At 49.1% G+C, this 66,456-nt stretch overlaps 3 protein-coding genes across 3 annotated transcripts; 1 reads left to right on the forward strand and 2 right to left on the reverse strand.

Annotated features, from left to right (window-relative positions):
• Positions 1-7,802: 7,802 nt before the first annotated feature.
• Positions 7,803-8,348, reverse strand: LOC131898596 (claudin-13-like). Its single transcript, XM_059249783.1, has one exon. The coding sequence runs from the start codon at positions 8,346-8,348 to the stop codon at positions 7,803-7,805; it is 546 nt and encodes a 181-aa protein (XP_059105766.1).
• Positions 8,349-26,608: 18,260 nt separating this feature from the next.
• On the forward strand, positions 26,609-35,285 carry Mettl27 (methyltransferase like 27). Its single transcript, XM_059249458.1, has 5 exons — positions 26,609-26,774; positions 27,289-27,417; positions 27,971-28,106; positions 29,991-30,083; positions 34,402-35,285. The coding sequence occupies exons 1-5, from the start codon at positions 26,652-26,654 to the stop codon at positions 34,680-34,682; spliced, it is 762 nt and encodes a 253-aa protein (XP_059105441.1). The 5' UTR covers positions 26,609-26,651; the 3' UTR covers positions 34,683-35,285.
• A 7,615-nt stretch (positions 35,286-42,900) lies between these two features.
• Positions 42,901-44,629, reverse strand: LOC131898246 (claudin-4). Its single transcript, XM_059249362.1, has one exon. It carries the CDS (start codon positions 44,417-44,419, stop codon positions 43,787-43,789), a length of 633 nt encoding a protein of 210 aa, XP_059105345.1. The 5' UTR covers positions 44,420-44,629; the 3' UTR covers positions 42,901-43,786.
• Between the last annotated feature and the right edge of the window lie 21,827 nt (positions 44,630-66,456).

A 66,456-nucleotide genomic window follows, 5' to 3' on the forward strand; every position in this document is an offset into this window, starting at 1 on the left:
AATGGCCTCCAGTTCACCAATTAGGCTAGAATAGCTGGCCAGGATTCTGGGAAGTCAGGTGACAACCCTCCTAATTGCCTAAGCCATCCTAGGTTACTGAGTTCTGGGGATCTGAGGACACAATACAGAAAAAGAACATTGGTCAGCTGCACACCAAACAGAGACCTCCTGTGGTCCCATGCACTGCTATATCTGATGTGAGGTTCCATCTTGTCAACTTATCAGGATGTAGAATCACCATGGAAACAAACCTCTGAGAATATCTGAGAGAATTCCTAGACTGGGTAACTGAGATGAGAATCCTCACCCAGTATGCAGCACCATTCTATGGTTTGGGGTCCCAGATGAATGGAAAGTAGAAAGTGACTGAGCCCCAGCATCACCTCTCTCTGCTTCCTGACTGTCGATGTGATGTGACCGCCTGCCTCATGCTCCTGCCCCATGACATCCTCGCCATGATGGACTGCATCCTGTGGGAAAAAATAAGCCCTTTCTATGCCCAGGTTGTTTTGTGTCAGTGTTTTATGACAGACAGAGAGGCAAACTGTCTGGATGGAGGTACAAACACCTTTAATCCCAGCACTTGGGAGGCAGAGGCAGTCTATCTCTGTAAGGTCCAGGTAAGCCTGTATACAGAATGAGTTAAGGGCAGTTAGGACAGAGTAACACTGTCAGAAAGGGTGGAGGAAGAAGGAGAGAGAGGGAGGGAAAGAGGGAGGGAGGAAGAGAGAAAGAAAGAGCACTCAGGCACACTAGAACATAGTCTGAGTTGATCTCAAGGATAAACAGGGCGACATGTAGACAGAGGCCCCCCTTCTGCTCTCCTGCTGGGTGGAGGATCCAGGGCTGATCCTGGGACTGAGCAATTCCTTCTCAGCCGGGGCCTTCCACAAGGGCAGGGCTCCTCCAAGCATCAGCAGCGTGGAGCTGCATCAGCCTGGGTAGAGCCAGACACCCTACTCTGCTTTCTGCAGGGAGCCCAAGAGTGCATTGGAGCAGCCATAGATGAAGTTGTGTGTTCTCCAGGACATGGGCACCATTGGCTGCAGGCCAGCCCCAGGATCATGACACCCACCCTCCTCACAATCATGACATCACCTGTGTCATTAGACAGCCATGATGACACTCAACCTCAAATATACACAGCAGCAAAGCCATTCCATTATACAGATGACCATGAGGACCTGAGACACCTGTGGCACTGAGCTGATGTGACCCAGTAGCCATGGTTTTTATACTGCATGCTGCATTGTCTGTGAACCTGGTACATTTGCCATAGACCCCGCCTAACATAGGATTCTAGTCCTGTCTGGCATTCAGGAAATATTGTCACCCTTCACATGGGTAGCACACACCTCCAAAGGGCCACCAGCCAGCCCAGTCTGGCCACAGAGGTGCTCACCTGCTGCAGGACAATGAGAACCATGGCCCAGAGTCACTGCAATTAGGTAAGGGAGTTATTGGGGATCTGGGCTGAGCTGCAGGATCCCAGGGACTGATGATGGACATAGCAAGTGTCCAGAGAAAGCCTTTCCCTGGACGCAGAGAGATACAAAAGCAGACAGAGACTCAGTCCACACCAACAACAATTACCTCTGTAGAAGCAGATGTCCGCGGCAGCAGTGTGAGGACAGCAGTTGACAGAGGCATCTGGTGATAGAGATTGAGGGAGTCTGAGGCTATGACAGGGGGTGGGGCACAGGGTGGAGCTTCAGATCATGTGGCCTCAGAACCAGCCTGTACTACCCTACATAAAAAGTGTGTGTGTGTGTGTGTGTGTGTGTGTGTGTGTGTGTGTGTGTGTGCTGTCCTGTGGGTACATGCCTAGATGTGATGTGCATGAGGATTCCAGAGGTCTATCTCTGGCATCATCCTCTGGATGGCATCTATCTCCTTAAAGACAACTTTCTCAATGGACCAGGACTCATCATCTGTGCAGACCTCCGGGCCAGGAAGCCCTGTGGCTCCACCTGTCTTTTCCTCCTTGGCACTAGATTTACCATCACATGCCAGAATATGCTGCATGTTTACCAGGGTTTTCAGATGGACCTCAGAACCTCCAAGCTGTACCACCAGCCCTGAATCTCTGAATTCTGAGCCCAGAAAAGTGCCCTGAAGGCCTGAATCTGGAGCAAAAGAGTCCATATCATTGAAAGAATGTCCCTCCTGTGCCAATGTGTTCAAGAGTACTTTCTACTTATTCTTTTATTAAATTTAGTGTAACTGGATTTATGTTGAGGTCTTTGATCCACTTAGACTTGAGTTTTGTTCATGGTGACAGATATGGATCTATTTGTAATCTTTTACATATTGGCGTCCAGTTATGCCAGCACCATTTGTTGAAGATACTTTCTTCTTTCCATTGAATAGTTTGGGTTCTTTGTCAAAAATCAGATGTTCATATGTGCGTGGATTAATGTCAGGGTCTTCAATTCAATTTCATTGGTCTGTATGTCGGTTTTTATACCAGTACCAAGCTATTTTTATTACTATAGCTCTATAGTAGAGCTTGAGGTCAGGGATGGTGATGCCTCCAGAGGTTGCTTTATTTTACAGGATTCTTTTAGCTATCCTGGGTCTTTTGCTTTTTCATATGAAGTTGAGTATTTTTCTTTCCAAGTCTGTGAAGAATTGTGTTGGGATTTTGATGGGGATTGCACTGAATCTGTAGATTGCTTTTGGTAAGACTGACATTTTTACTATGTTAATCCTACCTATCCATGAGCATGGGAGATCCTTCCATTTTCTGATATCTTCTTCAGTTTCTTTCTTTAGAGATTTAAAGTTCTTATCAAAAAGTCCTTCACTTGTTTAGTTAGTGTTATCCAAAGGTATTTTATATTATTTGTGGCTATTGTAAAGGGTGATGTTTCTCTGACTTCTTTCTCAGCCCTTTTATCATTTGTGTATAGGAGGGCTACTGATTTTTTTGAGTTGATCTTGTATCCTGCCACTTTACTGAAGGAGTTTATCAGCTGTAGGAGTTCCCTGGTAGAATTTTTGGGGTCACTTATGTATACTATCATATCATCTGCAAATAGTGAAAGTTTGACTTCTTCCTTTCCAATTTGTATCCCTTTGATCTCCTTTTGTTGTCTTATTGCTCTAGCTAGAACTTCTAGTACTATATTGAATAAATATGGGGAGAGTGGACAGCCTTGTCTTGTTCCTGACTTTAGTGGAATCACTTTGAGTTTCTCTCCATTTAATTTGATGGTGGCTGTTGGCTTGCTGTAAATTGCCTTCATTATGTTTAGGAATGTTCCTTGTATTCCTGATCTCTCTAAGACCTGTATCATGAAGGGGTGTTGGATTTTGTCAAAGGCTTTTTCAGCATCTAGTGAGATGATCATGTGGTGTTTTTCTTTCAGTTTGTTTATATGGTCTATTACATCGACAGATTTTCATATGCTGAACCATCCTTGCATCCCTGTCATGAAACCTATTTGGTCATGGTGGGTAATTTCTTTGATGTGTTCTTGGATTTGGTTTGCCAATATTTTGTTTGAGTATTTTTGCATCGATGTTCATGAGGGAGAAAAGACAGCCTACAGAATGGAAAAGACCATCACCAACCCCACATCTGACAGAGGACTGATCTCCAAAGTATATAAAGAACTCAAGAAACTAGACATCAAAATACTGAACAATCCAATTAAAAAATGGGCTAAAGAGAATTCTCAAAAAAAAATCACAAATGGCTGAAAGATTTTTAAAGAAATGCTCAACATCCTTAATCATCAGAGAAATGCAAATCAAAATGACTCTGAGATACCACCTTACACCTGTCAGAATGGCTATGATCAAAAACACTAATGACAGTCTATGTTGGAGAGAATGCAGAGCAAAGGGAACACTCCTCCACTGTTGGTGGGAATGCAAACTTGTACAACCACTGTGGAAATCAGTATGGCGGTTTCTCAGAAAATTGGGAATCAATCTACCTCAAGACCCAGCCATACCACTCTTGGGCATATACTCAAGAAATGCTCAATCATACCACAAAGGTACATGCTCAACTATGTTCATAGCAGCACTATTTGTAATAGCCAGAACCTGGAAACAACCTAGATGCCCGTCAACTGAAGAATGGATTAAGAAAATATGGCACATATACACAATGGAGTGCTACTCAGTAGAGAAAAACGATGACAGCATGAAATTTGCAGGCAAATGGATGGAACTAGAAAATATCATCCTGAATGAGGTAACCCAAACCCAGAAGGACAAACATGGTATGTACTCACTCTTAAGTGGATACTAGATATAAAGCAAAGAACAATCAGACTGCAACCCACAGAACCAGGGAGGCTAAATAGCAGGGGAGACCCTAGGATGACTGTGGCTTATAATAAGTTTTGGTTTTACTCAATTACAAGCCTCAATGAAACATTTCACTATTAGGATAAGAATTTATACTGTATCAACCTGATAATAGAAAAATTAATTAATTAATTAATTTTTTAAAAAAAGAATGTCCTTCCTTCCCTCTATATGGGTGCACACATATACACATTTTGAATGGAGGACATTTATATATTATGTAGAATTATAATTTATAAAGAAAGAGCATGTCTACTCCTGTAGCCAGAACTTTCTCTGTGTCCCACAGCCGTTCCCAAATAAACACACAGAGGCTTACATTAATTACAAACTGCTTGGGTTATGACTCAGACTACTTACTAGCAAGCTCTTTCATCTTAAATGAACCTGTTTCTATTCATCTTTGTATCACCCTGACTGTCTCCTGTCCTTGCCTGTGTTCCATTACATCTTCCTCCACCTCCACCCACCGCCCCACAGTCCACAGCTGCTCCCTGACTCCACATTACTTCTCCCTGTATCTTTGCTTGGATTTCCAAACTGGCTCTTAACCTGTGTTGCCAAACAGCTTCTTTATTAACCAGCAGTAGCACCACATCCTCACAGCATACAGAAAGACCATCCCACAGCACATTATTAATTGCTATATCCACGAGGGGACAAGGTGGCAAAAACAACCTGCTTTCTCCCCAGCTTCCCTTGTCAGCTCTTAGTCATCAAATGCCCAGACCTAGACCAGTGAGCATTCTCTGGCCAGTGGGTTAAATAGAAGGTGATTGGCATGTAGAACTAAATTCACACTGCCATGTTCTCTGGCCTCCCTACTCCCACCTTCTGTTTATATTGCACATTCTTGTGACATGGCACAGGTCAGCTTTGAACTCATCATCCTCTGGCCTTAACCTCCACAATGACACAGGCAGTCCTTTGTCTCTCTGGGACAAATATCCTTCACCCTTTTTCTGTCCCTCCCCCTCTCCCATATCCCTTTTGGGGTGATATTTTGGTTGTGCTCTAATAAATAAAACTCAGACCTGGAGATCAGCGTCTGGAACTAGACACTAGCAGGCAGGCAGTGGAGGCACAGGCCTTTAATCCCAGCACTAGGGAGGTGGAGACAAGAAGAGATAAGGCTGGGCAGAGAGAGGGCTATACAGCAGGAGGAGACAGGAGCTCAGCCCCCCTTTCAGGCTGAGGAGTTGGAGAGGTGAGAGGTGGTTGTGGATTGCTCCTTTGTCTCTGATCTTTCAGCATTTACCCCGATATCTGACTCTGTGATTTTATTATTAAGACCAATAAGAACTGGTGCTACACTTTACCATTCTCCCTTATACCCTATCTCTTTACCAGCACATCCTAGCCCATTCTACCACAGACCTCCCCTTCTCCTCTTCAAAATTACCCCTGCAAGGTCATTGGTGCTGCTTTCTGCCTCCAGTCACTGTAACTTTTCTCCACTCGCTTAATAAAGGAATTCTCTGTGAAAACGAGTGTTTGAGTTTGTGCCTACTTAAGGGTTCTAGAGGAAGCCTTCACTATTTGGGGTCACCTTCAAGGTAGATATCTATGATTCCAGGCCAGCCTAGTCTACAAAACTAGTTCCAGGACAATGAAGGATACACACAGAACACCTGTTTCAAAAAAAAAAAAAAAAGTTGTTTTAAAGAAAACTAAACAAATAAACAAAGGCTAAAACCCTTCAGGGTGAGGATGGCAGCTGGCAACTGTCATTGTCTGTCTGAGCAGAGAGAAGTCGGAGACAGGATGATCACACCTTCCAGGGCAGCCTGAGATACACAGGATGTCCCCATCCGGAACAAAGACAAGGAAGGAGGAGGAGGATGAAGGGAAATGTTGGTTCCTCCAAACACTGGGACTGTCACCTGCTCAGCAGCAGGATGGCTCACAATGTCTGTCAAACAGGCTCATCTTGTTGTACCCAGAGTCCTCAAAGACCATCGAGAGACGAAAACCAAGGCAAAAGCAAAGAGTCTTTTTATTGTTGGGAGTTAACTCGGGCCTCTCTGTCTGTCTGACACAGCAGCAGACAGGAGAGATCCTGAATAGCAATGGGGCAGAGTTTTATACAGGCTAAAGCAATGGGGGTCTTGGTGTCTACAGAAGACATAGGAACAGATTTGGATTGGTTGATGTGAGTTGCAACCATGTTAATAACCTTTAAATGGCTAGGGTTAGCTGGGGGTTATAGCTACCCATTTTAGGTCAGGCCTGGAGAAGTCCCAGGCTTTGTCCTTGAGCTGTTTTTGAGGCTGGCTGGCCTAGCATTTACTGACTGTGGGGGCCTGCTCATTGGCCCAGGCTTGGTGCATCCTATCTTTCTGTCCCTGCTGACAGGGGCATCACTGATTCACTGGTTTTTGTTCATGGCCCTCTCAGAAACTGCTTGCTTAGTCTCAGGAAACTGAAATTGAGGCCTAATCTCTGAATGAAGACTTAGCAGCCTGTTGTGGCTTCTGTTTGGTCCACTCAATCCCTCAGGACCCTTGGAGACAAAGCTGGGACTCCTTCACTGCATTGGCTGGAAACTTCTGCACAGACAGTAGGGCAATCCGCATCCATGGAGAACCACTAGGCCACCCTTCCCCAACTTCTCAGAGTCCACTTCTCTGCACAGCCCAGTGCTCACTAATCCCTCACTCAGCCTATAGCACAGGGCCTGGACCCCATCCCCACCCTTCCTTGGGATCAGAATTCTACAAATCCAGGAGGAAGAAGCAAGTGGATATCTGGGAGTGATAATCTAGTCTGGTCTACACAACAAGGCAACCTTGGCCAGACTGAGACCTTATCTCAACTTGCTACACACAAAGACACACACAAAGACACACACACACACACACACACACACACACACACACACTACATCTCAATGAACGCAACTAGGCTATACTTCTCCATGAGCTGACTGACTTACATATTACCATAGTACCACAGTGACCTCCAGCCAGGGGAAGGTGGTTACCAGTACCCAGGCTTATCTTCTACAAGCAGGTGACAGATGTGCCAGGGCCACAGACTATCAGTAAGTTCAGAGGGGAGCTCTGGGACAAGGACTTAGGGAGGGTATCAGAAAGGGCCAGACTGGTGGCAGGATGGGGCAGTCCCTGCTTGCCCATCCCCCAACAATCAGCAGCTCTGGCACTAACACCCCAGTGTTAACCTCCAGTCTAAGTCCAGTCGCCCCGATACAGATGCTCATTAAAGACCCTGAAATGACTCCATCCCAGTCCAGCTCAGGGGACCAGTGACTTTATTGGGGTAACAGCTAGAGAATAATAAACAGTCACAAGGTGGTCTGAGCTGACTACAGATTGTGAAATCCAAAACACAGATTGGCCCACCTGATACATGGTTGTTCTCGGAAGAGGGCTCTTCCCGGGAGCCCTCGGAAAGAGTGATCTGGACACTGTAGGATCCCTCACTGGGACAGGCTGGCCATGGTTAGCCGGGGCCGGGCACTACTGCAGTGTCCCTCCCAGCAGGGCCCCTCCCAGGAGAAGCAGCAGGGAGCTGAGCCAGCCCAGGTAGACTGAGGCTCCCATCTCTGGTTTCCACTGGTGGAACTTTGTAGAGTTGTCCATGCCAATGATGACGTTGTGTGTAACCCAGGACACAGACACCAGCAGCAGCAGACCAGCCCCCAGGAACAACCCACTTGCCGCCATCTTGATCTTTCCTTCATTGTTCATATTTGACTCATCTGTGATGAGCTTATCTCTGATCATGTACAGCAGCAAACCCATCGAGATGATGATGATGCAGATGACCACTAGAACTCGAGACCCCCGCAGCTCCTGTGGCATGACCAGGAGTGAGTTGTAGGGCATGCAGCTCACGTTCCGGAGTCTTTCCGCATCACAGAGGTTCCATAGGCCCTCCCAAAGGCTGGTCTCTTCAGAAACTTTCATCACACGCCACAAGGGCAGGCTACAGCTGATAATGGCCACTAGCCAGCCCAGCAAGACCAGAGAGAAGCCGGCTGCTTCCAGTTCACGGTGACCCATGATTCTCTCTCCGCTGGACACAGCACACAGAAGACAGTGGAGATCTGACTCTCAGCTGCAAGATTCAAAGGGCTGAGGATGGATTTTCAACGTGTCAATAGCAAGCTGTCCTGAGGACCAGGTCTCTCTGCAGTCAGACACACAGGCAGCAAGCAGGACATCAGCAGTTGTCACAGGGCCCTGGGTGTTGTAGGAACTTAGCAGAATCACTGTGTGGGGCAGAAATTAAAATAAACAGCTATTTTTTAAAAGCACTTGACCTTGAAGAATCATTGTGGAAAACAGTGATTGTTTAGCTAAAGGTGCTTTGCAGCCATCCCATGACTTTGGAAACAAGATGCCACAGGCACACCTGAGGCTCTTGCGTTATTGGGTATTGTACACAATACATAATACAGGACTAGAGTCATGGAGGCATGTGATACTCTCCTTAGGTAAGACATGTTAATTCAGAATAGGGGCCTTGGTCCGAGGTAATACTTTATCATATAACTTTCAATAAATAATGTCTTTGTATGGCTGTTCAGGGTTCAATCCATCAGAAGAGGCAGAAACTTTCTACTGCCACATAGGCCTTAAAATTCTACCTTGGAATGCCTTCCTTCTTCAACCTACCCAAACTACATGGTACACCCTGACATTGGCACCCAACGTGGGGCCTTGAACTAGATTAAGCTTGTATGAGGTTTGGTAAAGGGTGGGAAAGAGAGAGGAGTTTCAGTGCACAGGCCTCATGTGATCAGATCCCTGTACTCTTTTTAATGTGTGTGTGCATATTCATGTGTGTGGGTACATGTTTCTGTGTGTCTTCATGCACAGGTGGGCACAAGAGTGTGAACACAGAGGACAACCTCTGTTGTCATCTTCAGGAACTCTATCCACCACCTTTGAGATGAGGCCCCTCAATGGCCTCCAGTTCACCAATTAGGCTAGAATAGCTGACCAGTGTTCTATGAAGTCAAGTGACAACCCTCCTAATTCCCTAAGCCATCCTAGGGTACTGAGTTCTGGGGATCTGAGGACACAATACTGAAAAGGGACATTGGTCAGCTGCACACCAAACAGAGACCTCCTGTGTTCCATGCACTGCTATATCTGATGTGAGGTTCCATCTTGTCAACTTGTCAGGATGTAGAATCACCGTGGAAACAAACCTCTGGGAATATCTGAGAGAATGCCTAGGCTGGGTAACTGAGGTGAGAATCCTCACCCAGTGGGCAGCACCATTCTATGGTTTGGGGTCCCAGATGAATGGAAAGTAGAAAGTGTACTGAGCCCCAGCATCACTTCCCTCTGCTTCCTGACTGTGGATGTGATGTGACCGCCTGCCTCATGCTCCTGCCCCATGAAATCCCTGCCATGACAGACTGCGTCTTGGGAACCAAATAAAGTTTTTCTTTGCCCAGGTTGTTTTGATTCAGTGTTTTATGACAGACAGAGAAGGCAAACTGTCTGGCATGGTGGTGCAAACACCTTTAGTCCCAGCACTTGGGAGGCAAAGGGAGTATATCTCTGTGAGGTCCAGGCCAGCTTGGATACAATTGAGTTATGGACCAGCTAGGACAGAATAACACTGTCAGAGAGGGTAGGGGAGAAGGAGAGAGAGGGAGAGAGGGAAAGAGGAAGGAAGGGAGAGAGAAAGAAAGAGTACTCAGGCACACTATAACATAGTCTGAGCTGAGTTCAAAGATAAACAGAGACAATTTGTAGACAGAAGCCCACATTCTGCTCTCCTGCTTAGTGGAGGAAGCCAGGGCTGTTGCTAGGACTGAACAATTCGTTCTCAAATAGGGCCTTCCACAAGGGCAGGGCTCCTCCAAGCATCAGCGGCATGGAGCTGGCCCCAGCCTGCATAGAGCAAGACATCCTACTTTGCTTTCTGCATGGAGCCCAAGAGTGCATTGGAGCAGCCATAGATGAAGTTGTGTGCTCTCCAGGACATGGGCACCATCAGCTACAGGTCAGCACCAGGATCAAGGCACCCACCCTCCATAAAATCATGGCATCACCTCTGTCATTAGACAGCCATGATGGCACTCAACCTCAAACATACACAACAGCAAACCTATTCCATTATACAGAGGACCATGAGGACCTGAGACACCTGTGGGCCCTGTGAACCTAGTACATTTGCCATAGACCCCACCTAACCTTAGATTCTAGCCCTGTCTATCATTCATGAAATATGGTCACCCTTCACATGGGTAGCACACAGCTCCAAAAGGTCACCAGCCAGCCCAATTTGGTCACAGAAGTGCAGACCCATTACAGTGCCTCGAGAGCCATGGCCCAGAGTCACCATAGTTAGGTAAGAGAGTTAGTGGGGATCTGGACTGAGCTGCAGGATCCCAAGGACTGATGATAGACATAGCAAGTGTCCAGAGAAAGCCTTTCCATGGACACAGACAGACACAAAAGCAGACAGACTCAGCCCACACCAACAACAATTACCTCTATAGATGTCCGCGGCAGCAGTGTGAGGACAGCAGTTGACAGAGGCATCTGGTGATAGAGATTGAGGGTGTCTGAGCTATGACGGGGGTGGGGCACAGGGTGGAGCTTCAGATCATGTTCCCTCACAACCAGCCTGTACTACCTTATGTAAAAAGTGTGTGTGTGTGTGTGTGTGTGTGTGTGTGTGTGTACTGTCCTGTGGGTGCATACCTAGATATGGTGTACATGTGGAGACCTGAGGACTATCTCTGGCATCATCCTCTGCATGCCATCTATCTCCTTTAGACAAGTGTCTCAATGGACCAGGCCTCATCAACTATACAAAACCTCCTGGCCAGGAAGCCCTGTGGCTCCACCTGTCTTTTCCTCTTTGGCACTAGATTTACCATCACATGCCAGAATGTGCTGCATGTTTACCAGGGTTCTCGGACTGACCTCAGGTCTACCAAGCTAGACTCCCAACCAAAAGTCTCTGTATTCTGAGCCCAGGACAGCAGAGTCCCCTGAAGGCCCCAATCCAGAGCAAAAGAGTCCATATCATAGAAAGTATCTCCTTTCTTCCCTCCATATGGGTGCCCGTTAGCATATCCACATTGAATAGTACACATTTATACAATTATATAGTATGTAGAATGATAATTTAGAAAGAAAGTCATGTCTACTCCTAATTGATTGGTCCACCTGGGGACAAGGTGACAATAACAACCTGCTTTGTCCCCAGCTTCCCTTGCTAGCTCACAACCATCAAATGCCCAGACCTAGACCAGTGACCATTCTCCGTCCAGTGGGTTAAAGGAAAAAGTGATTGGCAGGTAGGACTAGATTCACACTGCCATGTTCTCTGGCCTCCCTACTGCCACCTTCTGTTTATATTTCACACTCTTGTGACACGGCACAGGTCAGCTTTGAACTCACGATCCTCCTGCCTCAACCTCCACAAAAATGATTCTCAGGTGTACACCACCAAGCCCAGAGCTCTCTCTTTGTCCTCTAGAGAAGTGTCCAGCATGATGAGTCAACAGACTGGGCACCAAGAGTTGGGAGCAGAAGGTGACAGAGAGGAACAGTGACGTGGCTGGGTCCCTGATGGCATCACTGACCCCCAGACCACAATGAATGGTCTCAATTTTCCCCCATTGGACCTGAACATTTTCCCTCCTTGAAGCCTGCCATATACCATTCTTTCATTTACAGTGGAAGCCGAGGGTGTCCCCCACATACTCACCTCATACCCATGACGTAGGATAGATTCCTATATGGAGTGTGGACGCTGCTCTCTAAAATCTGGTTTCCTCTCAGCCAGCAACACTTCCCACACCAAATGTGCTCTGGGGGAAAAAAAAAAAAAAAAGACTATGTAAGGCTAAGGTCTATTCAGCACCCACTCCTCTTTCAGAACCTCCTAAAACCTCAGTCTCTATCACCAGATCCGAATGTCAGCTGCTGTGGTCACAACGTGCTGGCGCAAACATCTGCCTGTGCAGAGATAGCTTGGAGCAGAGACATCTCTCACTCTGAGCCACTGAGCCTCACAGGTAATGGCTGTCTCTGGACCCACTGAAAGTCCATCTTGGCCAGGCGGTGCTGGTGCAACATTTCATCCCAGCACTCGGGAAGCGGAGGCAGGTGGATCTCTGTGAGTTTGAGGTCAGCCTGGTCTACAGAGCGAGATCCAGAACAAGAAAGAAAAAAAAAAAGCAAGAGAGATTTTGTCCTTGGAATGCTGCCGCTCCAGGGCCAAATCCCACTGTCTCGTCCATCCTGCCACCAGCTGACTCTGAGCCATGGTTCTCACGGAACAAGAGGACATCAGTTTCTCCATGGCAGGTCTGATAGTGTCCATATGCTAGGTAGCACAATGTCTTCGTCCAGTTCTCCAACCCACGGCTATGTTCCATGTAGATGGGCAACTCTCTCTGCTTGTCCTGGGCCGGCTCATGGCTGTCGCTTTGTGGTTTCAACCTCCCCTCTTGCAATGACCTCCCTGTTCCTCTGTGGACTCTACTGTCATTCCTGCCCCCATCTGAATGATTTCACTAATGCCAGTGAATTCAGGGTTCAGTTCATTTGGGGTTCCAGAGACCTTCATCATGGGCCCCCATCTACTTTAGGTAAAGCACATTGAAAAGTGATTGAGGCCGGGCGGTGGTGGTGCACGCCTTTAATCCCAGCACTCGGGAGGCAGAGGCAGGCGGATCTCTGAGTTCAAGGCCAGCCTGGTCTCCAAAGCGAGTTCCAGGAAAGGCACAAAGCTACACAAAAAAAAAAAAAAAAAAAAAAAGGAAAAGTGATTGAGGAAGGCACATAGACATCTGGCCTCCATACATATGTGTGCACGCACACACCAACACACACACCCACACACACACACAAATCACATATACAAATATTACATCTGCATGAACTAGCCAGGGTAGAATCTCCCATGTGTTGACAGATGTGGTACCCCAGCGACTACCAACCAGGAGTAGGTGGTTATCAAGACCCAGGCTTATCTTCTGCTTGCTAGGTGCCGGAGCAGCAGGACACCAGTAGCTCCAGAACTGAGCCTGGGGACAAGAAAAAGTCAGGCTGGGCCCAGCTGCCACTGGCTGGCTCAGTCCCTCTTTGCCCATCCCCCAACAGCCTTCGGCCCTGGTGTTAGCATCCCGAGGTCTGCTGTGTTACTAGTTCCTATAACCCCAAATAGAGAGAGCAACTATAGACCAAAGAAGTGATTCTATCCACACCCAAGTCATTTACTAGAGTATGGGTAATTTTGGTAACTCCACCACCCAAAACCAATGCCAGCATGGGCATGGGTAGCATTCACGAAGGACACATCCCTGGGGTCCCCTGCCCAGCTTGCAGATGCTCCATCAAAGAATCTTCTTTCCTGTAGGCCAGTAACAGTTTACTGCTCACATGACCTCCATAGCAGCCTCTTGAGTCCTGAAAGCTGACTGAGCCTGCAAGAGGGAATGTTTCAGTCCAAAGGGAACAGCTGCAGAGTAGAGTCACAAGACAGTCTGAGCGCAATCCAGGAATAAACAAACCCAAAAGGTAGAGAGTGGCTCACTGTGATTGCCAGGGCAGGTCTCTCAGCAGAGTCCTGACCTAGTATGAAGTTCCTGAGGTCCTCACAATGGATCCTGAGCCCCTCCTTGTCCCTCCCTCCCGTCTTGGTGCAGACTCTCATTGGCAGCTACCTCCAAAGCTACAGTTCTGCTCAGCCCGCTCCACCTGGTCAGCCTGCTCTCTCCAGTGAGCTTAGACAGATGGCTCAGTCAGAAGAGCACTTGGCTAGGGGGGGAGGGGGGGAAAGGGGGCTGGAGAGATGGCTCAGTGGTTAAGAGCACTTGCTGCTCTTCCAGAGGACCCAGGTTCAATTTCCGGCACCCACATGGCAGCTCACAGCTGTCTGTAACTCCAGTTGCAAGGGATCCAACATCCTTCACACAGACATACAAGCAGGCAAAATACCAACATACATAAAATAAAAATAAATATTTTAAAAAAAGAAGAGCACTTGGCATATAAGCATAGCAACCCAAATTCAATTCCCAGAAATCCAGTAAATAGATAAATAAATAAATAAATAAATAAATAAATAAATAAATAAATAGGCGGGTATGGCTGTGTATGCTTGTAATCCCAGCACTGGGGAGGCAGAGACAGGAGGATCCCAGCCAGCGTGTCTGGATTGGTGTGTTCCAAGCCAGTGAGAATACTCGTATCAAAAAACCACGTGGATGGTGCCTGAGGACAAACATTCTTGGCTGATCTCTGTCTTCCACACTGATGTATACAAATATACACCACACACACATACATGAACATGCACACACATACACACAAGAAAACTCAGCCATTAAAGGGACCCCCGAAACACAGCATGGTGACTGACACCTGCCCAGCATCTTGAAAAGTCTGAAACAGGAAGAGCTTGAGTTCCAGGCCAGTCTGAGGTTACATATTATGTCCTCATTTCAGAGAAGCCAAGAGGGCAAAAAGAAATAAAAAGTGGTAAAGTTCAGTTCCCCAAAATACTAACCACATCTTGTGCAGTCACAGGCACTCAGTCTCCTGTCTCAGGATGGAGGACAGAACACCTCAGTGGGGTTCATTCGCTGCCCAGAGGTGCTGAAGTGCATGGCCAGGGTGACTACCACCACCTCAGCCTGAGCCAAGAGCTCCTTCTCCATTCATGACACCCCAAGGTCATGCTTACCACCTTCCCAAGAGGAAAGAGACCTCTTGGGCCAAGCTGATCACTCTTTAACTGATCTTAACTCTGCCCAGCCTGGAAGACCCCTTTCTTCCCACATGACAGATACTGTAAGACCACCACTGATCCTTCTTCCTTCTGCCACTTCCCTCTGAGAAAGTCCCCTCCCCTTCCCTACCCAATATCCATCCCTATGCTGAATACTTTATGATAGCTCTCACTGGGTCAGGGTCTGATGTTAGCCCAAGACAGAACACATTCCATTGTATCTATGTGTTGCGGCACGGGTATGTGGGGTCACGCGGATCCATGGAAAGAAGACTCAGAGGCATCTTAAGAACGAATCTAGCCTTTCTCGGCTACCGGGTGGTCCAGCCTCAAAGGACTGAAGCCCTTCCCCTTCACCCGGGGCATTTTTATTTATTCTCTACTACAGTTTAGCCAGTTAATTTTCAGACCTTCAAAGCAACCTAAAAGGATCTCCCAGAGACCAAATGCCAAGTGCAAATTAGTTGATTTATCAGGTACCACGGTCTTGTCTTCCGGGTTTCCTGAAACAAGTTTTACATAGTCCTTTGATCCTTAACTCTCAGACAAGATTCACATAGGGCGATAAGAGAAACAAAAGGTGTCAGTTAAACAAAGGAAGGATTAGGGCTAGGTGCTAATCTCTGGAACCAGGCCAGGAGCTCAGCAGGAATGCGCTACAACGCATCTCTTCCATGGGATCAGCGTCCTGCAGAGCCAAATAGCATGGCATCCTTCATCCCATCCAGGTCCATCACCAGGTACTGGTTTCAAGGAGGATCTGAGGCCATGACATAGGAAAGGACTATCTTCCCTCTCCACCCCCACACAGGGACTGATGGTGGGTATCCTCAGGAAGAGCCAGGTTACCTACAGTGCTACACAGAGGTGATGGGTAATCTTGTCAGCTTGATAGAATTTAGAACTACTATGGGAACAAACCTCTGGACACGTCTGTGAGGGAGTTTCTATATTAACTGAGGTGGGAAGACCCACCCTGAGGGTGCTTGGGCGGGGGTTCCAGACTGAATAAAAAGGAGAAAGTGAGCTGAGCACCAGCATGCATCTCTCTCTGCCTCCCGCCTGAGGATGCCATGTGACCCGCCGCCTGGCCCTCCTGCCAACATGCCTTCCCCACCACGATGGACTGAGCCCTGGAAGTATGAGCCAGAATAATCCCTTCCTTCCTCAAATTGCTTTGTCAAGCAGTCTGTCACAGCAGAGAGAAAAGTAACAGAGACACCTGTAATCAGGAAAACTTGGGGAAATGCATTCCCTTTATTGACAGACAAAACCCGTGCACAATAATTACAGGTCAGAGAAAAGAGTCCGGCTGCGCCACAGCTATCTCGCTGTTCCCGGGGGCACAGCAATCTGCTACTCCCGCTGCTAGTTCCTGATGGGCGGTGGGGACGGTCACCAAGCTGCACTTTCTCCGTGGCTTCGGCAAGCCCCTCCACAGTCCAAGAGAGGGCGCATCTGCGCCTCGGCTCTATATCCGGGTCTCCTCTAATGAAGACTCCGCCCTTTTGGCCAGCATTCCCGCAACACACTTGCGATCCTGGGAGTCACCCAGCCACATGGGAACAGCCAGCCCATCCTGCCCTTCCACGAGCATCTCTCCCCTCTCCATAGCACACTCACAGCTCACAACTTCCCTGCACAAGGAGCGGTGGAACGTCCCAGCCGAGCGTAGCAGTCAGCGAGCAATTTTGTGAGACGTTTATTTATTTAAAGGGCAGCCTGATGGAAAGAAGAGCCACGGACTTACACGTTCCCAGGGTAGTAGAGCATCCAAACCACACTTCACCTATCTGGAGTCCCCTTGGGGGTTGAACTTCCTGGTCCCACAGTGATCACTAACCGGATGTTTTTCTAGGACAGCCTCTACATAACTTTCAGCAACAACTGAAAGAAAGCCTTAGGAAGGTGTCAAAATGAGTCAGAAAATGCCCCAGGGCTGCCAGCCGCCAGCCAAGCTCAGTCCTTGCTTGTCCAATCTCCCAATTGTCAGTGACCCTGGCAGGACCCTCCTGAGCCCACAGGATGTGCTGAGGTCAGTCCAAGAACAAACATCCCAAAAACAGACAGATAGTGCCTAACTTACATGGTGGTATATAGATCAGTGGTTTTCAATCTTTGGATCACGCCCGCTTTGGCAAACCTCTGTCTCCAAAAATATTTATGTTACGATTCATAACAGTAGCAAAATGACAGTTATGAAGTAGCAACGAAAATAATTTTATGGTTGAGGGTCATCACACCATGAGGAACTGTATTAAAGGGTCTCAGTGTTAGGGAGGTTGAGAACCACTGTTACAGACGATGCTGGAGCTGATGGCGTAGTACCTGACTGAGTGGTGATTGTCAGTGAGGAGTGGGCAGTTGCAGAAGAGCAGGGGTCCTCCTAGCAGCAGCAATCCAGAGCTGGCTCAGCCAATGGAGAGAGCGTGGTACCCGTCTTTCCCTTCTGCGCAGAAGGTATCAGCTCTTTGGAGAATTCTTGCATGATGTCGCGGTTTACCCAGGACACTCATGCCGTCATTAACAGGCCAGCCAGCAGGTGCAATGCCCCTACCCCATTCTGATCTTGACTTGATTCTCTCCTTCACCACACACTTTGAGCACTTGCTCCTGACTATGCACAGATGCAAACCCAGCCCAGCTGTGATGATACACATGACCGTGAGGACCGGAGGCATCTGCCAGGACCCAGGAGGTCCCAGCAGGGAGTCATACGCCTTACACTGAGTGTAGTGACTATCTTGTGCTACAGAGGACTTCCACGGGCCCTTCCAAATGGTTGATGCTCTGATATCATGGCTGGAAAATTCTATCACCTGCCTGTTGGACAGAACACAACTCAGTATGGCACATAGCCAGCCCTTCATAACTAGAAAGACGCCCACCACCACCAACCACTGAGAAGCCATGGCACAGTTGTTGCCGAGCAACACAAAGCCAGTCTGAGCTGATGCTGCCACCGGGGAGGGTCTCCAGACAGAGAAATGTGCAAGCCAACAAATGTGCCCACAGAACTTCCTTCCTGACAGGCAGGTGGGTCTCTGTGAGTTCGAGGCCAGCCTGGTCTGCAGAGCACGTTCCAGAACAGCCAGGGCTACACAGAGAAACCCTGTCTTCCTTCCTGCCAGGGCTGTCGCATGCAGGCTGGGTGTCTAACTCAGGTAGGGGGCAGGACAGGGGTAGGAGTTTCATTTCTCTTGCTGGCCACCACCATCCCAACTTCTCTCTGTATTTCTGAATCCAAGCCAACAAAGACATTCTAAGGTCCTTGGACAAGAGTCACCATCCGGTATCAAGAGACCATTCTTAGGCCTGGAGATGTGGTTCAGTCAGTAGAGCACTTCCCTAGCATGGACCTGAAGCTCCGACCTTATCTCCAACACTGCAGAGGTAGCTGTGGTGGCTCAACCCTGTAGTGCCAGCATTCAGGAGGTGAAGCCAAGGGATCAAGAATTTAAAGTCACCCTCAGATACATAAAGTAAGGCCACCCTGGGCTAAGTAAGACACTGTCTCAAGAAGGGGGGTGCTGTGGGAGAGGAAAGCAGGCAGGCAGGTAGGTAGACCTCTTTCTCACAGTGAACTCAGACCAGGAGTGACCAGTAAGGAACACTCCAGAGGTCTCCAGATGCTCACACATGGGATGAAAAGTTGGAGTTGGAACTTCTCAGCCAGGTTCAGGACTTCAGACAAGGTTAGCACACCCTCATTCCCCACCATTACGGGCTTCAGTAGAAAGAAAACATGGAGCACCTCGAAGGAGAATCTGAGGATGAAATCCTGGGCATCACAGCGAATTTCCTTTGTGACCTTGCTATCCATGCGTCTACCGCTTCCCTCATCGGTGTTATCTGTGTGGCTGTTCTCTCTCTCTCTCTCTCTCTCTCTCTCTCTCTCTCTCTCTCTCTTCTCTCCCTTCCTCCCTCCCTTCCTCCCTCCCTCTTCCTCCCTCTTCTTCTTTTCCTCCTCCTCCTCCTCTTGTTTTTCTTCTAAACCTTTAAGGGCTGGAGAGATGGCTCAGTGGCTAAGAGCATGTACTGCTCTTGCAGAGGACCAGCACCCACTTCAGGTGACTCCAGCGCCAGGACACGTCAGTCCCCCTCTTCTGGCCTGTGAGGGTACTGCACACATATGTACATTCCAGCACACACACACACACACACACACACACACACACACAATTAAAAATAAAGTGAGTCTTCTATTCTATCTTGGATTGGAACTGTGAACTTTTCTCTTTCTAAGCTAATTGTCTTAGGTATTTCATTATAGTGATGGAACACTGACTAATACCTATCTCAAGAGAGAAAGTCTCCCTTCCAGATCCTCCTCTTCCAGAAAGAAGGGAAAGAACAAAGGAGAGAACAAAGGAGAGAAGGAAGAAGAAGGAAAATTCAAAATACTGACACCAAATAGCCCAAAATCACAGGTATTTAATTGCAAAGTGGGGAACAGTGTAAGCTTTAAATATTGTAAGTTTGGGCTTTCAAGACTATATCTGTTTTGCGTGTTGGATGCACGCCTTTTTAGGACAAAAATAAACACTTCTGGAGATTTAAGAAAAATAAATAGAGTCTTTAATTAATTAATTAATTTGTTTGTTTGTTTATTATTGGGGTTACGTGTGGGGGTCAGAGGACAACTTCAGGAAGTGGATCTCCCTTTCCATGATCTGAGTCCCAAGGATTGAACTCAAGTTCAGCAAGCTTGACAGAAAGCACATTTACCTATTAAGCCATCTCCCTGGCATTATTTTTTCTTTCTTTTTCTCTTTTAAGATTTTATTTATTATGTATGCAATGTTCTGCCTGCATGTATGCCTGCAGGCCAGAAGAGGGCGCCAGATATCATTACAGATGGTTGTGAGCCACCATGTGGTTGCTGGGAATTGAACCTCTGGAAGAGCAGCCAGATGCCCTTAACCACAGAACCATCTCTCCAGCCCCCTTCTTTCTTTTTCTAGGGCCCTTTTGTTTTCTTTTTGAGACATAGTCTTATATAGACCAGGCTGGCCCCGAACACAACTCTGTAGCTGGGGATAACTTTGAAGTGACCCTCCTGCTTCCACTTCAGGTCCTGGGATTCCAGGCAAGCATTGCCACACTGGTTGACACAATGCTAGGGGTGGAAATAGGGCTTCACGCATGCTAGGCAAGCATTCTGCAGACTGAACCTCCTTGCCAGTCCTCAGTCAGGGTTTGATCAAGGGCAGACCCCTAACTCACCAGATTACTCCCGGGATGCCTTCACATACCATAAGCCATCTGTCTCACTGGCCCTGTAACTATCTTTGCACCAGTTTCTCCTTAGTCATGAAAAGATATCAGCATCCCATGCTATGGAACGGGGTATGATGAAGATTCGGACATCAGCATCCCACGCTATGGAATGGGGTATGATGAACATTCGGACATCAGCATCCCACGCTGTAGAATCGGGTGTGATGGAGATATAGATCTGAAAACTCTCTGAGAGCTACGAAGCTTGAGATCACAGCTGGGCAATTCAGTATTCATCCCCCACCTTGCCATCTTGCCAACACTGTGACCTAGGGTCAGGAACGCCTACCTCCACTTCCTTCTCTGTGACAAGATGACAGGGCAACCACTTCCCAGTGCGGGACAGCTGTAAGGAGGGGTTTGACCATGATCTGTGACAGTCACAGTGAGAGGTGGGGGAGATGGAGGGTGGGAGCTCGTGGGGTAAACACAAGCGCTGGCTGGCCCTGAACCCCTGCATTGCTCAGATGCTCCCCCCCTCCCACTCCCCAGAATCCATGCACCCTCCCCACCTGCCTTACACTGACCCCGCCAGGCTAGGAAAGGGACTGAGTTACAGCATTCTTCCCACCGGAGCCCAGGGCCTCAGAGTCTGGACTTGGGAAGGGTGTTCCTGGGGCGGGGAGGCTATATAGGGGTAGATGGACTCACTAAGCCGTTCTGGTCTAGCCCCAACCTTCACCTCCAAGGTGTCTTCCAAGGACACAAACCCTAAAGCCAGGCAAGCTATTGATATTTTCAGCTATATCACTTAAAATCACTCCTCCCCAGGATGCTGGACTTCAATTTTTATACTTTTGTTGTTTTTTCTATCTGCATGTACACCTGAGTGCCAGGAGAGGGCATATAGATCCCATTATAGGTGGCTGTGAGCCACCATGTGGTTGCTGGGAATTGAACTCAGGACCTCTGGAAGAGCTGCCAATGCCCTTAACCACTGAGCCATCTCTCCAGCCCTTGTTGTTTTTTCAAGTCAGGTTTTCTCTATGTAGCCCCAGCTGTCCTGGAACTCTCTCTGTAGACCAGGCTGGTCTCGAACTCACAGAGATCCACCTGCCTTTGCCTCCCAAGTACTGGGATTAAAGGTATGCGTCCCCATTGCCCAGCTTTTAATTTTTACTCTAGTTTATTTATTTATTTGATACAGGATCTCTCTATATAGCCCTGGCTGTCCTGGAACTCACTCTGTAGACCAGGCTGGCCTGGAACTCAAGGAGATCCACCTGCCTCTGCCAGAGTGTTTTTTTGAAACAAAGCATTGGCTGGTCCAGACTATGTAGACCAGGCTGGCTTCAAACTACAGAGATTAAAAGGGATTAAAGGTGTGCACTACCAAAAAAAACAAAAAAACAAAACATATGCACTACCAACAGACGGTGGTGTCGAGAGCCTTTAATCCCAGCACTCGGGAGGCAGAGGCAGGTGGATCTCTTGAGGCCAGCCTGGTCTACAGAGAGAGTTCCAGGACAGCCAGAGCTGCACAGAGAAACCCTGTCTCAAAAAAAAAAAAAAAAGCAAAAAACAAACAAACAAATATGCACTACCACATTAAGCTCAGATTCTTTTTTTTTTTTTTTCAATGTTTTTAATTGGGGGCTGGAGAGATGGCTCAGCAGTTAAGAGCACTGGCTGCTCTTCCAGAGGACCTGGGTTCAATTCCCAGCAGATGGCATTTCAAAACTGTCTGTAACTCCAGTTCCACAAGATCCAACACACTCATATATACATGAATGCAGAGAAAACACCAATGCACATAAAATTAAATTAATTTAATTTTAACCTAAAAAACAGACCACCTCAAATGGGATCAAGATACTTTTTTTCTGGAGCCAAATATGGGGGAGCATGTTCCAGGAGCACAGATTGTTATGAAGCTTTTGTTGTAACAAAACAAAGGAAGTCCTAAGTCAAAACACCTTCCAAATACGTTGGCTGGAGCTGTCAAGATGGCTCAGCAGGTAAGGGCTCTTCCTGCCACACTGACAACCTGACTTCAATCCCTGCAACACACATGACAGAGAGAGACCTGATTCCTCTGCTGTCCACACACACGCATGGCATCTGCATGTACACACACACACACACACACACACACACACACACACACACACTCACACAGCAAATGCATAAATGAAGAGATAACATATTTTTTTTTCCAAGACAGAGTTTCTCTGTGCAGCCCTGGCTGTCCTAGAACTCACTCTGTAGACCAGACTGGCCTGGAACTCAGAGATCTGCCTGACTCTGCTTCCTGAGTGCTAGGATCAAAGGCGTGCGTCACCATAGTCTAGCTCTGTAATTTAATTTAAAAAAATACATTTGTGGGTACACCAGGTAGGTAACTTGAAGCAAAATAAGGAGATCTCTGCACCAGGCCTCTCAGGACATTCTTGCTTTGGGTTGGTAGAAGTTAGGGGTCTGTTTACACATTCCTAGAGGCTTCATGTGAGAGTCACAAGGATGTTAGGTCGCACACAGAGGTAGGCAATAAATGGCTGTTTAAGGGGCTAAGATTCTGGACCTGCAGCATTCCAACTCTCCTAAAACATTGAATTTCTAACCTGTCAATCAGCCTTGTAGAGTGTTCAGTGTGGGTGTGGCTTGTTTCTGGGAAGTTCCATGAAAACACTGAAATCTGGGGTTTCCCATTGTAGTGTCACGACCGTTACCAAAAGCACTGAAAATATCCTGTGTAGGACAAGGGTGTCTCTCAGAGAAGAGTACTTGCCTAGCATGGATGAACCCACAGGTTCCATCGCCAACACGACCAAAAGATAAGAACGACCATCCTAGCTTCGGCTTCGGCGTGTGGCGCACGTGACCATTCTCATTAGACCACTCCCAGGATCTCAGTAGCATCCCACAATGTAAGTCTGTGTCTTATTCTAGAATATTGCAGGTGGGTGTAAAGGCCCTGCCTCACACACACATTTGGGAATCCAAGCCCCTTCATCCAGTGACCACACTATCTTTGGAGTTTTGGAGGCCTCTCCAAGAAAGGTCATGCAGATGTTCATGGTCCAGATCTGCTCGGTGGACATCCAATTTCTGTTCACCTGGCCACACTTACATGAAAGGAGTCATCCAAAACTCCAAATCCTTGTTCAGGTCTTAATTCCCACTTTTGCAGCATTATTTTTGTTATATTTATTATGTGGGGGGCGGGGTGTATGTCATAGGGCACAGGTGGAAGGCCAAGGAAAACTGGCAGGAACCAGTTCTCTCCTTTCCCCCCAGGATGCCAGGGATGCCGCTCAGGAGGTGAGGCTTGGCAACAAGCACCTTTATCCACTGAGCAGTCTCAGTGACCCTCAGCAACTCTCATTCTGTTCCCTCTTTGGCAACGTAAGACCAGGTCTGCCTCTGGACTTCTCTAATACGTGTTTTTTTTGTTTTTTTTTTTTTTGTTTGTGTGTGTGTGTGTGTGTGTGTGTGTGTGTGTGCTCCCTGGCTTTGTACGTGGTTTTGTGTGTGTGTGTGTGTGTGTGTGTGTGTGTGTGTGTGTGCTCCCTGGCTTTGTACGTGGTTGTGTGTGTGTGTGTGTGTGTGTGTGTCCTCCCTGGCTTTGTTTTCTCTATCACTCCAGTTTCCCCTGCCTCTTTATTTTCCAGACATAGCTTCAGGTAGCACAGGCTATCCTCAAACTTGTTGTGTAGCTCAGGATAACATGGGACTTCTGATCCTTCTGCCTCTGCCTCCCGAGTACTGGGATTTGAGATGTGTGCTACCATCACCTGGCTACTGTAGAACTTCTGATCCTTCTGCCTCCGCCTCCTGAGTGCCGTGATCACAGGTGTGCACTGGCACACTTGGTTGATGCAGTGCTGGGGATAGAACCCAGGTCTTCAGTTGTGCTGGGCAAGCACTTTACCAACTGAGCGACATCCAAGACTCACGCAGCCCTCTTTTCTAATGTCCCATGAAGTGCTGGAGGTCCTCACCGGGGTCCTGACTCACTCCCTCTTCCTTCTCAGCTCAGCCAGCTGCCACCTCGTCGTACACTCTGGTCCCGCAATGTGTCCCCAGCTCGGCTTCTCTTCTGAGCTCAGGTCTGGGTTGGTATCTGACACCAGCAATCCCAGCACTCTAGGGTGGCTGAGGCAGGAGGATTTGGAGACCCGGGCCAGCCTGGACCACAGAATAAGACCTTGTTCCAAAAACAGAACAAAACAAAATGACCTCCTCACCACATTGGACTCTTTGATGCAAATATCACAGAAACCTCAAATTTAACATTCTATAGTTATCCACGTCCTCTTCCAACCACGCCTGCCTCAGTCCTTGGTTTCCTGCTTAGAATGGCCTCGCCTGAAGCAAGCTGAGTTTGAGCAGAAATTCATGACCTTGAGTTTCTGATTCTTCTGCCCCCACCTCTCAAGGGCATCACCACACCCAGATTTTTTGGTTTGGTTTGGTTTTGGTTTTTTTTGTTTTTTGGGTTTTGTTTTGTTTTGTTTTGTTTTTGTTTTTTTGAGACAGGGTTTCTCTGTATTGTTTTGGTGCCTGTCCTGGATCTCACTCTGTAGCCCAGGCTGGCCTCAAACTCTCAGAGATCGACCTGCCTCTGCCTCCAGAGTGCTGGGATTAAAGGCGTGCGCCGCCACCGCCCACTTCACCACACCCAGTTTTATGTGTTGCTGGGGATTGAACGCAGAGCTGTGTGCCTGTGGGACAAATACCAACTGAGCTACAGCCCCAGGTTCCTGGTTAAAATTGTTCTGTCCAGTAAGATAGCCAGTAACAGCCGGGCAGTGGTGGCGCACGCCTTTAATCCCAGCACTCGGGAGGCAGAGGCAGGCGGATCTCTGTGAGTTCGAGGCCAGCCTGGTCTCCAAAGCGAGTTCCAGGAAAGGCGCAAAACTACACAGAGAAACCCTGTCTCGAAAAACCAAAAAAAAAAAAAGATAGCCAGTACCCCAGACAGATATTTAAATTATAAATACTGCTAGGCATAGTGGTGTACACCTTTAATCCCAGCACTTGGGAGGCAGAGGCAGATGAATCTCTGTGAGTTTAAGGCCAGCCTGGTCTACAGAGAAAGTTCCAAGACAGCCAGAGTTGTTACACAGAGAAACACTGTCTCCAAAAAAAAAAACAAAAAACAAACAAAAAAAAAAAAAACACCAAAAAAAAATTTTTAAGTTAAAATTCAGTTTTTCCCATGCGCTAAACAATTTAGCATTCTCAATACCCATGAGTGGCTATGTCACCTCTGATGAACAGTGCAAGTTATGAAATACTTCCTAAAAAAAAATTTAAATTAATTAATTAAAATAAAAAGCTTTCAAAGACTAGGGCTATAGCTCAGTTGATAGAGTACTTGTCTAACATACACTAAGCCCTGAGTTCAGTGCCCAAAACTACATAAATCAGGAACCTGTCATCTCAGCCCTTGGGAGGTAGGGGGCAGGAGGATGTGAGATTTAGGGCCATCCTCGGCTACATAGAAAGTTTAAAGCCAACTTGAGCTGCATGAAACCATAAAAAATAATAATAATAAAAATTAAAAACTGGGACCAGTGAGATAGACTCAGCAGGTAAAGGCACCCAAGCCTCACAATCCCATCCCCGGAACCTACGCGGTGGAAGGAGAGATGAGACCCGCCACGCACAATCCCCAAATAAGTAAATACTTTATTTTTTAAAAACACGATAGCTGGAGCGGCGGCACGGGTACTCTCAGTGCCTCGGAGGAAGATTCCGGAGGTTCTCTGTGAGTTCCAAGTCAGCCTCATCTACAGAAGGAATTCCAAGTCATCCAGGGATACCTTGCGAGACTTTGTCTCTAAAAAAGTTATTTATTTGTGGAAAAACAAAAAACAAAACCAGAAACAAACCCGCCTGGGAGAGTTTGAGAACTTCCCAAGCAGGGAGGACTAGAGCCTTACGCTCATTGGCTCGTAGTAGGGGGCGGCTGTCATCCTTTTCCTTTGATTGGCTGTTTTCTCTCACGGAAACCCAATCGTCGGATGCTGGAGGCGGGGCCAGACTCTCCGCACCGCCCCTCCTCCAGTCCCCCCGCCCATCTGCCCCGGAAAGGGAGAATCCGCGCCGTGAGTTCTGAGATTTCAGCTCCGGGGGTGACAGGCTGAGGTGCAGTCCTCATTCCCTGCGCGGGACCACCCCATCTATCAACCCTCCCCCTACAAACAGTCCCATGGTGTGCAAGTGCGCTCCCGCCGTGTCCCGTTCAGGGTCCTGTATGTGACGTGGGAAGGCGTTGGAGCTCTGCTAACATCCTCCTACGCCGGGTGAGGGAGGACGGGAGACTGTGGTGGACCTCATCACAGGGTTGGTCTTGTCCCCACAGGAGGATGACTCCGGAGGAGGCTGGGAGGCTACCCCAGGTACTGGCCCGGATCGGGGCCTCCCACGGTATCACCGACCTAGCCTGCAAGCTCCGCTTCTATGACGACTGGGCTCCGAAGTACGACCAGGTGAAAACCCGGAGGGTTCTTGATTTTTTTGTGACCCAGATTGTGTTTTTTATGTGCAAAGCGAGAATAGTACCCGTGCATCCCGGGGAAGCTGGGGACTGAAAAGAGACCTGGGAAAGAACCTTCTAGACGTGCTCCTTAGCGACCTGCCCCACTACAGACCCCTAAGCAACCCCCTCTGACTCTGGATTGGACGTCCCACATTTGAGCCAAGAGTGACCCATCTTAATACTACAACCCAGACTGCCTGCAGGAGGCGCTATTGAGACATCACTCAATATAGACAGATCAGCTAAGAGCTGCCACAGACGGCAGCCAGTTTCTGCCAGCTTGAGTCCCACTGGTATGGGGTCCCTTGACAGTAAAAGACACTTCAAGCCTGGGTCTTCTGTTACTGGGGTCCCAGAAGGACCCAGACTCCAACACACATCAGCTCAAACCGGCAGGCGCGTAGGCACCCCACAAAGCGAGTCCTCCGGCCACGAGGGTGTTAGACTAAGTGTTCTGTCCCTAGGACGTGGCTGCTTTGAAGTACCGAGCCCCTGGCCTTGCTGTGGATTGTCTCAGTCGAGCCTTTCGTGGTCCACCCCATGGTGCCTTGATCCTGGATGTGGCCTGCGGCACTGGCCTGGTGGCTGTGGAGGTAAGACCTTCTGATATGATGATGCCCTGCCTTCTCTTCAGCACCCAGGGCCTCCAACATGCTACTGCTCAATCAACCTTCAGCCCCTGGCTAGTGAACTGTAGACAGGTGATCTACCACACATACCCCCAGCCCCTCACTGAGAGATTCTAAGTATGTACTCTATCACTAAACCACACCCCAGCCCCTCACTGGGGGATTCTAGGCAGGAGATCTATCCCTGAACCACACCCCAGCCCTTCACTGGTGGTTGTTGATGAGCTCTCTACCAATGAGCCACACCCTGGGCCCTTTAGTTTGCTTTTTATTTTGAGAGAGGGTCTCACTAAGTTGCCCAGGCTGGCCTTGAACTCAGGATTCTTTGGCCTCAGCCTCCAGAAGAGCTGGGATGGCAAGCCTGAGCCACCACACCTAGCTCCCTACTGCTCACATCTCCTGTCGTTCCTTGACCAAGAACCCATCCTCTGTCTCTGGCTCGTTGGTCACAACTTACAAGGACCCAGCTGAGCAGTGGCAGGCGATGAGCCATGACTGCTGCCACCCTCTCTCCCAGCTGCAGGCTCGGGGCTTCCTCCAGGTGCAGGGGGTGGATGGAAGCCCAGAAATGCTGAAGCAGGCCCAGGCACGTGGCCTGTACCACCGCCTCAGCCTCTGCACCCTGGGCCAGGAGCCGCTGCCCAACCCTGAAGGTACTTCCTGCTCCGCTCCACTGTCACCCACAAAACCAAGACTATCCCCTCTGTCGGGCCTCCATCTTCACCTGGAGTTCTATGGGAGCCTTCCCCTCCAATCCAGAGTCTGACGTCACCTCATCTCACATACAAGGCCAGGTCCTACAGGTGCCTGAGGTCCTCCTATACCTAGTACATATATGACATCGTCTATTGATTACTTTTCTTCTTGCTGGGACAAAATACCAGACAGAAGCAATTGAATCATAAGGTCCCACCCATCCCTAAGAGCTACAGGCAGTTGCTGGGGGTGAGACAGTTATTTTTTTTCAGTGGTAAAGTTGCCCATGCTCCAGTTACCCCCCACCCCCCTGTGCCACACACACACACACACACACACACACACACACACCCCAAGCTCATGCAGGCCACCCCCAGTTAAACTCAGTGGGTCACAAGCAAAACAAGACATGAAAGTAGCAAGAGTGGCAGCGGTGATGCACGCCTTTAATCCCAGGACTCGGGAGGCAGAGCCAGGCGGATCTCTGTGAGTTCGAGGCCAGCCTGGTCTACAGAGCGAGTTCCAGGGCAGGCTCCAAATCTACACAGAGAAACAAAACAAAACGACAAAAAGACATGAAATGCTTGAGAGAAGAGATGGTTCCATGGTGAAAATCACCTTCTGCTCTTGCAGAGGACCTGAGTTTGGATCCCAGCACCCAGACCAGATGATTTACAGTTTCCTATAACTCCAACCCCAGGTAGATATGATGCCTCTGGTCAATGTGAGCACCTGCACTGGTATGCATATACCCACATAGAGACACGCATGCATACACATAATTTAAAATAATAAAAATTGGGCTAGAGAGACGGGTCAGCCCTTGTTAAAGGCTCACAACCAAAAGTAAAATAATTGAAAAAATCTTTATATATATAAAGGTAACTGGGCTGGGGAGATGACTCAGCAGTTAAAATCTTGTAGAGAACTCAAGTTCTGTTCCCGGCACCCGCCCCACGTCAAGCGAACTCACAATGGTCCAACTCCAAGGGATCCAGTGCCTTCTTCTGGATTCAAAGTGATTTACAGGCATGTGCACATATCCATGCATATCTATGCATAATTAAAAATAAAAACAAAATGAGCTGGAGACAGCGCAACAGTTAAGAACGCTTGATGATTTTGCAGAGGACCTGGCTTCGATTCCCAGCACCCACACAGCAGCTCACAACTGTCTGTAACTCCAGTTCTAGGGGATATGTCTGATACCCTCTTCTGACCTCTGTGGGTGCTACATGCAGGCAAGGCACAAACATACACTCAGGCAAAAACACCCATACACGTAAGATTAAATGTAAATTGGGCTGGGCGGTGGTGGCGCACACCTTTAATCCCAGCACTCGGGAGGCAGAGCCAGGCGGATCTCTGTGAGTTCGAGGCCAGCCTGGACTACCAAGTGAGTTCCAGGAAAGGCGCAAAGCTACACAGAGAAACCCTTTCTCAAAAAAACCAAAAAAAAAAAAAAAAAAAAAAAAGATTAAATGTAAATTGATTAACTGATTCAAAATAAAGTGATTTTATTTTAAAGCAAATTAAGGGAAGAAGGGTTTCATTTTGGTTCCCCACATCCTGGTGTGGAAGTCACGGCAGCAGGAACATGAGGCCGCTGAAATCAGGAAGCAGAGAAATGAATGCTGGTGCTCACCTAGAGTTCTCCTTGCTCTTCTGTCCAAGACCCCAGCCATGGGATGGTGCCATTCACCCTTAGGGCAGGTCTAACCTCCTGAATTAGCTCAATCTAGAAACTCCCTCACAGACAAGCCCAGAGATTTGTCTCCCAGATCCCGTTAAGCTGTCGATCAATAGTAACGCCACGCCTCTCCACCCCACTCCACACGCAGGGACCTTTGACGCTGTGATCATGGTGGGTGCCCTCAGTGAGGGACAGGTGCCCTGCAGTGCCGTTCCTGAGCTCCTAAGAGTCACCAAGCCAGGTAAGTCACAGCCCAGCCAACCCCTCCCCTGAGGCACAGCCCCCCCCCCCCCCGCCTCCCACCCCCCACCCCCCCCCCCCCGCCCCGCTCCACAGCACGCAGACCCTGGACTCACTCAGGCTGAGGAAGGGTAGGGCGTTGCATAGGGGTACCCACCCCCACACAGCTTCCCAGTTCACCACCTGCCAGTCTGTGCTCCACCCTGGCTGCCACCAACAGAGGCAGGCACAGGATAAGGGCAGACAGGTAGCCAGCTCACTGGCTATCCACTGGGCAGCTAGACAGAGCTCCACCCTTCTGGCCTTTGTTTCCTTTCTTAACCAAATGGTGTGGTCCCTGGGATCCCTTCCCCGTTGGACGACAATGACGGTTGGGTGCCCTCCTGTCCCCGCGGCCTTTGCTTCAGCCCTGGTACACAGTAGAGATCAGTTCAGCTCCATCTGCCAGTGCCCTTTACTGATCTGGGGACTGCCCTTACTCCATAGTCTTCCTTTCCTGGCACAGGTCCAGGTCTACTCATGCAAGATGACAATGGAACAGCTTAGATGAGTTCACACACTGAGGGGTGGAGTATGCTGGGGCTTTCTTATGGTGCTGGAGAGGGAACTTAGGGCTTCCAGTGGGCTTCATGCCCCATAATCCTTCACTAGGCCATTCTAGGAAGAAACTCTATGGCCGAACCATGCTCCCAGCCCCCCTGAGGGATTCTTTCTACACAGGTGCTCTAACCACTGAACCACACTCCCAGCCCCTCACTGGGGGATTCTAGGCAGGTGCTCTACCACTGAGCCACACCCCAGCCCCTCACTGGGGGATTCTAGGCAGGTGCTCTACCACTGAGCCACACCCTAGCCCCTCACTGGGGGATTCTAGGCAGGTGCTCTACCACTGAGCCACACCCCAGCCCCTCACTGGAGGATTCCAGAGAAGGCAGAGAGGGCTTAGCACTCTCAGAATGAAGTTGCATTTTCAAGGGTTGGGGCAGGACATTCACAGAAGGTGGGGTAAGGGGTTGCCTGGAAGAAGTCACAAGGGAAGAGATTAGAAAGATCCTGAAGAGAGGGTCTACCTGGCCTGACCTGAGGTCAGAATGAGGAAGCTGTGAGATAATAATACTTCCTCTCCCAAGCCCCAGTCCTGGAGCTAAACCTAGGCATGTCTAGGCAGGTGTTTCAGAGAGGCCAGGAAAAGCCAGGACATCTGCGGGGTCATTAGTCGTGGCATGGGTTGGGCTCAGAAGCACCGGAAATGCCTGTTGCATGAACCTAATCAAAACAGGCTCTCCTGTTCCAGCCTGAGCCCCCCACCCCTACCCTCAGCAGCACCCCAGCCTTCCTCAACCCATCTGCCAGAAACCAGCCAGACTGGACACACTGCAGCTGCTCGGACGAAGTCCCTCGTCCCTCCAGCCAGGGCTTTTTTTTTTTTTTTTTTTTTTTTAAGACAAGGTCTCACTATGTAGCCCTGGTTGCTCTCAACCCCATAGAGATTTACCTACCTCTCTCTGCCTCCTGAGTGCTGGAATTAAAGTTCTGTGTTGGAGCTGGGGCGGGGGGGGGGGGGGGGGGGGATGGCGGGGACGGACAGACTGGGACGGGGACGGGGAACATGGACGCATGCCTTTAATCCCAGCACTCGGGAAGCAGAGGCAGACGGATCTCTGTGAGTTGGAGGCCAGCCTGGTCTACAGAGCGAGATTAAGGAAAGGCACAAAGCTATGCAGAGAAACCCTGTCTCGAAAAAAAAAAAAAAAAAGTTCTGTGTTGGGCTGGAGAGATGGCTCAGGGTTACAATCACTGGCTGCTCTTGCAGAGGACCCAGGTTCTATTCCCAGCACCCTCATGACAGCTCACAACTGTGTGTAACAGTTCTAGGGAATCCAATACCCTTTCTGGTTGCCCACTACACCAGACATGCGTATGGTCCACATACATGCAGGCAAACACTCATGCACATAAAATAAAAATAACCAAGTTTCTGGGTCATCACACAACGAAAGTGAGGGTGCAAGCCTGGGTCCCAACAGCCCCAACAAATTGAGCCCAGCCACCCATCTCCATCAGACCAATTAAAACCAAGTTGCTGGGTGGTGGTAGTGCACGCTTTTAGTCCCAGCATTCAGGAGACAAAGGCAGGCAGATCTGTGAGTTTGAGAACAGCATGGTCTGCAGAGTTTCAGGACAGCCAAGGATACTCAGAGAAACCCTGCCTCATAAATAAATAAATAAATGAATGAATGAATGAATGAATGAATAAATGAATGAATGAATGAATGAATGAATGAATGAATAAATAAATAGAAACCCTGCCTCATAAATAAATAAATAAATAAATAAATGAATAAATAAATAACCAAGTAATAGTGAAATAAATAAATAAATAGCCAAGTGATAGTGAAAAACAGTGAAAAGAGATTTATTCAATGTGGCCTCTTTCAGAAGAGGAGCAAAGAAATCTAGTCACACACACATACACACACACACACACACACACCCCAAACCCCCTTTCCTAGTCCTGACATGGAATTTAGGTTTAAAGAAGGGGCAGGAGTTTACATAGGCAAGCAGTCCCCATGGAGATATGGTCGTGCCTGTCACTGGCCCATCTTGTCTGGGCTCCAGTGTCTCCTGCAAGACGGACTGACTGACAAGTGTCAGAACGATGTGAAGTCTCTTCAGGGACACAAGTTCCTCCTCTTGCTGGCACCAGGCTCCTGCCTTTTCCTTTTTCCTGCACGAGACTCCTGGGGAAATCTCAATTTGGGGGAAACCATTGTTTCAATAGTCCGAGAGCCAAAGGCAGGGGCACAAGCATCTCTTCAGCAGCCCTTCAGTCCTCCCAGGGTGATTACAAGGTCATACTATAGCCCAGGCCAGCCCGGAAATCCCTCTGTAGCCCAGATTCAAATTCCGAGCTTTCTTGGGACTAGAGAGATGGCTCAGTGTTTAAGAGGCCCCAGGTTTGATTCCCAGCACCCACACGGTGGCTCACAACCCTCTGTGGCTCCAGTTCCAGGAGACCCAATGCCCTTTTCTGGCCTCTGTGGGCACTATACACATGTGGTACATAGACATATATGTAGGCAAAATACCCATAAACATAAAAAAAAAAATTAAATAAGCCCTCTAATTTTTTTTTTATTTTGTTTGTTCTTCCTGCCTGAGGCTGCTAAATGCTGGAATAATAGACCTGAGTCGCCATGCTTGGTTCAGCCAGGGATTTCACACCCATATGTGCACACATGCACACACATGTACTCTGTCCCATTAAACAAAATTATCACACACACACACCCATGCCTGAAAAAACAGACACAAAGAAATGAAGGGTCTTGCCCAAGGACCAAAGCTCATGTGTCTTCCTACTGTCCGCTTAGACCCAAGCTTGTCTTTAATGGGGCTGGGTTAGCAGCCAGCATGGAACTCCCTGACCCTACCAAGGAAAAGACACTTGGGCATTAGGGGGTTGCATAGGAACCTGACCCAGTGCTACAGACCTGTCATCTCAACTACTAAGGATACTGAGGCAGCAGAATCTCAAAGTCCAGGCCTGCCTGTGCTACACAGTGATTCCTAAGACAGCCTGGGCAACGTAGCAAGATCCTGTCTCAAAAGCAAACATTAAAAGAACTATAGTTGGGCAGAGGGGGTACACACCTTTAGTCCCAGCACTTGGGAGGCAGAGGCAGGGGGATCTCAGAGTTTGAAGCCAGCCTAGTCTATGAAGCAAGTTCCAAGACAGAGCCCGGGCTACACAGAGAAACCTTGTCTTGAAAAACGAGTAAGTAGATAGATAGATAGATAGATAGATAGATAGATAGATAGATAGACAGATAGATAGTGGATGGATGGATGGATGGATGGACAGACAGACCGATAGATAGATAGAACTGAGGATATAGTTCAACAATAGAGTGCTCACCTAGAAACCCCATGACAGTTAGGGGACTTTGTTCAATGGACGAGCACAGTAGGAGAGCCCCTGCCTAGAATCCCCCAGTGAGGGGCTGGGTGGTGACTCAGCGGTAGAGCACCTGCCTAGAATCCCCAGTGAGGGGCTGGAGGCCTGGTTCGGCTGTAATGTCTTTTTGAGCATGTTTGAGGCCCATAATTTCATCTGCAGTGCCAGGGAAAAAAATTTTTTTTCTAAATGAGGGCCATGGGAAACCATCAGGTTAAAGAAACTGAAGGGGATTGCTGGGAGAATCAACTTTAAGCCCCAAACCCTGGAGGTGGGAAGCTGGCCTGGAACTGAAGTCTTGAGCAGAGACTCCCCTATATTCATCCAGCTCCCCCGCCCCTCCCCCACCCCTCCCCAGGTGGACTCGTATGTCTGACTACCAGGAGCAACCCATCCAACCTTCCCTACAAGGAGGCGCTGGAAGCAACCTTGGACTCCCTGGAGCAGGCTGGAGCGTGGGAACGTCTGGTGGCCCAGCCTGTGGAGCGCTGGGAACTGGCGACCTCAGAACAGGAGACAGGGCTGGGCACTGGCGCCAACGACGGCTTCATCTCTGGCATCATTTACCTTTACCGAAAGCAGGAGAGAGCCCAGGGTGAGGGAGGGAGGCCCAGCGTCCAGGCCCCAGTTGACCACTGATCCCTATGTGTGGTCCTAGCCTGGCCCGTCTTCTTGGCCTTCTCTGCTCTGCCCCGTAAAAATGGGTCCATCTGCCCGGCAGTGGTGGCCCACGCCTTTAATCCCAACACTCGGGAGGCAGAGCCAGACGGATCTCTGCGAGTTCGAGGCCAGCCTGGGCTACAGAGTGAGTTCCAAGACAGGCTCCAAAGCTACACAGAGAAACCCTGTCTCGAAAAAACAAAACAAAACAAAAAAATTGGTCCATCTTGTTGGGAGGTCCTGCTGGTTGGTGGTTGCATTCTGCCAATGAATGGCCTGGCAGCTTTCTCCAAGCGTGGCAACATGAAGGACCCCACACACACACACCAGCAGGGGCTTCCTGCTCCCTACCTAACTTTATCCAGAGGATATCTCTAGGCCCGGATGCCTGATTTATCTCGATGACCCTTGACATAGGTCCCCACAAACACTGTTTCCCGGAATCCCACATGATAATGAGGTTAATGCCATTTTGATAGGGCCCTGCTTCCACTAATTCAGCTATATGACAGGAGCATGCCACTTAATCCCATTCCCATTTGTTTCCTATACTCCGGAATAAAGTTGAGTTATTTCACTGAAGTCATATCCCAGAGGGCTAGCTCTGATGTATCCACAGCTGTCCGAACCCTGTTACCCCCTCTTCTGCTCCCTCCACCCTCATGGACTGGTAGCCAACGATCCCTTAGGAGGAAGGAGAGAGAAACCTCTTCCCAAGCCTGCCCCTTGGGAATGCTTTGCTAGGTAAATCCCAGAGGACTGAAAAGACCCCTCTAGTTTCTTTGGACCCAGAATTCAGGGACACGGAGCTGGAGCAAGCCCTGTGGGTAAGAGAGCTGGCTCTGCAAAGCCTGAGAAACTGACCCGACATCCTCAGCATCCACATAAATATCATGAGTTACGCTGGGTGGTGGTGGCGCACACCTTTAATCCCAGCACTCGGGAGGCAGAGCCAGGCAGATCTCTGTGAGTTCGAGGCCAGCCTGGTCTACAGAGCAAGATCCAGGACAGGCACCAAAAACTACACAGAGAAATTCTGTCTCAGGGGGAAAAAAAAAAAGTCATGAGTTACAGGCTACCTGCATATATCACCACCCCTGGGGTAGGAAAATGGGTGGACCCAAAATGGTCAGCTTTCACCTCATTGAGAGATCCTGCCTCAAAGTAATAAGGCCCACAGCAGAGATTGACAGAGAGGAAGACATCTAACACCTTGCTTCTAGCCTCCACATGCCTGCACATGTGCGGGTGCACCCCAACAGTCAGGCGTAAGAACTATACGCATACCAGATACAGAAAAGTAAGAGGAACGGAGACCACAGTCTACTGTCACGCGACCCAGTTCCCTTCTATCCCCCAGCAGTGTGGCAGTCCTTGAAGCAATGAGTTTGCAAAAGCTACTGAATCAGGACCAGTAAGGTGGCTCAGCGGGTAAGCCACACTTGCCACCAAGCCTGATAACCTGAGCTGGATCCCCAGGACCCACCTGACAAATGAAGAGAAACGACCCCGACAAGTTGTCCTCTGCCCTCTACATATTTACTGTAGCACTCACACAGGTACTCATACTTTACAAACACACACACACACACACACACACACACACACACACACACACACACATAAATAAAGAAATAGATAAATATCAAGGTGTTGGTTTAACCAGGCATCACGTGTGTTTGCAGCTCTTGGGTGGCAGGTGTAAGAGGATCATGAGTTAAAGGCCAACCTGGGCTACAGAGTCAGGAGGCTTTGTCTCAAAAACATAAAATAAGGGGGCCAGAGAATTTGCCCAGCAGTTAAGATCACTCATTGTTCTGGGTGTGGTGGCACACGCCTTTAGTCCCAGCACTCAGGAGGTAAAGGCAGGAGGATCTCTGAGATGGAGGCCAGCCTGATCTACAGAGTTCCAGGACAGCCAGGGCTACACAGAGAAAGAAACTTGGTCTCAAAAAACAAACAAGAGCCGGGCAGTGGTGGCTCACACCTTTAACCCCAGCCCTCAGGGAGCAGAGGCAGGTGGATCTCTGTGAGTTTGAGGCCAGGCTGGGTTACAGAGTGAATTCCAGGAAAAGCGCAAAGCTACACAGAGAAACCCTGTCTCGAAGAAAAAAACAAAAAAAAACAAAAAGCACTTGTTACTCTCACGGAGAACCTGGTTCAATTTCCAGCACCCACGTTGCAGCTCACAACTGTCCAGGGGCTCTAATGGTTTTATACACATGATGCACAGACATACATGCAAGCAAGACATAAAATACTTTTGAAAATGAAAACAGAACAATAAAGTTTTAAAGGAATAAACGTTACAGAATATATGTGTACACTGTGGAGATGTGTCTTTGCCAAGGCACCTTCTGATTGGTTTAATAAAGAACAGAGTGGCCAATAGCTAGGCAGGAAGAGGTTAGGTGGGACTTCCAGAGGAAGAGAGGACTCTGGGAAGAAGAAAGGTAGAGTCGCCAGCCAGACGCAGAGGAAGCAGGATGGGCAGGATGGAGATGCTAGAGAGGCACTGAAGAGGTCAGACATACAATACAGAGTAGAGGTAACTGAGCTATGTGGAAGAATATAAACTAATAAGAGCAAGTTAATAAGTTATAAGAGCTAGTGGGACAAGCCTAAACCAAATGCCAAGCTTTCATAATTAATAATAAGCCTCCGTGTCGTTATTTGTGAGCTGGCGGCCCAAATAAAAGTCCAACTACAAATAAATGCAATGAATTTTAAGAGATGCTATTTTATTTTATTTTATTTTATTTATTTATTTATTTATTTATTTATTTATTTATTTATTTATTTTTTTTTTTGAGACAGGGTTTCTCTGTGTAGCTTTGGAGCCTGTCCTGGAACTCGCTTTGTAGACCAGGCTGGCTTTGAACTCACAGAGATCCACCTGCCTCTGCCTCCCAAGTGCTGGGATTAAAGGCGTGTGCCACCACTGCCCTGCGAGATATTATTTTAAAACCTCAACTCAAGTTAGATATGGTAGTGCATATCTGTAATCCAGCACTCAAGTAGAAACAGGAGGATCAGGAGTTCAAGGCCAGTCTCGATTACATAGGGAGTTCAGCCTAGGCTTCGTATTTCTCAAAGAAACAAAACACAGGGTTGACAAATTGGCTCAGAAGGTACAAGCACTTACTTTGAAGCTTTGCAACCTGAGTTCAATCCACAGGACCCACACTGTGAGAGAGAAATCCAGTGCCACAAGTTTGACCTGTGACCTCCATGCATGTGTTATGGAGAACATACATTCACATATGCACACACACAATAAATAAGTAAATAAATGGAATTAACATTTTTTTAAAAACAAATGGCAGGGTTGGTTAGACGGGTCAGTAGGTAAAGGCCCTTGCTCGGCTTGGCTGGTGACTTTGATTCCCCAGGACCCACATAAAGCCGGCAAGAGGGAACTGATCCCACAATGTCGTCCTGTGACCTCCACACACATGCTGTTGGACTGGCACCCACATACACATGTACACACATGTACACACAAGAATTACAATAATAATTTCAGGGACTGGAGAAATGGTTCTGTGATTAAGAGTGTCTCCAGATCTCCCAAGGACCAGAGTTCCCAGCACCCACATGGGGTGGCTCACAACTGCCTGTAACTCCAGCCCCAGGGCATCTGACACCTCTGGCCTCCTAGCAAGCACCTGCAATCACACGTGCACACACACACACACACACACACACACACACACACACACACAATTAAAAAATAATAAAACAGCTGTGGGCAGTGATGGCGCACCGCTTTAATCCCAGCCCTCGGGAGGCGGAGGCAGGTGGATCTCTGTTGAGTTTGAGGCCAGCCTGGTCTGCAGAGTAAAAAAAAAATAAATAATGCAAAAAAATAAATTGAAAAACCAGGCCGGGAAGATGGTGGAGCCTGTAAGGTACTTGCTACGCAGGTGTGAAGAGTGCAGGTCCCAGACATTCAGTTTTTTGAGGTAGTCATGGTGGCACGCGTTTGTGTGACCTCAGGGTCAGGGTTGCAGAGACAGGAGAATCCCTGAAGCTCACTAGCCAGCCAGTCTAACCAATCAGTGAGCTCCAGGTTCAGTAAGAGACCCTGTCTCAAAAAAAATAAGGTGGAAAGTGAGCAAGGAAACATGATATGTTCATACCTACGTACACACACATACACACACACACACACACACACACACACACACACACACACACACACACACAGAATGTCTCAAACGTGCCTCCTTAAAAGGAATTTCAAGGTATTTATGAGACAGAAACAGGCTCAGAGGGTAACTTGAGTTCAATCTCCAGGAGTCACATGACAGGAGAGAACCAGCTCCAGCAAGTTGTCCTCTGACCTCCACAACACACATACACACACACACACACACACACGCACACACACACACACACACAGCAACAATAGAAAATAAATAAATGTTAAAAAAAATTTTAAAGACAAAGAAATGGAGTGGTGATATGATTTATGGGAGAAGGATGACCAGAGAAGCCTTGTCAGAAAATTGTGGTTTAGCCTGATCTGAGATTGTAGTCTGGGGCCCCAGGATGTCAAAATAACTTTCATTGGACACTTGTTCAGCCCCCAAGCAAAGAACTTGGTGGTTTCAACCAGTTTGAGCTAGGCAAGGCTACATCCAAACCCGGACAGAATAGAGCAAAGTAAACAATTGTCATGCCCCTCCTCACCCCACAATGTTATCTGTGGTTAAGTTGACAGGGGGCGGATTTGGCTTCCCTGAGTCACAAGAGAAACTAGAGCAGGAAAATAAGTATTTTAGGCCTGCCTGGAACAAAGAGCTATGCCTAGGTTCGCCTGGTTGTACAGACCCCAGATACCTGAGAAGCTGAGGCAGAGGGGTACAAAGTTCAAGTCTTGCCTGGGCTACATCATGAAATCTAAGCCAACCTGATACATTAGGTGACACTCTATTTCAAAAAGTAAAAAAAGGTCTAGAGGGGCTGGAGAAACGACTTTGTGGTTAAGAGCACTGCCAGTCCTTCCAGAGGATGTTCTTCCAGAGGATCCGGGTTCAATTCTCAGCACCCACATGGCAGCTCACAACTGTCTATAACTCCACGTCCAGGGGACCCGACAAAACACCAATGCATAGCTGGGCGGTGGTGGCTCATGCCTCTAATCCCAGCACTCAGGAGGCAGAGGCAAGCAAATCTCTGAGTTCAAGGCCAACCTGATCTACAGAGTGAGTTCAAGGACAGCCAGGGCTACACAGAGAAACCCTGTCTGGAAAAACCCAAAAAGAAACAAGAAAGGGAAAAAAAAAAACGACACCGATGTATATAAAATAAAAATTAATAAACTTTAAAAAAAGTGTAGAGATGTAGAGCACTTGCTAGAATCCCCCAATGAGGGGCCAATGGTATGTTTCAGCAGTGGTACAATTGCCTAGAAACCCTGGAGTCTATCTCCAGCACAGGGTGGGGGAACTAGACAAGAGAAAAAAAGCTTAGTTTTTTTTCATTTTTTTTTAACATTTATATATTTCTTTATGATATATGTGTGTATGAATGTGTTCATGTGCCACGCTATACATGCTTAACGGAGGGCAGAGGACAACTTGCAGAACCATATGGGCTCTGGAATTGAGGTCATCTGACTTGGCAGCAAGCACATGACCTGTGGAGCCATCTCACAGGCCCAAGAAAGGAGAGGATGTAACAGCTCTCTTATTATAAACTGTAGGCCTGGTGGGCCTTTAACTTGCTGAGGCCTAGCAGGACCCCAAAGCCCTGATTCTCCAGCTATCACTGCTAGAACATCTGGGATTATTTTCCAGGCCCGTGTGCCTGCACCCCTTCATTATGGGAAGTGCTGGTGCTTGAACCCAGAACCTCTGATATGCTAAGCTAACCCTCTACCCAGGAAGTTACATCTCTGCTTTTGGGGGAAGAGTTGTCCTTTGTTTTTGTTTTGCTGGTTGTGTTTTGTTGTTGGTTTGTTGGTTTGTTGGTTTGTTTTTAAACAGGGTCTCACTACGTAGCCTTAGCAGGGCCCAGAGCTCTCTATACAGACCCAGGTTGGCTTCAAACTCACAGAGATCTGCCTGCCTCTGCCTTGAGTGCTGGGATTATGGTGTTCAACACCACACTTGGCCACCTAATTTTTAAATGTTTAACCAGGAAGAGGGTTAGGTGGTTCAACAGCAGAGCCCTTGCCTAACATGGGGGGCCCTGCATTTGATCCCAAGTACTACAGAGGGGGGAAAATAACTATGGAAGGGAAGTGGAACAGCTGTAGTCTGTTACAGAGTCTCGGGTAGCCCAGGCTGGCCTCAAACTGCCTATGTAATGAAGGATGGTCTTGAACTCGTGACCCTCCCACCTCTACCTCCTGAGTGCTGGGATTCTACCACAAGCCACCACACCTGACTTTTAAACACTTTGAGGCCGGGCAGTGGTGGTGCACGCCTTTAATCCCAGCACTTGGGAGGCAGAGCCAGGTGGATCTTTGTGAGTTCGAAGCCAGCCTGGTCTGCAGAGCGAGATCCAGGAAAGATGCAAAGCTACACGGAGACACCCTGTCTGGAAAAACCAAAAAAAAAAAAAACAAAAAAAAACAAAAAAAAAAACAAAAAAAAAACCACTTTGATAATTTCATTATGAGAACTTGGTTATACCCACGGGGTCAAGAAGTAGCAAGCTCAGCCAGTAAAAGCACCTGCTGTGCAAGCCTGGTGACATGGATTCCGCCCCCAAACCCACGTGAAAACGGAGAGAGCTGCCGTCTCCACAAAGTTGTCCTCTGACCTCAGATGGGGCTCTGAGCCACACTTTCATGTGAGCAAGGATTTCGTTTCTCTTCCACAAAGGAACTGTGTGGGCTGTGGCTCACAACTAGAAGCTAGCAAGCTTTCAGGTGTAAGAGGAAGCCCTGGATTCCATCCCAGCGCCGAATAAATCCAGCGCCGAATAAATCCAGCACCGGAGAAGTGGAGGTGGGAGGTAGGATGAGGAATTCAAAACCAGCCTTCGCCAGGGAACAAGTTTGAGATCAGCCAAGGATACATGAGACCCTGTCTCAAAAATCAAAGTAGGGACCCAGGCCTGATAGGAAGGACCCTCAAACACAACTCTGTCCTCCTCAGCACCTCAGAAAACAGGCATGGTGGTGCGTGTTTCTAATCCCAGCACTTGGGAAGGGAAGGCAGGAAGATCAGGAGTTTAAGGTCATCCTCAGCTACATAGCTCGGAGGCCAGCCTGGGCTACATTAAGACCTTGACTCAAAACAATAAAAACCCAAAGGGACTGGAATGGGAAAGTCCAGGTGTGGCCCAGGATGCCCTGTGGCGATACAGGTGTGGGTTTATGGGCTTTCGGGACCTTAGACATTCCAGGGCTGTGGGAGGACTGTCTAGGGAGGAGGCTGCAGACCGGACCTGCAAGACCTACAGGGCTTCAGGAGTGGGGGAAAGGACATTCCAAGTCCAGGGAAGGGACAGCAAAGGCAGAATGGTGGCACCAGCAGCCTGTGATAAGATAAGCAGGCCAGCCTGGCTGCTCAGAGAAAGGGAAAACCAAAATGGAAGAGGCTCGTGACTCGGCCTCAGACCTAGTTGCTCCCATCTGATGTCCCTGCTGGTATCCCCAGCTCTTTCTCCCCAACAGTCCTGGACATACACTGGGCCCTTGACACAGGGTTTCCCCTCTAACAAAAGAAGGGCTTGCCATCATGGTATTGTACAAGACTGAGGCAGGGGGATTGCCTGGAGTTTGATGACCCTGTCTCACGAAAGGCTCAAACATGGTGATCCCCCATTTTAGAGCTAGTTCTGATTTTTACAAATTCTCTGAAATCACTCTTGGGGATGACCTTCAGGTTCTGATCCTCTTGTTTCTGCCCTTGGTTTATTTGGGGCTGAGTATGGAAGCCGGGGTGTCTGGCATGTCAGGCACACTATCAGTTGAGCTGCATCCTCAGCCCTTGAAATCACTTCAACTTCTTACAACATCAAGGTCCCCCGGAGACCCCCCCGGCCATCCCTCCAGCCCTGTCCCATCCACAAATACAGAGAAGAGCCCAGACTTTTCCTGTACATAGGTGCCATTTATTGTAGAAAATAATAATAATTACAGCTGTGAATAGACCTTAAATTACAAAACAAGAAACCACAGAGAAGGCAGGGGAGTCGTAGTCTCCCTGTTGCAACGCCATTGTTCCCATTGCCCATACCTTCGGCAGACTGGCCAGCATCCTTGAAATTGACAAGGATAGGGAATTCAGAGGGGCTGGCTCAAGATGCCCAGGGTACTTCTGAGCAGGGACGGGGTGCATAAAGAGCAGGGCATTTAGCAAGATAGTACCAGAAAGGGGTGGGGACAGCCTGGGCTGCTTCTAGGTCCCCAGCACCAGCACTCCCCAAACCAGTTTAATCCACCTCCACCCTTCCCTCAAACCCGTCCATCCACTCCACAGAACTCCATTACGCGGGTAGGTGGGCGGGTGGGTAAGGCCCCAATCATTGTCAATCACTGCCATTCCTCGGCAGAACCCACCGGGTTCTCAATGCCCCCCCCCCCCCAGTCACAGTCATCCAGTCACACCAAGGCTCCAGGTAGGACCAGGTATGCTCAGAAACTCGGAGCATGGTGGCAAGAGCAGCGCGGGAGTAACAGATGTGGGCAGAGAGCGTGAGGAGGACAGAAAAGGGTCAGTGGAGGTGCTAACATGATCAGGACATCCCCTGGAGAGCCCAAAGTCACAGCGGAGCTATCCTGGCCAGCAGGACCCAGCTCCCGCCTCCACCGCGGTACCCAGCAGCTTCTGCCTTTAGCCCTGTATCCATGAGCAATTTGGATGTAAGCAACAAGGAAACATGTTTACATCCATCCTTGCCGGAGTAAGGAGCCTTGAGATGTGTCCAAGTGGGGCACAAATGGTTCCCCGCAAGGGCTACTTTAGCCAGTAACTTAGCACAATCCGGGTTTGCTGTCCCCCCAGCAGTTAGTGGTCCATAGCAGGGCAGGTCCCGAGAGAAGTGAAGGGGATCACAGGCTGTTGTGAACTCAATCCAAGAACAATAACAAAGGCAATGGGGTCATAGCAGAGTGGCCCACCTTACACATAGTTGCTGGCGGGGACAGAGCGGGCGGCGGAGTACTTGGCGGAGTACGGCTTCTCGTTGCTGCGAGGTGGGCAGTTGCAGCAGAGAAGGCCTCCTCCCAGAAGCAGCAGCCCAGAAGCCGCCCAGCCGATGTAAAGCGAAGCCCCCATCTCTCTTTTCTGCCCGGCAACGACCAGAGGATTGTAGAAGTCGCGGATGACGTTGTGTGCGGTCCAGGAGATAGGCACCATAGCCAGCAAGGCTGCGATGATGAACACGACGCCAGCTCCGATCATGGTCTTGGCCTTGACGGTCTCGTCTTCCATGCAGTTGGTACATTTGCCCCCTACCACCGAGAGAAGCATCCCCACCGCAGCCACGATGATGCAGACGACGACGAGGGCCCGGGCGGCCTGCAGGTCCTGCGGCAGGGCCAGCAGCGAGTCGTACACCTTGCACTGCATCTGCCCGGTGCTCTGCACCACGCAGTTCATCCACAGGCCCTCCCAGCTGGTCTGCGCCGTGACGATGTTGCTGCCGATGAAGGCGGTCACCCGCCACATGGGGAGCGCGCAGCTCAGGATCGCGCCCAGCCAGCCCAGGACCGCCAAGGCGATTCCCAGCACCTGTAGTCCCATGGACGCCATTGCTCAGCCTCTGCAGGGGTCAAGGTTGGAGACCACAAAAAAAAATAGTATCTCTCTGGAAGTTATAGAAGTCCGAGGGCTGAAAGAGTTTTTTTCCCCAGCGAGGATCGGGGACACGAAGCCAGTCAGAGCTGCTGAGTGGGGTACACCAGCTACCAAGCGCCAAAACTGCAGCTCCTTCCTGCCCCACACCTGCAACCAGGACCAGAGGCCCACAGGTGCAGCAGTTAAAGCATCTCGGAGGAGGGGCGGAGGCAGAGGGAGGGGTTTCAGTCCCCAAGGCCTCCCCCACGACCAGTTTCTCTGGATTCCTGAACCTGGGCCAACAAAGGCGTTCTGAAGCCCCAGTCCTGAGCCCCTGAGTCACCTGCCGGTATCACAGGAAACTATCATCTCCCCCAGCCCCCAGTCTCATGCTGAGGTCAGTCGAGAGAGACCGACATCGAGTCACCAGCACCTGAACGCTCACCGGGCGGGGACACTAGGAGAAATGAGCAGCCAAGCCTAGCTAGGGTTCAGAGCCGAAGGGCGAGGGTCCCCAAGACTCGTTTGGGGCTCCAGTGAGACTAGAAAATGGAGCCCCTTCACATGGGACTCCGAGGCTAATGCCTGAGAATGTCCAGGAGAAACTCTGTCTTATTGAGTGTTGTTTTTCCCCTCTCGATTTTATCACCGCTATCATGGCTATTATTGTCATTAATACGCCAGCATCTGTACTTTGCCTCAACAGCAACTTTCCTACCATTAGCCAGAGGAAGTTGGTGTCCGGAAATGAGGGCCTGCGGGGGTGAGGGCTGAGGAGTGGGAGCCAGATCACCTGCTGTTCATGTGATTTCCCCACCCAGCCACAGTGCCTGGGGGGTAGGGGGTGGGGTTAGAGGTGAGGCACTTGGGGCCGGGACAGGAGACACAGAAAGCCTGATGAGATGGCTCAGTGGGTAAAGGTGCTTGCTGCCAAGCCCCGAGGACCTGGGTTTGATCCCTGGGACTGCACGATTGGAGACACCCAAACGCAATGACTAAATAATTGTAATTTAAAATTGGGGTCGGTCGCCAGGCAGTGGTGGCCCACGGCCTTTAATCCCAGCACTCGGGAGGCAGAGCCAGGCGGATCTCTGTGAGTTCGAGGCCAGCCTGGGCTACAGAGTGAGTTCCAGGAAAGGTGCAAAGCGACACAGAGAAACCCTGTCTCGAAAAACCAAAAAAAAAAATTAAAAAAAAAAAATTGGGGTTGGTGGTAGTGACAAGATCCTGTCCCCGTCTTGCTTCCTGGGGCTGAGCCTGCTTGGCCAGAACTGGGTAAAGAAGAATTAAAAACCCAACCAGGCTACAGAAACACGATTTACCCTGTAAATGGATGTTTACCCTTCCAAGACCAAGACGCAGGAGCCATTTCCATAAAAGCCAACCTGGGCACGACGTCCCTGGAGACTTCAAAGAGAAGGGGGACCTCCTCCAGGGGTGCAGACAGGGAGCTCAATAGAGAAGGTGTGCTCCCTAGCACAGATCTAGGGGGTGTTATATTGGGAAGCACACACCCTCTCTGGGGGATTGTGCAAGGCGGCAGGGACTGGGTCAAAGAGTGTCTCTGGGAGGGGACATCAAGGAGGTGAGGGTCAGATTGATGTTTTGCAAGACAAGGAATCTAGTTTGACCAGAGACTGGCCTTGGAGGGGTGCAGAGGGGAAAGGTAGTCTCAAACGCTCCCTCACCACCCCACCCCACCCCACCCCACTGTCTGGTACAAAGGAAAGAGATGAACAAGTCTTTCTGAGGACAGGCTGAGAAGGGACCATGTGTATCCCAAAGGCATCTGGGAAATGCAGGAAAAGAGAAAGATGGATTCGAAGTATGGGCAGTGGGGACCTGAAGGGGGTCATTAATGTAGTTCCCTCTAATCATAGCCAGATCTGGACTCCCTCTATCTGTCCTGGCCTTGTGTGCATGCCTTGAGCGTGTGTGTGTGTGTGTGTGTGTGTGTGTGTGTGTGTGTGTGTGTGTTTTTAAGAGATGGTCTCTGCTGGGTGGTGGTAGCACACACCTTTAATCCCAGTGTGACCACCACAGAGCCAATATCCGATGCAAGCACACAGGGGTTTATTAATAACAAAGCAAGCCCGGGCTTGGCTGGGTCCATTCCAAACACAGAGGGTGGAGGAGAACGGCCCCGAGCACCCCCTTTAAGGGGTTTATATAGGAAAGGTTTCTGTGCAGAGGATTACATATCTTGGGATTGGATGAGAGGGCTAGGGGTGAGGTAATTCTTTGAAGTTACCGGCTGAACTATAAGCATGAGGTTACTGATGGCTAACAGGATTCAGGATATCTACAGAGACATAATTTTTTTTACTCCCTATGTTCTGTTTTTGCTGAACCCAGGATAAATACATTCAGATTCATTGTTCCAGTCCTGATTTCACAGAGTTCAATTTCTGGTCAGTTGAGCCCATTACTCCTCGTATCCTGTTTTACCAAGTCCAGGATATATAGATTTATTGTTCCAGTCTTATCTCCCTATGAGTTCAGCTTCTGGTCAGTTCTAAAACTGCTGGTCAGCAAATACCTTTAGAGGGGGCGGGGAGCGTCTCTCAAGAGGGCTACTGATTTTTCCCTTTCTGTCTCCCTTAGTTCAAACTGACTGGAACTCCCTATGTAGCTAAGGATGACTTTGAACATCTGATCCTCCTGCCTCCACTTCCTAAGCGCTGGGATTACAAGCCATGACCTGCTTTATACGGTGTTAGGAATGGGACCCAGGGCTTTGTGCATGCTAGGCAAGCATTCTACCAACCAAGTCACGTCTCCAACTCCAACCTTAAGCTTCTGTTCCTCCTGCCTCTACTTCACAAGAGCTGGCATTCCAGGGGAGGAGCACCACCAAGTCTGCCTTATCTTTGTTTATGTTGTTGTTTTGTAAGAAAGCTTCTTGGTATATCCAAGCTAGCCTGGAACTCTATGTAACACAAACACTGGCCTCAGACTCATGGTAATGCTCCTGCCTCAGTCTCCAGTCTGCTAGGGTTACCGGTGTGTACCACCACACCCCACTCATCGCAAAGAACGTAGCTCCCTCCCTGAGCACTATCCAAGACTGCTCCCCTGGGCTGCCTGTGAGTCCAATTCTGACCCAAACAGACACAGAGTCTTTTTAAATATTACCTTTTAGTCCCTGTATTTGAGACTGAGGTCTCAGGATGTAGCCCAAGCTGTCCCCAAATTCTTCATGTTTCTTCCTCATTCTCGTGGTGCTGGGATTACAGGTGCACACTCCTGTATACAACTGATGCCCAACCCTTGAGTTTAAAGAGGGCAAGCTTCCATCCTTTACCATGCCATGTGGTCCGTGAGTGCTTGGTACTTGGAGTTAGTTCCTCGGAGACTGACTCTGGGCCGCCTAATGAACCCCAGGGTTAGAAGAACCAATGCAGCAGGGATCTCTTCCATGCTCCAAGGGGGAGGTCAAGGCCTTGGAGATGCACTTCCATGGCCCTTTCTGACCTGGGGACTCATGGAGCCTAGAGCAACGTTTTATTCAAATTAAGTGCTCAAGCAAGGTGTGGCAGCAACTGCCTCTGATCTCCGCATTTTAGAGCAGGAGGGAGAAGGACTATTAGAAGTTCAAGGTCAGTCTGAGCTACCTGGCTAAACTTTGTTCAAAAAAATAAATTTATCTAGGCATGAGGGTAAGCCCAGCACTAAGTAGGTAAGGGCAAGATGAGACCAACTGCTGGGCATAATGGCATCACCCTCGGCCAATGCAAAACTTTTGCATGGTCACTGTATTTTCCCTGGGCACATGCTCCCTATACCCATAAAGCCCACCATCCACCAGGCGGAGGTGCACACGCCTTTAATCCCAGCACTCCGGAGCAGAGTCAGGCGGATCTCTGTGAGTTCGAGGCCAGCCTGGTCTATAGAGCAAGATCCAGGAAAGGCACCAAAACTACACAGAGAAACCCTGTCTCGAAAAAAACAAAAAACAAAAAAAAACAAAAACAAAAAAAGCCCACCATCACAGCTTGGCCTCTGATTGCTGACATACTCTTTTGCTGCAAAACCCTTTCGCCGGCTACAAATCTGAAACCAGCCTGGGCTCATAGCATGACTCTGTATCAAAAACAAAAACAAAGAAACCACGGGCTGGGGACATGCCTCAGTTGGTACCATCCATACATAGCATACATGAGCCCCGAGGGTTCCATCCATGGCACCACACAGACTAGACACGGTGGTGCACACATGTAATCCCAGACCTCCCAAAGTGTAAGCAAGAGAATCAGAAGTTCAAGTCTGGGGACACATGAATCGTGGTTCAAAACAAACAAACAAAAAAAGGCTGGGCATGGTGGTCCGTGCCTTTAACCCTAGCACTCAGGAAGCTGAGGCAGAAGCAAGAAAAAGAAGGGAGAGGAAGGGAAGGGAGGCAGGAAGAGAGAGAAGAAAAGGAGCAGAGAAAGGAAAAGAGAAAGAGCAGAGATGGGCGTGGCGGTGCACACCTGCAATCCCAGCACTCAGGAGGCAGAGGCCGGAGAATTGCCGGGAGGCTGAGAACAGGTAGGTCTGTCTCCTTTAGGGAGTGCGGTACAAGCCAGAGGCAAGACCCTGTCTCAAAAACAAGCCTACAGAAGCAAGTTCAGAACTCGCACATAGTAGGTGTGTGGAGGATGCGTGGATTCGGGGTGCACGAAGGCGTCTCCTACTTCCCGCACCTCCCCCGGGGCGGAACACCCCGGCAAACACAAACAGGGACAGTTTCTGCCGGGACCACGCCTCCTCTGGACTTTCCATACAAGGCTCTGCAGACTCTCGGAAGGCTGCGGGCTAAGTCGTAACAGAGATAAGCACCAGTCCTAACCAGAAGTGCTTTCCTACCCGTGAATGACCTCATGGCAGACTCTCCAGTCACTCTGCAAAACTCCGGGGACACTGGCACTAATGAGTAAACTGAGGCAGGGAGAGAAGCAAGTGCTTGTCTTGTTACAGGTAGCCTTAGCCAGGTTTTCTTCCCTGTTTTCCCTGCCCAAGTTGCCTGATAGGAAGCAGATGGCCAGCCGGCCAGACCCCCCCCCAACCCCTACCATCCTGCCCTCCCTACTTCCGGCTCTCACCAAATGGCACTGGGAAAAGCCGGGGTGGGGGAGGGGAAGCATGCAAGCCCTAAAACTTTCCACCTGTGTCCTAAGTGACTAAGAAGTTCAGCCAACCACACAGGAACAGGAAGTAGGAAGGTCTGGAGCTGGTGGGGGAAGAACAGGTATTCACAGGTGCCAGAGGCAGAGGTGGTCAGCCAGGGAAGGTGAGGTTAATGAAGTCAGCTAGGCAAGACAAATTAAAGCAGTGTCCTGGGAGACCATCCGGATCGGGACAGGGGTGGGTGGAAGAGACTGGAGGACATTTGATGGCTAGCAGCCGAGAGTCAGGTGGCTCTCTGCCCCACACACCCCACCTGCCTTAAAGCAAAACACCCGCAGGCCCGGGAAAGCTCTCTGGCTCCCTGAGCAGTGAGGTGGGGAAGATGAGGAAATTCACCTCTAGCCTGGTGCCTGCCCCGGTTCACATTGTAGACAGACTCTTGCCGCAAACCCTCGACATGTGTCTGCAATTTGTTTATGGGCCATGGGATACAGATTGGGGTGTGTGTGTGTGTGTGTGTGTGTGTGTGTTTTATGGGGTGTGGGGGTATGGTGTGTGTGTGCGTTATGGTGTGTGGGGGTGTGTGTTATGTGGTGGGGGGTTATGGGGTGTGTGTGTTATGTTGTGTGTGTGTGTTATGGTGTGTGGGTATGTGTTATAGGGTGTGGGGGGTATGGTATGTGTGTTATGGTGTGTGTGTGTGTTATGGTGTGTGGGTATGTGTTATAGGGTGTGGGGGGTGTGGTATGTGTGGTATGGTGTGTGTGTGTGTCACTGATCCCAGTGTGACTCTCACTGATCCCAGAGCTCAATTGGCCAGGCTGGCTGACCAGCAAGCCTAGGACCCTCCTGTCTCCACCCTCCCAGTGCTGGAATTGCAGGTACCCCAAGCTCAGCTCCTCTTGTTTGTACAGCAAACACTTTACCCTCTGAGCCGTCTGCTCAGTCCACCAGCCTGGGTAACAGCAACCCTAACTAGCTAGGCACAGCCTCAAAACACCAAGAGAGGGTCAACACTGAAGGGCAGAGAAAGGAGATGTAAGTGATGTAGCCACACTGTGAAGAGGAATAAAGAGGTCCTGTGACACACACAGCTCCCCCCACATACACACACACAGCCTCCCCCTCAAAACAGACCCACTCACACACACACAGCTTCCCTACATACACAAACAGCCTCCCCTCAAAACAGACCCACACACACACACACACACACAGCCCCCACACATACACACACACAGCCTCCCCCTACAGCCTCCCCACCAAAACAGACCCCCACACACACGCACAGCCCTCCCGCACAGCCCCCCATACACACACCAGCCCCCCCACATACACACAGCCTCTCCCTCCAAACAGACCCCCCATACATGCACAGCCCCCACACATACACACACAGCCTCCCCCTACAGTCTCTCTCCCAAAGCAGACCCCCCCTCCCCACACACACACTTAAACGTCCACCCTTGGGGTCCAGACAAGAGGTTTAGAGTTGCCTACAGGGCAAAAGGTAGGTGGAGCACACTAGTCAATGACGGTCCCACCCATTCTGACCCACCATTGTCTCAACCCCAAGTCTCTCCTACAAGCTGTCCCAACTGTGTGAAGTCCCTTCCCAGGGGAGGAAAACTCCCCCTCTGGCTGGCACCAGCCTTCAGTTTTTTCTTCCGCCAATGTGAAAGTCATGGGGAGTTCCAATTCCTTGGGAGCCATTATCTCAATAAAATGATAGTCGTCTCTTCAGAACACCCTCATTCCTGCCCACATTTACTGTCTTTTTCACAGCAGAAACTGTAATGTCTGTGCTGGTGGACACATATCATCCAAGCGAGTTTTTATCAGGGGCAGCACCCTCCTCCAACCCAGCACCCACCCCAGTTACGCCAGAGCACACCAGCCCTAGTACACCATCAGACCCTATGGAAACAGATGTCACTGATACACAAGTGAGCCTGAAAAACTTAAAACCAAGAGAAGGACGGAGGGAGAGAGTGTTCAGATCATTCCAGGCTAATCTCAGCCACAAATCCTGATGTGCCACGTAAACAGGTGGGGAAGGGTGAAAAGCAGAGGGAAGAGATTGAATCCCTGTCAAGTTCATCTTCAAGGCACTGACCTGAGCTTTGAATTCAGATAGTGGGAGAATAGGGGGCTACTGGTGAGGGCTTTGTGTAATTAAACAGTCCAGGCCAAAGTGGGGTCTGGTTGCTCTACGGGATAGTCCCAAGAAGCCCTTCCTGCCTGAGGGGACAAGATGCTTCTAACTTCTGTTGTAGTGTGTGTGTGTAGGTCACGCACAACTTGTTAGAGTCCGTTCCCTCCTCCACTGTGGATCCCAGGGCTTGAACTCAAGTTCTCAGGCTTGGCAGGAAGTGCCTTTCCCCACTGAGCCACCTTGCCCGCCCCACAAAGCTAACTGCTCTGCCCCAGGATACAATCTGGACATAGTGTCAATCACCTTCATTAGGGGGGTGGGTCTGCCTGGAAAGGCTTTGTTGTTCCTGGAATCCAAGGTGACTGCAGGTTTGGGACCATGACTGGACACCTTCAGGTGCTTTGGGGGCACCTGGATCAGAATATTGTAAAAGCTGACAGCAGGATGCCTGTTAGTCTTATCTCAGGGCCTTCTACCTGGAAGGTTGATAAGATAGTTTAGGTATCATTAGACTCTAGAACATTCCTTGAATGATTGACATGCCTACAAGCAGAGCCAGCGGCTGACCCCACAGTCAAAAGGAACCAAAATGAAGGTGGAGACGCCAGGTTTTTCTCCGCTTTAGTCACCTTGTGGCCCACGTGAAGAGTCAGTGTTTGGGGACAAATGAAAACATTTTCTTCTCTTCCTTTGTTTTTGTTTGAGACCGAGCCCCATGTAGCTCAGGTTAGATTCAAACTTACCATAGAGCAGAGAGTGAGCTCCTCCTGCCTCTATCTCCCAAGTACTGGAATTACAGGTGTGTGCGACCAAGACTGGCTCCAGTTACATAGAAACAGAGGTAGATACACATGTGTACATATGTGTGGCATATGTGTTTATGTAAATTTGTGTACGCGTACATGCATTGCACATGTGTGCATACATGGAGAAGCCAGGGGTTGATGTCAGGTGTCCTCAATCACTTCCGCCTTATTTTAGTTACATTTATGGGGGCGGATTACACACATGTCACATGGTACATGTGAAGGTCAGAGGTCAACTTGCAGTTCTCTCCTTCCACCACGTGGAGCTCAGGAATTGAACCTGGGTTGTCAGGGTTGACAGCAAGCTCTCTTACCCCTTACCTATCTGTCCAGCCCTTCTCTACTGTTTTTTTTTTTGTTTTTTTTTTTCTAACCAGGAGCTGACCGATTTATTTAAGCTAGCTTTTGTTTGTTTGTTTTCCGGAGCTGAGGACCGAACCCAGGGCCTTGGGCTTGCTAGGCAAGCGCTCTACCACTGAGCTAAATCCCCAACCCTCTTACGCTAGCTTTTTACATGAGTGCTGGTTAAGAATCAAACTTAGGGAAAAAAAAAAAGAATCAAACTTAGATCTGGGCGGCGGTAACACACACTTTTAATCCCAGCACTCGGGAGGCAGAGGCAGGTGGATCTCTGTGAGTTTGAGGCCAGCCTGGTCTACAGAGTGAGTTCCAGAGTAGGTTCCAAAGCTACAGAGAAACCCTGTCCGGGAAGGGGAGAGATTTATGTGTATGAGTGTTTTGCCTACATGTAGGTATCGGCACATACATGCTTGGTGCCCATGGAGACCAGAAGGTATCAGGTACTCTGGAACTGGAGTCACAAATGGTTGTAGGTGCTGGGATCAGGTTCTCTGCAAGAGCTACAAGTGCTCTTAACCACTGAGTCATCTCTCCAGCTCCCAGTTACTTTTTCTTTCTTTTTTAAAGTAACTAATCCATTAAAGGTTTTGCAAAAGCTAAAATGCACTTCCCCTGGGAGTGTAAACCTTGCAGCTCACTCCGAGTCCTTTGCCTGGAATGATCTTGAAGGAGGGTCATGTGGACGGTTATGGGAAATAGGCCACTCCTTCTGAGACACAGGCCCGTGTAGTCCGACCACGTTCTACACAGCAGCCCTCGCCTGGGGACTTCCAGAATCTGTGGGAGAGCATGGAAACTTCCTAGTAAACTGTCCCAATAGTCCCTGAGTGGGGTCCAAACTACCAGGAAAGGATGTTGGGCAACAGGAAAAAAAACTCTCAACCAATTTCCTCATCTGGAAATAGACAGTTTCTCTCTGTCTCCATGAGCCAAAGCCTCTGGAACTAGACCTAGACAAACCTTTAAATCAATGGTTCTCAACCTGTGGATCATAAACCCTGGGGTTCAAATGACCCTTTTCCCAGGAGTTGCATATCAGATATCCTGCATATCAAATATTATTACATCACGATTCATAACAGCAAAATTACAGTTATGAAGGAGCAGTGAAAATAATTTTATGGTTGGGGGTCACCACAACATGAGGAACTGTATTAAAGGGGTGTAGCATCCTTCTGACTGATGTACTGTGTTGTTTTCGGGGTGCCAAGCCTCTAGAAAGCCACAGTCCTGAATCTCAGATGTAGGAAGCGGAGGCAGGAAGACCTGGAGGCTAGGGATACAGGGTGAAGTCAAAGGCAGCCCGTGAAACCGTGTCTCCGAATAAGAAGCATTACTGAACTTGTCATAGCCTGTACCCCAAGCCAGGTTCAGCCACTGGTCTCCAATTAGACAATTCAAAGAGTCAAATTAACTACGGGAAGTAGAAAGGGGAAGCTTATTCAATGTGACTCCATTGGGAAAAGGGATAGATAGATCCAAACCTGTTTTTAGGGTCCTAAAATGAAATTAACATTAAAATAGATGGCTAAGGACATGCACTTCTAAGCAGTCTTGGTCAAGGTTTAGTCCCGCCCACCGCGGCCCATCTTTGTCTGGGCTCCATTCTCATCCTGTAAGGTCCTGGGACAAGCTGTTAGAGGGGTGTGAAATTTCTTTCAGGGAGGCAACTTCCTCCTCTGTCTGGGACCTCTTCTTTCTCCCAGCATGAGATTCCCATTTCTTTGGGATCTGCTTTCAATAGTCTGATGATCAGGTTGAGAGGCACCGGTGTCTCTTTAGAACGTCTTCATTTCTGAGGAACCTGTAACAGAGGTGAAGGGTGGATTGTGGATAAAGTAGGAAGAGTTCAGTTCCCAGAATCCACATAAAAAGTCAGGCATGGTCTAATCCCAGAGCTGGGGAGGTAGAGACAGGCAGATCCCTGGAGGTCACTGCAAACCCCAAAACCCAGTTGAGAAAACCTGTCTTGAAAAACAAGTCCCTGTGGATAGAGTGGGGTGGTGATGGCACACGCCTTTAATCCCAGCACTTGGAAGGTAGAGGCAGGCAGATCTCTGTGAGTTCAAGGCCAGGCTAATATACAGAGTGAGTTCCAGAACAGCCTGGGATAAAAAGCAAGTCCCGGGATGGAGAGATGACTTAGCAGTTAAGAGCACTGACTGCCCTTCCAGAGGAGCCAGGTTTGATTCCCAGCAACCACATAGCAGCCAACTACTATCTCTAGCTCCAGTTCTAAGGGGATCCTCTGGCTTCCATGGGCACTGCATGCACATGGTACACATACATACATTCAGATAAAACAGGCATATACAGCTGGGGGGGGGGGGGAGTGGCTCACGCCTTTGATCCCAGCACTTGGGAGGCAGAGGCAGGCCAATTTCTGTGAGTTCAAGGCCAGCCTGGTCTACAAAGTGAGATCCAGGACAGCCAGGTCTGTTACACAGAGAAACCCTGCCACGAAAAACTAAATAACAAAACAAACAAATAAAAAGCTGCAAATACAAAAAATAAAAATAAATGTAAAGGTACTAAAAAAAGAAAAAAAAAGGTGGGGGGCACGACACTAGCTCCTGAGGAGTGAATGAATGATATCAGATCAACCTCTGGCCTCTCCATATGTGTGCACACACACTTACATGAGCATACACACGACACACACACACACAAGAAAAGTAGAACAGAGGCTGGGAGGTAGCTAATGACAGAGTACTTACCTAGCATGGGGATCCCCAGCCCTCCCTTGTCCCAGCAGCCTGCATGGGTGGGCCATCCACCCACTAAGGCCTGAGGCCAGGTAATGATGGGCCTGGCTACCCAGCCTGGCTAGACTAGCCAGGCAAGTGCTGGGGTGGAGGTGGCCATGTTTCCAAGGAATAAAAAAAGAAACTGCCGCCTCCTGGCTGGAGTCCCAGGGCCAGGGCCCAAGCCAAACGGCACGTGGAAGCGGGGGGAGGGGAAGGTTCCCATTGAGGGAAGCAGAACTGGAACGTAGTGGACACAGTGACTCAGAGAGGACAGCTATTAACTTACTTTCCCTCCAATTAGGGTATGATTTTAGTTTCTAGGCAGCTTACTGTAGTAATTTGTTTTTGCTCTTTTGGGGGCCCTGCCACTCAGCTCCCAAATAAATCACACACAGAGGCTTATTCTTAATTATAAATGCCTGGCCTTAGCTTGGCTTAGTTTCTAGCCAGCTTTCCTTAAATTAACCCCGTCTATCTTTTGCCTCTGGGCTTTTCCTGTTCTCTAACTTCTGTAAATCTTACTCTTACTCCGAGATTTGCAATGTAGTTGGGTGGCTGGCCCCTGGAGTTCTCCTTCTCTGACTCCTCCATCTTAGATCTCCTCTCCCAGTTTTCTCCATATATATATATGTATATTCTCAGCCTGCCAGGCCCGCCTATCCTTTCTCCTGCCTTGCTATTGGCCAGTTCTTTATTAGAACATCAGGTGTTTTACACAGGCACAGTAATAGAGCTTCATAGAGTTAAACAAATGCAATCGAAACAAAAGTAACACATTTAAAATATTATTATTATTATTATTAAATATTATTAAAATAATATTCCACTACAGCAGCTGGTTTTTCAAACCTCCCTATTAGGTGCTGGGGGGGTCTGTCTCAGTGGTAGAGTACCAGTCCAGAATCCCTCTGCGATGGGGCTAGGGCATGGTTAAGCAGGTACAAGACCCTTGGCTCCTTCCGGAACATTGCACTGTATTTGCCCATGACTCTGGCCATTATCCCATTACCACGATCTGCATCACCATCCTATCCGGCTATCAGGCCACTTCCTCACAGCACACAGAGGCCCATCAGGCCTCGTAGTAAGACCACCCCCTCTCACCCACCTCTCCCCTCCTCCAAGGACTTCATCTCAGGTGACCTGGTCTTTGACCGCTTCTGTCTGTTTAGGCTTTGAGAGACAGCCACTCAGCCTCACACAGCCACGGAACCCGAGAAGCCCCTCTAGTCTGATGGACTAGCTCTTTTTCCCTAACCCTGAAGACTCTCCAAGTAAAGAAAGCTCAGTGTCAACACACATTTCTAAGAACCTGTGGGAACAGGCTGGGCACTGGGCTAGCAGCCTTCCTAAAACAGGAAGTGGCCTTATCTCCCTACTCAGCCACCAGATCAGAATGAGAAAAACCCAGGTTGCTGGGTGGTGGTGGCAACAGCAGTGGCTTCCGTGCACACCTTTAATCCCAGCACTCGGGAGGCAGAGGCAGGCAGATCTCTGTGAGTTCGAGACCAGCCTGGTCTACAGAGAGAGTTCTAGGACAGCCAGGGTTACACTGAGAAACCCTGTCTTGAAAAACCAAAATTATTATAATATATGAAAAAGCCAAGGTTCTGAGGTTCTGGGAGCTGACATGACATCCCAGGCTGCTCCCATAAGGACCAGACCAAGATGCGTACTCAGTGAGCTGCAGGATGCTCTAGGCTTTTTGTTCCCATTTATCTCCCACTTGCTAAAGGCTTCTAGGAAGCTGTACCTCTGAGCACAGCCCCAACCCTTCCTTCCTTCCTCCCTCCCTCCCTCCCTCCCTCTCTTCCTTCCTTCTTTTCTTTCTTTCTTATATTCTTTATTATTATTATATATATATATATATATATATATTTTTTTTTTTTTTCGAGACAGGGTTTCTCTGTGTAGCCCTGGCTGTCCTGGAACTCACTCTGTAGACCAGGCTAGCCTCAAACTCAGAGATCTTTTGTTCTGGGGGTGGACTGGAAAGATGGTTCGGTGGTTAAGAATACGTACTGCTCTTGTAGTTATCAATACTGTGCCAGACAGCTCACAGCTACCTGTAACTCCAGCTCCAAGCAATCCAATGCTCTTTCTGGACTTCATGGGCATTGTGTGTGAACACAGCCCATACACGAACACAGACACATAATTTAAAATGATAAAACTCGGGTCCTCTCAAAGAGAAGTACATTCTCTTAACCTCTGAGCCATCTTCCAGCCCCATCTATGTTTTGAGACAGAGTTCTACTAAATTACCCAGGCTAGCCTTAAGTTTACCTTATGCCCTAGATAAGCCTGGAACTTTCAATTCCCCTGCCTCAGCTCCCCAGCAGCTGGGTTGACAGGCCTCTATTACCAGACTGGGACCATCTGTGATTGGCATGAGTAACTGGGACAGGCGTTGGGTTAATTGAAGAGCTGTGGGTAGGTAATAAGGCATCAGAACAAAGGGAGACAGAGCTTCCCAGGTGGATGGAGAGAGAGTGTCCAAGCCAGGACCAGCCCTGACCGACCAACCTCCTGAATCAGCTCCCTAGCCCTGAATCAAGGCAGGCCTGTCTCCGGTGGGCACATTTGGGATCCTCCACAGTGCTTCCTCGGGAGCATGAGAGAATGGTAGGACCAGCTCCCTGCCCAGGTCACACACCTCATGACGTGAGTTTACAGAGAGAAAAGCTCTTGCCTCTGTGACACACGGAGGGGCTGAGAGAAACTAGCCAGGCTGACCACGAGACTCCCTGGGAGACAGCCAGTGAGTCAGCTGTGAGGAGAACAAAACTCACAGGAGACCAGGGATCACAACTCTACAGGAGCCCCAGCCCTGAGTGACTCAGAGGTCACATGACCCCTCCCTGCCTAGAGCGCAGAGGCCTCTCTCCTGCTCCATACATCCACTCCTGGCATCACCCTGGTATCGCCCCCAGCACGGATAATACCCTCTCTTGCCACCCATGGATTCTTCGTCGGCCCAGGAAGTCCAACTGCCGGCTTTGGGCTCTTCAGCTTTGTGTATGTTTATATGGGCATATGTGTTTGTATGTGTCTGCGTGTGTGTCCATTTATGTGTCAGGCCACAAGTGTGTGTGTGTGTGTGTGTGTGTGTGTGTGTGTGTGATGTCAACATCAACTGTCTTCCTCAATTGGCCCCAGAGACCAAACTCAGAGCTTCTTTACCTGCTGAGACATCTTGTTTGTTTTCATGTGGGTACTGGGTCCGAATGTGGGGCCTCATGCTTGAGAAGGAAGCCTTCCTACCTAAAGAGCCATTTGACCAGCCTGCCTTGTGTTTTGAAACAGGGTCTCTCCCTTTGACTGGGGACTCCCTCATTCAGCTAAGGTGGCTGCTTAGGGGAGCCCCACAGATCTGCCTGTCCTGCCTCCCCCACATAGGATTATAAACAGGCACCACCAAGTCCAGCATTTACGTGGGTTCTGGGGATCCCAACTCGGGGCCTCACATCTGTGCCACAAAGTCCTTGTCAGCGGAACCATCTCCCCAGCCCCTCTTGGTCCTTTATGCCACACACACCTCCCCCTGTCCAGCCTAGAAGCCAGCTGCCCTGGCTTAACTCTGAATCAACCCAGGGCGGAGAAAGGGCACAACCCACTGTGCTCCACCGCCACATCCCCTGGGGACAGGAGGCGGGGCAGAGGCCAGAGCAGCCAAGCCTGTGGTTGGTTTTGAACTCTTTAATTATTCAATGCTCTTTTTATACCAGGGCTTAATCAACAGGGTTGGGATGTTTGAAGGCTTCCTAAACGCTCCCCACAGAGCTCAGATCCACCTCCCTGCCCTTCCCCACACCCTCCCTCTGTTCATGCACTCCCCGGCTTCTTTCTGCTTGAAGAAGTGTACTGAGAACAGTAGCAGCCACAGCGGGTGTCTCTGCCCACCGTAGCTCTGCCTTTCTGGATCCCACCCTACCATATCGCACACACCTAGGTGTACAGCACACAGCCCTTGTTTGCGTCTTCCTGTCTGACTTTCCCCACTTTCCCTTCTGGTTTGTCTGCCTTCCGTTCTGCAGTGCCCAGACCCAGGGCTTTCTATGTGCTAGGCAGGTGCTCTCCCACTGAGCCACACCCCAGCCCCTCACTGGGGGATTCTAGGCAGGGGCTCTACCCCTGAGCCACACCCCTTACTCCTTGTTCCTTTTGTTGTTGTTACTGGGGTTCTGGGCTTTTGTTGTTGTTGAAACAGGGTTTCACTATGCAGCTCTGGCTGGCCTTAAATTCACAGAGATCTACCTGCGTCCACTTCCCAGTTGCTGAGATTGAAGGCGTGTGTCACCATACCAGGCACTGGGTTTTTGTTTGGTAGGAGTCAAGCTCTCACACTAGCCTGGCCTGGCCTGGCATCTCAGTGGTTGGTTCTCTTGCCTCTAACTCCTTCCTGTTGCTCTCTCTGATAGGGTCACTCCAGACCCCAGGACATCAGGAAGCCCTTCCCTAGTTCCATTAGCTATTGACAAGCCCTGCTTGCCACAGAAATCTCCAGAGTGGTCCATTTGTGGTCCATGTGGCTTCATCAGGTCCCCAGGCTCAGTGGCTCCTCAGTCACAAAAGAAGAAATCTTGAGGGACTGCAGAGATGGATCAGCAATTAAGAGCACTTGCTGATCTTCCAGAGAGGACCCCTTATTCGGTTCCCAGCTCCCACATGGCAGCTCACAACCACCCGGAACTCTAGCTCCAGGAGATCCAATGCCCTCTTCTGGTCTCCAAGGGCACTTGCACTTATATGGCCCACACACAGACACACATAAATAAAAAGAAAGCCTAGCAGGATTTGGTGGTGCACACCTTAATCCCAGAATTTGGGAGACAGAGGCAAACACATTTCTGTGAGTTCAAGGCTAGCCTGGTATACAAAGCAAGCAAGTTCCAGGACAGCCAAGTCTGTTACACAGAGAAACTCCTGTCTCAAAAAAACACACACACAGGGTGGTAGTGGCACACGCCTTTAATCCCAGCACTCGGAAGGCAGAGACAGGTGGATCTCTGTGAGTTCGAGGCCAGCCTGGTCTACAAAGCAAGTTGCAGGAAAGGCACAAAGCTACAACAGAGAAACCCTGTCTCGGAAAAAAAAAAAAAAAAAAAAAAAACCAAACACACACACACACAAAAGAACGAAAGGAAGGAAGGAAGGAAGGGAGAGAGGAAGGAAGGAAGGAAGAAAATAAAAGGAAAGAAAATAAAAGAAAGAAAGAAAATAAAAAGGAAAGAAAGAAAGAAACAAACAAACAAAAAACAAAGAAAGAGAAAACACAAAATAAAACAAAAGGACTCAGAAGCATGGCCCTGGATGGGAACCACAGGCCATCAATGAAAATGTAAACATGTCATCAATTCCAAGTCACTTCCTCATTCACTTATTAGTCAGCTGCTTACTTACGTCTGTCTTCCCCTGCCAGCAGGTAAGTTCCAGGAGGGCAGAGGCCTGGTGTTTAGATCCTGAAAATAGTGCTTCACTACTGGATCTGATAATGCACACACGAAACCCGACCTGCTCTATAGACTGAGGCACAAGGATCAGGAAATCTAGGCTGCCTGGGATGACATCGTGGTTTCAACATCAGCCCGGGCAACTTAGACCTGACTCAAAACGTAATGCTGGGCAAGGAATGTAGCTCAGGAGTAGATTGCTTGCCTAGAATCACCAAAGAAGGATTTGGGAATGTGAGTCAGATGTAGAGCACCTGCCTAGAATTCCCCAGTGAGGGGCTGGGGATGTGGCTCAGTGGTAGAGCACCTGCCTAGAATCCCCCAGTGAGGGGCTGGGGTGTGACTCAGTGGTAGAGCCCCTGCCTAGAATCCCCCAGTGAGGGGCTGGGGCGTGGCTCAGTGGTAGAGCACCTGCCTAGAATCCCCCAGTGAGGGGCTGGGGCGTGGCTCAGTGGTAGAGCACCTGCCTAGAATCCCCCAGTGAGGGGCTGGGGTGTGGCTCAGTGGTACAGCACCTGCCTAGAATCCCCCAGTGAGGGGCTGGGGTGCAGCTGCTTCTTTCTTGCCAGACCCTGGTTCTCTCCTCCGCATTGAAAAGGGAAGGGGGGCCAAACAGTGGCAGCCCACGCCTTTAATCCCAGTACTTGGGAGGTAGAGCCAGGCAGATCTCCATGAGTTCAAGGCCAGCCTGGGCTACAGAGCAAGATTCAGGACAGGTACCAAAACTACACAGAGAAACCCTGTCTCAGAAAAAAAACAAAACAAAACAAAAAAGAAAGAAAGAGAAGGGGAGGGGGAAAGGCACCTGGACATAGCAGGGGTACATAGTGGAAGCTTTTTTTGATGCCCTACATTCTCAGTCAACCATAGCCTCCTCCTGCTTGTTCCCTCCGTAGTAGAAAAATCTCCCCCTCATCTTTCCTGCTGCCTCTCTACCTCCCAAATGCTGGGACTGTCAGCCTGGCCACCACGCCCTGCTCATTTGGGTTCTTTCATTTGTTTGTTTTCTGATGCTAGAGATTAAACTCAGGACATTTAGTACAGGAGGGAAATGTTCTACCATTGAACTATACCCCAGTATTATAAGTTCATTATACTGGAAAGCGGCCATTCGCAATTTGAGCTCAATTAGAAACTGGCTCACGCCTTCAATTCCATCACTCTGGAGACAGAGGCAAGTGGATCTCTGGGAGTTCAAGGCTTGCCTGGTCTACACAGCAAGTTCCAGGCCAGCCAGGGAGACAGTGAGACCTTGTCTCAAGGACAACAAATTGAAGCTGGCTGCAAAAGCGGGTCAGCCTCTCACCTTAGACTCAAACCTATTTGTGTCAAGAGCCTTCCAAGAATCCGGTAGGTGGATGGCTCTGCCCTAAAAAACAGCCCCAAAGTAAAAACACTGTAATCTTTAACAGCAGTTAAAAAGTAAGCAACAATGTTACTCGTACTTATCCCATGGTATAAACGCGGCTGCAGTGGGAGAGAAACCTGAAGATAAGCCAGAGAAACCGGAAGGTGAGCCTGGAAAAGGAAACTCAGCCTTGGGGTGAACTCTAGCTGACCGCCTCAGCTTCCCCCATTAGTTTCTGCCGGATGTTGTCAGCTCCTGGTTTGATGACATCACCTCTATGGGCTGCCAATTTTTTTTTTTTTTAACTTGGAATCCAGGGCCTCTAACATATCAGGAACTCCAGCTGGCCGCCTCAAAGTGACTTCCCTGATGAATTTCTGCTGGATGTTTATAAGCCTCAGATTCGATTTTGTTTGTTTGTTTTTGTTTTGTTTTGTTTTTTCGAGACAAGATTTCTCTGTGTAATAGTCCTGGCTGTCCTGGAACTCGCTTTGTAGACCAGCCTGGCCTCGAACTCACAGAGATCCTCCTGCCTCTGCTTCCCGAGTGCTGGGATCAAAGGCGTGCACCACCGCCGCTGCCGCCACCACCACCTGGCTCGATTTTGTTTTGTTATCACACATCCTGTTAACGTGTTCAATTCCAGTGCTTAGAGCATTCTTTTTTTTTTTTTATGTTTATTTCTTATTTTATGTGTCTTGCCTGCATGCATGTCTGTGCACCAAGTACACATACAATGCCTACAGAGCCCAGAAGACAGTGTCAGATCCCCTGAAACTGGAGTTACAGAAGAATGTGAGCCAACAAGTGGGGGCTTGGAATCAAACCCAGGTCCTCCACAAGAGCAGCCAGTGCTCTTAACCACTTGGCCACTTCTCCAGCTCCCAAAGCTTAGAATATTAAAGTGACTTAGTCAGGGTTAGAATCCAGGGCTACTGGTCACCAACGCCAAGGGGTGTGACTACAATAGGCATCAGTTCCCATCAAGTTTATTTGTAAGACATCACTACGCCCTACCTGACTCCAGCAGAATCCATACACACAAGTAACATTATACGGATTCAACGGTTATATTAGGAACATATATGCATATACAAATATTTTTATATGTCTCCAGCAATCGATGGGGGGAGGCCATGAACTTGAAGGAAAGCAGAGAGGGTTATATGAAAGGGTTTGGAGGGAAGAAAGGGATGGGAGAAATGTAATTAAAATACAATCTCAGGGGATCGGGGAGATGGCTCAGTGGGTAAGAACACTCGCTGCTCTTGCAGAGGACCCAGGTTCAGTCCCCACGGCCCTCATGGTCATTTACTATCATCCCTCATTTCAATTCCAGTGGATCTGATGCCCTCTTCTGGACCCATGAGCACCAGGCATGCCTGTGGTGCGCATCCATCCATCCATCCATCCGTACATACATACAGGCAAAACACTCATACACATAAAATAAAACAAGTCTTTAAAAAGAAAAGAACTAAAATCTCAAGAAGAAACAAAAAAGAAACCCAGAAGCCTACAAACAGAGTCTACTGAATCACAGAGTGGAATTCCTGATATCCCCAGGAACCAGAGTATGTAACCTCTAATAAAGTGCAAGCCCCAAAGAAAGATGTCAGGGGACTGAAGACGCAGCTCAGCAGTTAAGAGTACACACAGCTCTTGCACAGAACCTGAGTCTGTTACCGGTTCTCAACTTGAGCTCTAGGGAATCCAGCGCCCTCATCTGGTCTCTGAAGGCACTGCACTCACATGTACTAACCCACACTCAAGACACAAAAATATACACACAAATTAAAAAATAAAGGCTAAGCTGGGCAGTGGTGGTGCATGCCTTTAATTCCAGTACTTGGGAGGCAGAGGCATGTGGATCTCTGCGAGTTCGAGGCCAGCCTGGTCTACAGAGCGAGTTCCAGGAGAGCCAGGACTGACAAAAGAAACCTTGTCTCAAAAAATCAAAAATAAATAAATAAATAGATAAATAAATTAAAAGATAAATAAATAGATAGATGAATAAATGCCTGGTGTAGTGGCACACACCTCTAATCCTAGCTCTCAGGAGATCTCTGTGAATTTGAGACTGACCTGGTCTATGGAATGAGTTCCAGGACAGCCAGAGCTATGTAGTAAGACCCTGTCAAATAAATAAGGGGCCAGAGAGATGACTTAGTGATTAAGAGCACTGACTGCTGCTCTTCCAGAAATCCTAGGTTCAAGTGCCAGCACCCACATGGAGGCTTACAACTGTCTGTAACTCCAGTTTCAGGGGATCTGACACCCTCTTCTGTCCTCCAAGCCCCCCACCCACCCACCCATCACCTGGTGTAAGACATAAATGTGGGCAAAACATCCATACTCATAAAACTGAAAATACAATAAAATTAAATTTAAGTTGTATCTTTTTAAAAAATAGGAATGGGGCTATGCCTCAGTGGTAGAATGTCTATGCAGCATTCATGAGGCCCTAGCTTTAATCCCCTGTACCACCAAAAAATAATTTTTTTTTTGGTTTTGTTTGAGACAGGGTTTCTCTGTGTAGTCCTGGCTGTCCTGGAACTCGCTCTGTAGAGCAGGCTGGCCTTGAACTCACAGAGATCTGCCTGGCTCTGCCTCCGGAGTGCTAGAATTAAAGGCGTGCGCCACCATCACCCTGCTACAAATAAAAAATTTTGAGACAGGGTCTCACTATGTAGCCCTGGCCGACCGGAACTCACTATATAGAGCAAACTGGACTCAAATTCAGAAAGACCCACCTGCTTCTGCTTCTGGAGTGCTGGGGTTGAAGGCGTGCACCACCAAGCCAGGTTAAAATAAAATTTTAAAACAAAAACAAACTTCAGAGGGAGAGAGAATGGTGTCCTTGGGCACACTGCTGGCACCAACCTCAAGTTCCTGACCCACAAGCTTCTTTCTCTCACCAGGACCAGAGATTAGCTCTGGACAGTGATAGCGCTTGCTAGAGTCGCCCTCTCCTGTTTGTTAATGGGAACTGCAGCTTCCAAAATGTCCCACAAAGTTTGACAGAACTTTTGAAAATCTCATACAATACTGGAGGATGGAGAGGAACGGCCGATGGAACAGGATGCTAAGGCACCTCCAAACTGGCTGCCTATGCGGAGAACCAGAGGTGGGATTCTTTTTTTTTAACGTTTACAAAAGGTAACAACAGTTGTGGTGTGCTGGAGACCTGAGTCTGTCCTGTCCAGGGTCCATGCTACCTGGCAGGATGTTTAGTCTGGGTCCGGTGCGCCTTAGGTGTCTGCGGAGGGAATAGCAAGTGTGACCGAGGCTGTGACATAGTCTGAAAAGTCCACCCTAAGACAGGAATATGAGATCCCTGGAGACTGAATGGAAAGAGGGGCCCATCCACCCCTGGTGGGGAGCTATGGCCCCGGGCACAAGAGCATCCCTAGTGGAGGTGAACGTCCCCTGCAGCTTGGTCAGCTTGCTTATTTAAAAAGTGTGTGTGTGTGTGTGTGTGTGTGTGTGTGTGTGTGTGTGTGTGTGTGTGTGTGTGTGTTTGGTGTGTGGTGTGTGCATGTAGAGGTCAGAAAACAACCCACTGAAGTTTTCTTCTCCCACCTTGTGATTTCTGGGAACCGAACTTGGCCTCAGTGGCAAGCGGCTTCACCTCACTGCCCCACCCCACCCCTGCCCTCAACTCCCTACACACAACCACCCAACCTCTGCTTGGTCTTGTGGAATACTGACACCCTGAGGACCCAGCTGGGAAAGAGTCCTTTCAGGCTAGTCCTGATGTAGCACGTCAGAGGAGGCGTGTACGCCTGGGTGAAAAAGAAGAAAGAGCGAGGAGCTGTTGGAGCCACTTTGCATCTTTTCCCAGCAGCCTCCACCCCATCAAAGGCGGAGACCCTTCCCACACGCTCAGGATGGGTGGAGAGCCCCACTTATAGGACCTAAAGCTCCGCGCACACGCTCACCTATCACTCATCTAGCCACTAGACGGCGCTGTCCACATCCCCCCCCAGATGGATTTGATGGCCCACCTGCAATAAGGTCAGAAGCCCCGCCCAC

The sequence above is a fragment of the Peromyscus eremicus genome, chromosome 23, assembly GCF_949786415.1.
Source record: "Peromyscus eremicus chromosome 23, PerEre_H2_v1, whole genome shotgun sequence".
NCBI classification, from domain to species: domain Eukaryota; kingdom Metazoa; phylum Chordata; class Mammalia; order Rodentia; family Cricetidae; genus Peromyscus; species Peromyscus eremicus.

What these genes read in the sequence shown, in the direction of transcription:
- Mettl27 (XM_059249458.1), top strand. Translation starts at nt 26,652, where the DNA reads ATGACTCCGGAGGAGGCTGGGAGGCTACCCCAGGTACTGGCCCGGATC. An exon ending in GGGCTCCGAAGTACGACCAG is followed by an intron (nt 26,775 to 27,288) that starts GTGAAAACCCGG and finishes TTCTGTCCCTAG; the next exon opens with GACGTGGCTGCTTTGAAGTA. An exon ending in GCCGCTGCCCAACCCTGAAG is followed by an intron (nt 28,107 to 29,990) that starts GTACTTCCTGCT and finishes CTCCACACGCAG; the next exon opens with GGACCTTTGACGCTGTGATC.
- LOC131898246 (XM_059249362.1), bottom strand. Translation starts at nt 44,419, where the DNA reads ATGGCGTCCATGGGACTACAGGTGCTGGGAATCGCCTTGGCGGTCCTG.
- LOC131898596 (XM_059249783.1), bottom strand. Translation starts at nt 8,348, where the DNA reads ATGGGTCACCGTGAACTGGAAGCAGCCGGCTTCTCTCTGGTCTTGCTG.